Below are 71,787 nucleotides of genomic sequence, written 5' to 3' on the forward strand. Positions count from 1 at the left end.
TCACTCTTTTAGAGTTTTGATAAAATGCGTTGATCTCCGCATGTAAGTTTGTTTCCAATGGACCAAGAACCAGTTTCTACTATGTTTCATTCTTAGTAATTTTTGGGCCGATAAACTCTGTCACATTATACATACGGAATGCAATACGAAACCCATCATTCTTTCCTCAGTTGGGTATTTCAAAAGATTACGATTATAACTTTTTCTTGTTTAAGAAGAACTTACATTCTCCTAACCGCCTGTCTATCCCCATAGCTTAAACAGACAACATAATTTAAAAAATGATGAATTTAAGACATAAAACCTCTGTATTCTTCGTTTATTTATGAAAGTATTTAATTTGGAAGACTGCAAGACTCTCGCAAGTGGGTCTCATTCTTGTCCGAATCTTGCGGACTTGAACTTGTTTTTGCACACTTGATTTTGGTCTCGGTCTTGCATATAAATACTCGGTCTTGGTCTTCGAATCAGACAGTTTTTACCCAAGTTAGCACTCTATCAGTTCCATTCGTAATTTGAGTTCGGAGGTTGAGGTCGATGGAGAATGATTTATTGTTGGAGTTTGGAGGTTGAGTGGTACTTGCAGTTCGGAGTTTGAAATCGAACCGAATGAAGGTCAAGGAGCAATCGGAGTATGAATGTTGAGATCGTAGTTTCCTGTAACTAGTGTTGTAAACGGCTCGAGTGGCTCGGCTCAAGGCTGTCACTACCGAGCCGAGCCAACAGCTCACCCAACCGAGCCGGCTCGAGCCCTCGACTCAGTTGGGCCCAACAGAGGCAAGCCGATGGCTCACCTAAGTCAAGCCGAACCGAGCCGATAGCTCACCTGAGCCGAGACGAACCGAGCCAATGGCTCATCGTAACCAAGCCGGCTGACATCACTAAACAGTACAGCTGTAGACGCATATTTTACCAGAAGATAAAAATGAAATTGAAGATCAAATGTATTCATTTAATACGCACGATCTTGAAGAACAAAATCTTGAATTTATAGCTGAGAAGCTAGCTTTCTAATTTAAAATCAAATATCCACAGCTCTATGTCAGAGAACCTCTTCAGGGACTACAGTGCAACTGGACAAAATTTATCTTAAAAGGAGGACTAACATTTTCATCAAAGGAACTTCTAGACATAATCAAAATAGCTAACGAATATTTTCTTGAAGAATGTAATGGAGAATTTATTCGCAAAGGAAAGAACATAATTAGAAAATTAACAGGCATCATTAAAAAAATGAATTTGTTAGCAAGTGTGAACCGGAGGTTTTAATATTTTATCCCATTTAGAACATACATAAGAATAAATTAACTAAACAAGCAACTTAAAAGTTCTTCCTCCAAAAGAACATATTACATGCAAATGAAGAAAGTGGTGAAGTTAGAAAATTAAAAGTTCAGGAAAGAAATTCTGATTGACAAACGCAACTGAATTAGGCCAACTGGGGATACAATTTAAGGAAAAAAAGAAAAATGAAAATGAAATCTTTGAGTTTTACGTCCGACGGTTATGCCGGTTAGGCTAAAGGTGATGATGAGTAATGAATGAAATGAAGAAAGTGGGAGAACCCCGAGGAAACCCACGCACACGGTGTTTGTCCACCACAAAGTTCACTTGAAGGGGGCTAGGATCGAACCCGGGACCCCAAGCACCAGAGGTGAACGCTCTACCACTGAGCCACGGCGGCCCTTAAGGAAAAGAAAAGAATAGCGCACCACAGACAATACCTCTAGAGTTGTGGGGAAACTTGTCCATATAGACTTTTTTTATTTACATTTAAAAAGAAATAAAATATATTTCCATGACGGAATAAAATTCCACTAATATAATAGACATCTAAATTAGAAATAGCAAAGACAGCTGAAAGTAAGGAGAAAACAGTAATTTCACATCAGGTTCCAAAGATAATACACAGTAGCAAGCGAGAAAGCAGACAACAGCATTACTCCTCCTGTGGTCCTGTCCCGAGCGTGTGTCAAAGGTGACGTCATTGCACGAGTTGGACGGAAACGCATTCAGTGATGAACTTACCAAGGCAGTAACTACTGTATTTACGCCGCGGAGTCCGACACTCTATAAAGTGCCTTTTATTATACAGGATTATGCGCGATCAATATTATAACTGTTACATTTTTCATTTTCTGTTGCAAGAAAATAATTGACATAAGGATAGAACCTGTACTTAAACGCAAAATTACATAAACGGTCTGGTAGTTTTAGATAGAACGATCCGTCAACGTGAGGTGGGGTAAGTTCTCAAACATTTAGATATACGACGTCTTATATAGGTGCACTACGCAACCAGTTACTAGAGAACAAGCCCCGAAGTAGGACTGGTATCAAAACGAGACAATAGGAGACTACTTACAGTATTAGTCTCATTTCAATTAACAAATAGCGGTCTCAGTCTCGTCTCGATAGTTCCGAAATAAATTGTGTGAAATCATTCCACACTAAATTCGACAGTAGATAAATAAAATATACCTCTAATAGTTCTCCCTATTACTTCAGACTATATCCTTAATGCACCATTTTCTACTAGATAGAGTATGAATTAGCAATTCATATACAACATTCAAAAATGCATATGCCTATTTCCATTAAATATACTCATTGTTTCTTAAATTATTTATTTACTAATTGAAATACCCGGTGTTCCACGGAAAGAATAGGTTTATATTTCAAAGATATATTTGAGATTAGTTTTCTCAGTAGAATACGTATTTGAATCGGAATGAAATAGTACGAATCCATTTCCAGCAGGAGCAACTGAATAAACTTGCCGCTAACGAAGAATAAAACCTTGGGCTTTTATGGTATCGGGAGTGTCATTATTTACTTCAGCGACCCCGAAAACTATTAAATACACACTCATATCTTTCAATTAGGAATTTTTAGGACCTCGAAAGCTAAGGATTTAACATTAATATCGTTCATTTTCGATTATTTTTACATGTTGCTGTGTCTCCCATGATAGAACTAGAGGTGATACGGGTTTCGATTCCCGTCAGGAGTCGTGTGGTTCGGGTTCCACGTTAAGTCGTAAATGCACGTCTTGTATAGAGTAGTAGCTGAAAGACACGCTTAACTCTATATCACCTCACCTGGAGCAACGACAGTTCTCCAGAAATCATACCTCTGATAGGTCCGGATGTGACACCAGTATTTGTGTATTACCACTGAAGCTTAAGTCAAAGGAACTGTTCTGAAATCTTCACCGGTTCTCTCCTCTGAAACTGCATGCGAATGGGGTCGACCTTGGTCATATACCACATCTGGAATATTACTATTTATCAGAGATACCGAAAAATATATATTCGACACAAATATAGGATGTTTTCGATTTTATTTATTTATTTATTTATTGCCTGTCACCCTCCCACTCTGACCTGCATGCCAACCAATCCTTAACTTGTACTTAAGCAACATCGACAGCGTCACTATTAATCTGCGACCACGAAAACTATGATTTCGATAATAATGTTGTTCATATTTGACTACTTTTACATGTCCCTTCCCCCTTATTACGAATGGCTTCAGTGTCTCGCCCCACTGGAGCAATTTCAACAAACTTAAGTATAGCTATAAACCACCATCTGTAAAATAAATGTGCGGGTGAAAGGCCCGTAGCCAGCTCAAAAATTTAGGGGAGGCGGTAGAAGTTAGGGGGGCCCCACCCAATCATATTATACTTCATCACCATATTATAGTTCATTTACAAACCTAAATTGAATTTTTATGGGGGCCAGCCAAAGTTTAGGGGGGGCGGCCCCCCTTGCCCCCCGTGGATACGGGCCTGGCGGGTGATCTTTTTCGGAGAGGTATTCATTACCTACTTTTCCCATGTGGTGGCTTTATTCGCTTCCCATGCTAAAGATTGCCAAAGAATGCTCGCTTAGGTGTTGCTCTCGTCACAGGAAAAGTGAGATACTGTTATAAATGAGTAGGGATATAAACAAATACGGAAAACTATTAGCAATGACACTACTCGAAATGAGTTTTCGCAATATAATCGGGCAGTATTTTATTCGAATGTGAAGGAAATCATTGCATAAATTGTCCCTTTTCCTCCTTAGAAGTCTAAGCTACAATACGTATCTAATAATTTTGAATTAGAAATATATGCATCGAGTTTCATATCCTTAACTTTAAGGTGTCCTGAGTTAAGTAAATGAATAAACTTCCTGCTAACAAAAGAGTAAAGCTTTGGGCTTTTATAGATCGGTAGTGTAATTATTCATTTCAGCGACCCCGAAAGCTATTGAATAGACACTCATATCTTTCAATTAGGAATTTTTAATTTTCACCCCTCCATGCCGATAATGCTAAACTTTGATGTGAACGATATACTGGGTATCATACATAATTCATGTACTCAAAAGCTATGGGTTTAACATTAATATCGTTCACTTTCGATTATTTTTACATGTTCCTGTGTCTCCCATAATAGAACTAGAGGTGATACGGGTTTCGATTCCCGTCAGGAGTCGTGTGGTTCGGGTTCCACGTTAAGTCGTAGATGCACGTCTTGTATAGAGTAGTAGCTGAAAGACACGCTGAACTCTATATCACCTCACCTCGTGAGATATTCTACGTTTGCATAATTTCTAAACCACTTTTCTTTCTTTGAATCTCCTCCTTCCTCTTAGGACACGCATAGGTTCAAACCGAAACATTCTTCACGGTTGGAGGACGCAAGGCAACTGTACCATACGCGTACAAAACTTATGGGACTGCGGTAGGGAGTTGCGCAGCTTGAGTAGCACGCACGAATAAACCACGCTTACATTTATTATATATAATTAATAAAATCTCATATTAGGACTTACTCTGCACGTCAAACTTTTAACATATGCGACTTTTTAAATTCTGTTCTTTATTATTATTATTATTATTATTATTATTAATATTATTATTATTATTATTATTATTATTATTATTATTATTATTATTATTATTGCAATAGCTATATGAAGCAATTATCTCGGCCTACTTCGTTAATACACACCATTCAGCAACTAGTAGTTGTAGAAATGAGGCTTATCCAACAGAAGTTGTTAGCTCAATCGGTAGGCAGTTGCTCGGCAGACGCCGTGCTGTTCACACCGCTGTCTCTGTAGGTGTGCGAGTGGCAGTGTTGAGTGTTTTTTTTTAAACTCACGCCGCATTGTCAAGTGGAGTATTTTCTACTATCAAGTACTTAGTGTTTGCTATTTGCTAATTTCATCATATAGTCTAGTGCGAAGTACTGTTTTCCAGTGAACCATGTCAGTTATTCGAGTGAATACTTTACGTTTATCATTTCAAGATGTAGTGAACAAGCCTAATACATTAGTGTTACATGAATGGATTCGTAATACTTTTCATTTGCTTCCAGATCAAGTTGTCAGTATTGAGTTCGATTACAGTCGCAAACAGTTATATCTAAAGTTAATATCGCAAGTGATTTGTGAACAAATTCTCTTTCGAGTGAATGGAAAGGTCACTTATTCAGATGAGCTTGGTACATACAATATTTTAATAGATTCCGCAAGTTCCAATGTAGTGACAGTTCGTTTACATTTGGTACCCACCGAATTAGAAGATCAACATATTTCCCGTGTCCTATCTCAGTATGGTGATATCAAATCCATTACAGATGAAATGTATTCTACTGGCCATATCTACGAAATCCGAACTGGTAGAAAGATAATACATATGTGTATTAAGCGCCCTATACCTTCTTATGTGACTATATGTGGTTTACGATTGTGGTTAACGTATGGAGGCCAAGTTAAAACCTGCGCTATCTGTGACTCCCCGAATCATTTTTTGATGGAATGTGCGAAGCGCCGTCTCCCTCCAGCCGTATCGGCTTCCCGCACCAGTGCTACAACTTCCAGATCACCGCCCATGCCCGGTTCTTTGAACAAAGTGGATACTTTACCGGATGTTCATTCATTTACCAGCTTTCCCGTATTAAGTGAGAAACGTCCTCCGACTTTACAGGAAAACCATCCATCGCCAACTATGACTTGTGATCCTACTCTTCCAAGTGCACTCACTATAAATGAACCTACTTGTCAACTCGATGTCCCCAAGAGTTTTACCATTGCACCTATCACTAGTACTCCCGCTACTGTCTCCCAGAGAAACCTTGCATCCAATACAACATCTCAGAGTGACTCATCAACCTCCAGTACCATTGTGACGACTTCTCCGGATCTTCCACAACAAAGTCCTCCTGCTCCAGCATTTCCAAAATCGGAAGAGGATCAGTTACCTGAAACCGCCGTAAATACTCCGTTGTCAGCGATCACGGATGACTCCCGCCAGGAAATGAGTGTTTCATCTGAAATGGATTATCCAACTATAGAAGCATCCCAGTTTTCCGCTCTACCCGAAAAGAGGCGTAGAAAAGGCCGATCTCAGTCCTCACCTCGTGATAACCCCAATCGAGCCAATAAACATCAGAAAACTAAAAGTGTTCTCCCTGTGAATCATAATTGTGTGTCTGGTTTCACAAGGTCACGAGCAGATCCCCATCAAAGTGAAATAAGCACTAAGGTAAACGATGTTGTTGCCCCTCCAGACAAGTGATCATATCACCTCCCAATTTAGGATGGGAATATGTGCGAGAGATACTACCCGTCTTTGTTGTGTCAAGTTCATTATGCCATTTCTTGGCGCAGTGTTTATTTGGTGTATTTTTCTTCTTTTGTGGCCATTAACTATGTTTGCAACGCGTATAGCCACAATTAATATCAACGGTATTTCAAGTCTTACTAAGCAAAAAGCATTAGCCGATTACATCAACAAATCAGATCTGGACATAATTTTCCTTCAAGAGTGCAATATTGATAATTTCTCCTATCTCTTTAATCACATATGGGAAATCAATCCTTCCTAAACTGGTTCTGGCACTGCTATTTTATATCGTAAAGATATTTCTTTAATCGACTTTTCTAAATTTCCGTCAGGTCGCATTATTACAGCCAATTATGAAAATATACATTTTTGTAACTTATATTCACCTTCAGGCAATAATAATCGTTCCGAGCGCAACTCTTTCTATCTCACTGACGTTCCCACGGAGTTACATTCTGGTACACGAGATTTGATCTGTGTAGGAGACTACAACGCAGTGTTAGATCCTATAGACTCAAGTTTTGGTTACAATACTTCTCTTACACTGCGTAAATTAGTTCAAGACTTTAAGTTAGTTGACGTATGGCGTCATTATAAAGGTAACACCCCAGGGCACACTTTCTTTAGACAAAATGGATCCTCACGTTTGGATAGGATCTATGTCAGTACCACCTTAATTAATTTTGTGCGCTCCATAAACGTTCAACCAGTATGCTTTTCTGATCACTGTGCTGTGGTTTGCACCATTGATTTACCCATCCGTAAGTACTTAAACTCATCCTTTGTTTGGTCGCTTAATAACAGCATTTTAACTGACGAGGATCTTTAGTTGCTCATTACCAATAGATGGAATTATTTAATGCATTTTAAACCTCACAAGAAAAGTTTGTTTTCATGGTGGTTATATCAACTTAAGCCTTCTTTTCAGTCTATCTGTAAACAACACAGTAAAGACAGATCCTCTCTTCTTAAAGAGCAATATAATTACTACTATAACTTATTATGTGAATACTATAAAGAACTTGCTCAAGGAGTAGACGTACTTCCTCGTATTAAGGAAATTAAGGCACTCTTACTCACTTTACATCGTAAAAAAAATCAAGGTTTTTTCACGAGAGGCAAAACGACGATGCTTCAGCATGAAGTTGCCTCTTTACATACAGTTAGCCGTGAAAGGCGAAGAGGTAAACAAAACCTTATTTCCAAGGTCACCTTTCCTAACGGTGACGTTTACGAGCATGATCGCGTACTCTCAGCTCTGTATGATGCATACCAGAACCTATATTCCCCCGCTCCAACCCAATCCTCTGAATCCTGCTTCGAACATCCGATCGGTTCTATCAACCCGGAGGCTCGTAACACCCTCAATGAGCCCTTCACAGAACGCGAAGTTCGCCAAGCTATTTTTGCGGGGAAGTTAAACAAATCTCCGGGACCTGATGGTCTTACACTAGAATTTTACCGCCAATTTCACGGCATTCTCACGCCTTTTCTCACAGAAATGTATAACGAACTCCGAGTCACACCCACGTGGAGCTCTTCTTTTACGGCTGGCATCATGGTCCTTGTACCTAAACATGCAGGTGCGCATGATTTTGATAATTTTAGACCGATTACCCTCCTTAATGTTGATCAGAAAATTTTGTCACGTTGTCTTGCCTCTCGTTTAGAACCGTTTTTAAATCAGGTCTTACATAATGATCAGTATGGCTTAAAGCATACCAAACCTATGTATTTAGCATTAAATAATATACGAGAAGGTATTCATTGGTGTCAGAAAACTAGTTCTCCGCAGGCAGCTATATTAGCTCTTGATTTCCATAAGGCATTTGATAGGTTGTCACATGATTATATGTTTACAGTACTTGCAAAATATGGTTTCGGAGACAGTTTTCTTAATTTGATTAAATTTCTTTATACTCAACGATACGTAAAATTAAAAATTAATGGTGCACTTACAAATCCCATCAATGTACGTCGAGGTATTGCACAAGGCTGCCCCCTGTCTTCCATCCTGTATAGCTTGGTTCTCGTGCCCTTTCTTTTAAAACTGGAACAACACATTCAAGGTATACAGATTGGTGCAACAACCTTAAAATTACAAGCATTCGTCGATGATATACATTGTTTTCTTAACAGTCCACAAGAACCGTCACGTGTTGAAAACCTCATATCGCACTATGAGCGCATTTCAGGTGCTGTTCTGAATAAACAAAAGTCACGCCTGATGTGTATAAATCCGGCTGACCAACACGTGTATTTTTCTACGATTTCTTGTACTGATCGCATCAAAATCTTAGGTGTAACTTGGCAACGTCGCATATCAGACACTATAGACTACAATTTTCATACCACAACATGTACTTTGGTTGCACTCATTCACCAAAGTAAAGCCCGGCATGTAAGTCTTGCAGGCCGAGTTTACCTTTTAAATGTTTTTATTTTTAGTCGTCTCTGGTTTTTGACGCAATTATTTTCCTTGCCGAAGAAATACCTCAGTGTGATACGAAAACACACAGGGCAACTGCTGTGGCAAAATCACTGCCTAAGAGTAAGTCACGAGACCTTGTGTTTATCAAAAGGTGCTGGCGGCCTCGGTCTTAAAAATATACAACTTCAGAGCTACTCGCTGTTACTGCATCGCGTGAGTCAAACATTATGTTCATATTCCGACTCCCTTTCCAGCAAGGCTTTGTGTGTAACATTACGTCATATTGAGCTACAAGCTCCCCTGCATACACAGAAATGGGCTAGCATTGTGCCATACCTCAAGGACGTATTTATTGATATTAGTTACTCGCTTATTGCACGGAGTCACCTTGAAGACCTTTCCGTAAAGCAATTATATAATCAATTTCACTCTATCACAGTTTCTGTTCCCCGTATAACAGAACATTACCCAATGAAAAACTGGACGCAAATCTGGGCGAACATTCATGCACCGATATTGTCCCCTGTCCTGCAATCTCTGTGGTACAGTGTTGTTCATAATATATACCCTACAAACGGGAGACTCTATGAATTGGGTATCCGCAGCCTCTCTTTCTGCGGTACCTGTCATGCTCTCGATACTTTACAACACCGGCTCGATAGTTGTTCAAAAAACGTTACAATTTGGTCTCACTATCAAAAAATTATTGCAAGTATAGCCCGAACAACTCCTTCTACTATCACTTGTCCGTCACTAATGTTATTTCCTGATTATCAATTTTATCCCTGTACTAAACATAATGCAATTCTGTGGATCACGTCCCATACTATAGATATTCTTTTATGTAATGATTTTAATGGTAATGTGACTTTATACATCCACCAACTTTTGTTACGCATGCACACTATTGCATTTCCAATTCGTAAACAAAAGTTTGCTAATTTTCTTGCAGCAATTTATTGATGTGTCCATTGTATTTGTTTGTTTATGCTTTCTGATGTAATTGGCTGCTAAGAGTACAACTTTTGTTTGTTTATTGATTCTGATGTAATCGACCGATAACAGTACAATAAAGTATTAAAAAAAATCGGTAAAGCGCTGACCCATGGATTCAAGGGTTGGGAGTTCGAATCTTGTTCAAGTCCAAAGAATTTTTTCCTGATATAATTCTTGAAATGGAAATGTTTCTCTCTTCACCTTTATCTCGTAATTCTGAATAGAGATGTTTGGATGTGAAAGAAAAAGTATACTAGAATATAAGAAAAGAAAGGTAAATTAGATTATACCTTTTGCAATTTTTAACTATATTTTCACCTATCTAGGACGTTTCTAAAAAGTTCAGACTTCTAGACCTCCTTTTTTCTCTCTTATGTGTCCTTTAACTAATTTCTACAGTTACTTAGTGAATCACATATACATATATTACAGATGTCGTACCTCTTTCTCTTCTCTCTACATCATGTCTGGAGATAAATGTTTTGACAATAGGTTACAAACACGATTTTTAAAAATAATACGATCTGCGATATCAGTGATACATATTGTGGTGTTTAACTTAACATATAAAACAATAAATAGAAAAACTGAGAATACGAATCTTTTCATCAGCGCACTGATGCTTCAATAACTGTGCACTGATGCTTCAAATCTGTGTCTTTACTCCCTTCACCTATGTTAATTCCCTAGTCAAAATAAAAACTCTTCAAAATTAATCACAAATTTTTATGCAACCATCCCTTCCTTGGAGTACTGCGCTGTCACATACCCGTCATGGCGATGTAAAGGCATTTCTGGCGACGAGGATACAATTTTCGAATAGTATACGATCGTAAAAATGTCTTTCAAAACGATGGTTTATTGCAAAATACTTTGACTCAAAGAATAAATTACGAGTAATAAACTTGTTACTTTTCCTGAAGAGTCTGTCTTGAATGAGATGGAGGCTCTCGAGCGCACTGCTTCGAACGATTGCCTCACTTGTTCTACCTTCTTGTGGGGCAGCCTTGATTCGATTTGATCCTAAACGGATTATTCAGAAGTCGAAGTCGGAAGATGTTTCCACTTTTTCAAAACACTCTTGGTCGATTACAATCTGCCTTACTTGTGAGGAGACAAACCCATGCCGTAAGCGTCGGTGGACCACCGATAGGCCACTTGCGACATGTCGCCAAAAATTGGCGGTCCCGCAGCGACGACCGGCGGTGATCCCACTTCCGTTTTGAAAATTATACCACCAGTGGCAGAGAAGCGACAGAACGCCAACGAACCACAAAGTTATTCCCCTAAAATATGTTAAATCGCCTATATGCATAATTTGTTTGCATTAAGGTGAGTCTAAAAGCATTTTGAAAAAAGTGCCTTGAGCTGGGCGCAAACCTTTGGGTTACTAGTTGCGTGTACTTCCGAATTCGCCACGGTGGTGATTATGAAGACACAGCTTGTAGAGTGATAAATCGTTGACGTCTTTTTAATATTTCTAATCAGAGTGCTTCTTTAACCCTGTATATTTGACGATAACTGTTTGGAATCAGATCAAATGCACTCGCCATGTAATTTTATAACAAAATGGCAAGCGTCTATTTACTTTTTTCATAGTTCTCCCATATTCACTTGCTAGTGATCGGCGACAGTTGCCATCTAAATTCATACAATTATACGCACCCATCTCAAGATTTTTCACTTCATGATGTAAAGACAGCAGTTACTCTTGAGGCCCGGAGCTCAAGTATTGTGCTTATAATAACAATTCGTCAAGGAAAAAATAATATATAATAATAACCGCATGCACATGACTGGCGATAGTTCGTGTTGGTCTCTTTGCGATTCCCAGTGACAAATCAAAGGAGCGCGGATCAAAATGAAATACTCGATGTTACGCGGTGGTAACTTCAATACCCCCGATTCAAGATATCTGCTTCGACTCGACGAATTTCTGCCACTAGTGGCACACTAGCGACAATCATTTGACACTTCGCTATATCGACGATCGCCATTTACCGGCAAGTGGGCCACTAGGTGTTGGCGACGTTTACGGCATTGGGAAGCTAATAAACAAACAAACCAATAAACACATCTAAAGCCTTATAAAAAAGTTTTCCCAAAATTTACATCTATCAAAATCATTTGTTGGTATTCCAGAACTGTAAATTCACCTTTATTCATAATTTACTTCTATCGTAGTTTTGATATGAGAATGGTATGTCTGCAATTGTAACACAGGTCATTAATACTTCTTTGCTTTAGTCAGATTTAGCAGTTTTACTTAACCCTTAACCGGGCAAGACATTTTTGTAACGTAAACGGGCAACCGGGGCCTGTGAGGCCCAGTATATATTTTAAGTGCAGAATACACAAAATCAATGCCTATTGTCACTTACTGTTCAGACTAGTCTAGAATGTACCGGTATATATTTTTGTCAAGTAGCGAAACTTCGTGTCACGCTTTTGTAAGCCGACCAAGCAGAATAGCAAATCCGTTCCAGACATTTTTGTAACGTAAACGGGCAACCGTTGCCGCATACTGTTCCGACTAAAGGTTACAATAGTCACGTGTTCAATATATAATTATGCGACAATTTGATCTAATATTTGACAGGAATTTCACTAAAGTTATCCGGGGCCTCCTAGGCCCCGGTTGCCCGGTTACGTCAGGAAAAGATTTTCAAATTAAAAAAAAAAAAAAGCTTTACCAACTTGATATGTTCATGATTTTAACATCGACGAAAGATAGAAGAATTCAGTGTTTTATATCTTCGAAATATGTATGGTTATTGAGAAATTTTAGAAAAATGAAGCTACTGGGCCTGGGAGGCCCCGGTTGCCCGGATAAGGGTTAACAGTCAGTCAATTTGGATCTGTGATTTCAGAGTTTTAGAGATGTCCTTAAATTTTTCATCTCTACAACAGTTTGCAACTAACACCATTAACGTATCTCTTTCGATATTTCCATATGTAATGGCTTGGTCACTCCCAATATATTTCAAACAATAAACTATTTACTTACTCCATTAATCCGAACTACATTTAATATCCAACAACTCTGTGCATTTTCCCTTAAATCTGCAAACTTTCTACTAGGTTAAAACTGAGTATTTTCTATTTTCTTCCTTTCTTGATAAAACAAAAATGTTCTTTAGACAACCTAGAAATGATGACTCTATACTACATTATGTTGCATAGGGCATTTTACGTAGCATATCATTTGACAGTTGGACACTTTCTTCATATATTGAAAGCAACAGGGATTAAGTCCTTCTACACTTACATGAGAAGTAAACAAATTCTTTCTAATTCGTGGAATTGTGCCAGTGCACTAGGTCCAGAGAGTTTTTAATTTAAGATTGTTATTATTATTATTATTATTATTATTATTATTATTATTATTATTATTAATATTTTATTGACTTAGGTTTTCCTGAATATTAAGCAATATTTCACAAAAAGCTGGTATTTTTAAACAAATGTGTTCGATATCAAGTTTTCATAAAGTAGTCACTCCCTCCTATAAATAATTTCAGAGGGGCCGCGGTGGCTCAGTGATAACCTTTGGTGCATGGGATCCTTGGTTCGATCCCAGATCGCATCAAGTGAATTTTGTGGTGGACAAACACCATGTGCATATGTTTTCTCGGGGTTCTCCCGTTTTCTCCCACTTTCTTCATTCCACCATTTCATTAATTTCTCATCATCACCGTCTCCTTTGGCCTAGTTGGTATAACCGTGGGTCGTAAAACTTAAAGATTTGATTTCAAATAATTCCAACCCAAACAGTTGCAGGAAGTATGTCATTTCGAATAAAACAAACCACTCTATAAAATTCTGAGTATTATTATTTTCTATATATACAATTCTAGCGGACGTTATTTCTAAAACGTAGGGTAAGAGGACTAAATTTACTTTCTTATTATAGATTCATTTCAATTGAAGCAGTTAAAATGGTTGGGAAAAATTAGAAAGCCATACCCTATATTCCAGTGTGCTACAACCGGATAACAGGGCACACTGTCGTGCCCAGCAAAATGAACAGTGTGACGCAAAATTTTACCTATTATTTACAAGAATATTTGTCGAGTTTATTTTATTTATTATTATCAACGATTCTTCCACGGATCAGCTGTCTGTATACAGTTAAACAAACAAGTATCACATTGAGGGAATGAGTGTAATTATTTACTTTAATAGTAATAGAAAGGTATATTTTCTTGTACTTTCTACCGGGAATAACTGAATCCGGCCTAGAAAGCTGGAACTAACAACAAAGGAACCCGATGTGCCAACCACACACCACCCTATAGTTGTCAGTGCCACAAGTCCTTTTCTAAGTCCTGGCACCCTAAGGGTTGTTGCCTTCAAAGAGAGAGAGAGAGAGAGAGAAATAACTTAAGTCCATTGCACTTCCTTGCTTAAAAATATCAATTATGTAAATAACTGTTTCGTTTTCTGTTTTATTATTATTATTATTATTATTATTATTATTATTATTATTATTATTATTATTATTATTGTTATAAATTTCTTAGGAAGTTGACTGCCATATATATGTATGCACACAGCTCTCCCGTGCAGAGCCTCGTGTATGATTTTCCATACACAAACTATATATTCTAAGTTTGTTGTGTTCGTTCTATAGGTGTGTTTGTAATTAGATGCATATGGCGTAGAAGTCAAAATTTAATGTCTACGCTACGTATATGCAAAACCATAGACAAAGAAATTTATGAACAAAGATATTTATGACGCTAAAACAAAGGGCAAAGATAAAGAATTACTGACGGATTGTTGCTCGTAGTGCACAGGTGATAACGGTTAACAGTGTTAAATTTAAACAAATAGAGTTTTAATTAAACACGAATTTAACTTATTGTGTACAGTGGGGAAGGCTCAGGAGTTCGCTAGGATCGTTACAATATCGAACCCCGTGAAATGCAGTGCAAACCTGTCCGCAAGCCTCCCGTAATGTTCAACAGATGTTGTGAATTAATGCTCATTTCAGTGCAACCCTATATAGACCTACGCACTTCAATACTCAACGAAGGTGCAGATTATTCATGAGTTGCAGTATTAAACTCCCTCACCCACTGTATTCTCCTAACATGTCTCCCAGCGATTACAACATTTTTTGGTATCTCAATCACTTCCTAGTAGGATAGCTTTACCTAGAGACCACTGGTTAACCTGGTATTGGATGTTTGACTTTCTTACCTTTGGAGTTAACAGTCATCGGTTGGATATTTCACACGCAAATATCTAATGTTAACAACGTTTCTTCTATAATTTCGTAATATTGTATTATCTCTTTGAATTATTCATTAGCTTGGTTAGGCTTGTTCAAACACTTTTCTGTTTCCACCTATACCTTAACGTTGGATAAAAATACACTAGGTCTCACCGGGAATCAAATCCAGAACCAATGCACTTGAACCAGATGCAATGCACAAGAAGTTTCGATTTTGTTAGGAAAATTGTGATTAGGTGTAACATTTAAAAATATATTTAAGAATGGGTACGGATGAAACGCACTGAATTTCCTCGTTCGAAGTTCTTAAACTGACTCGTGTTAGGCTGCAGCTATTACTGAAACATTTATTTGGGAAATGCGAAAAAATAAAGTGTTTTGGAAAACTTTGTTCGAAACAACGTACCTTTAAAAGTAAAGTACCCATTCGTCATATTTCTGTTAGAAATAACTTATGTCATATATTAGAATTATTAAGGAAATAATTGTATGTGAAGTATGAGCAAAGGCGTCTGAGTACTTTCTGAGAAAATCGTCAAAAAGTCATCTCCAAGAATAAAATATTCCTTGTGTACCTTTTCAAGACAAACAAGTTATGCTATTTATGAAATATGAACAAAATTGCATCAGGTGTTAATGGGGAAATCGTCGGAGAAGACTAAACTATCCCTTCTGAATGTTTACAGGACGAACGAGTTGTGTCATATTGTTAGTTTATTAATGATATATTTATTTATGAAATGTGATTGAGAAAATTGTTCGAAAAAACGCATCGCATACAGTAAATTACACCTTATGTATTTTTTTGAGAGCAATGATTCATACTACGGTGAAGGGTTATTAATAAAATACATATTTGTAAAAAAATAAGCAAAATCTTTACAGCTGTTTTTGAGACAATTTAATTATTTTAAATTTTTATCCTTCAGTACACTACACTTATTTTTAGGTGTCGGAGGATATAGAATTCGAAACGATAAAGTGTTATAAAAACTTCATGTCTAGAATTCGGTCCAGATACGTCGAACAGTATGGCCTCTATTTGGATGCATGTAAAAGCGTGACGAAACGACAGACGAACAAATGGACAGACATCAAAATCACTTTTTCGATATGTGGGGGCGTGATACTTGAATTCATTGAAATCTCGAATTCGATTTTTATCACTATCACTACAATTTTTTCTTTCGTCACTCGAACGTGAAAACGAATAGGAATACGACGACACGTAAAGTGATAATTTGTAATCCCCAAAATTTAATGAGTTACGTTTAATGTGTTGCCATGGTAGAAAAAAAAGCTTATGCCGGTTTGTAATATCATTTTAATATCAGTTTTTCACGCTACTATATAATGTAGAAATACGGTATGATTATCGTTCATATTCGTGCTATCTTTTGGAAATATTCGTGTTCCGCATACATAGATCTGTATCATTTAGTTACGTCCAACGAAAGCATTATTTATTCCTTACACAGACTTATGATTGCATTTCTTGCACTTGTGGATATGAAAAAAAGAGAGAAAGTCAATACTATAAAAAGAAAAAACACAAGCACAAACAATAATTTGACATAAGCTTTTTCCTTTCTTCCTTTTTTTTCATGACAAGCTATTCATTCAATGTAACGTCATGTCGATATAACAAAGGGTAAGACTGTAAAGACTGTCAAGGTCACGTATGTTCTTTTTCCTGTTCCTGACACACAAATCCGAAGTGAGTTGTCTGCTGTTCAAGAACGGGCAGGGGAGGTGTAACATACAAGACCATAAACTGAAAGATTTGTTTCCAATAGTAGGCCTACACGTATTCTAATACTGAATAAATACGTCGATTAAAGGATACTATCAATAAGTTATTTCCTTAATATATTGTTTCGGTTCTTATTAACATCATCAAAATTATACACTTCCTATAATGTTTTGTAAAAAAATATGAGATGGGGTGGGATTCGATCTCGTGTCAAACTAATAAAATAACTGCTAGTCCGCCACTCTATCCACCTCACCACGGAGACTATGTTTTGTTTGCTCTCTTTTTCTTAACAAATAATGCTCATAACCATGGTGCGTATTGCTTCGAACCTTAAGATAAGAGTTCTTCTGTTTAATTCTATATTTTCGTACGACATCTTAGTTACAGAAGCTAATTTATATTTAGCAATCCATCTAGACACTAGGTTTAAATCAATAAATTCAATATTTTCCTCCACTTTTCAGTTCCTTCCGCCAGCTCGTTCACTGCCTATTGTCAATTTCCCTTCGCAATAGTGCTCTGCTCCTGAGAAATCCCTCGAAACATGATTCCCAGTATACACAAAACCGAGCAAATTTTGTTTTTGCTTATATTTTTATTATTTTATTATATTTTTTGGAAATATGTCCTTAGATGAATAGCTTTCTATTATCTTCACATACTAATAACAGAATTTTACTCATAAACGTAAGGAAAATGGAATAAATGAGAAAAATCGTGAGTTACAGTATACGCGCAATTCTTTTGTGCATGTGGTACGTAAATACTTCTAGCGAATATGGTTTTTCAATTCAAGCAAAACAGGTCTCATTGTCTTATGACTGGATCATAATAATAAAGCGAATAATTCCAATAAGTGTCATTTCCCTACTACTTTCTATGCATCCGTACGTATTTAACGTAATTATTAGATTTTTTTGTAGCTAATTTTTATGCATATTTGCACTCACTTCGTCCTTTTACAAAAATTTTCTTTCTTTTCCTTTTTATAGGAAAAGGGGATGAACAAAACGCGATGTTGACAGGCAAATGAACACACATAAAGTGCGATGTGACTGAAGCCGGGATGAACATGCAAATGCTCACATTCTTAAACCCTATATGTATATTTTGAAAGGGGTATTTTGAAAAAATCCCTACATGTATGATAGGTTTTGAATAAAAGATTGTACGTATGTAAGTCATTTGTTTTATTAAGCGTATCTTTCCTTGCTACACACATTCTAGATAACTACGATCCAAACGTAACCTTCGGTTATTAATGATTAATTAGGTTCATGTTTCAGAAAAGGCAGTTCTTTTTTTCTAGTTGAATCAGGTTCCATTCTTATTTTGTTTCTATTCCTTGAGGAGAAATTTACAGCTGAACAACGCTAAGTTAGTTGTTATTACAAGTAACGTTGAAAAATACTATATGCAGATAACTTATGTATAGTAAATGGCTACACGTTCGCTCTTATCATTTCGCAAAGTCCCATATATGACTATGTTGAATCGTACAGATCACGTTATCACAAGGAAGACTCTGAAGGATTTGATGATGATACAAGTTTCAATCCTGCAGCATCCACTGACTACATTTTGCAGTTTATCCCGCCAACAAGGAGATTTCCAAAGGCACCAATCGATATATCTTCTCACGAAATTTAAATGTACCTAACCGTAGCTAATATCATTGGAAACGTTACTGCGGTAATAGAGAGTGCAAGTCACCGAGTCAAACTCTTTGCGTTTGAAATGTTTACCTATAGTTTGTAAATATCTACCTGGCGGGACTCACACTGGGACTTTGAAGCGGAAGTCCATGTACAGGCCACCGTATGGTATTGCACGATTGTTCTATCGGTATTTACAGGGCGAAGCTATTGACTATTTTTAGGCTCTGGCTGTTCAAAGGCGCCTCTCAAGTAGCTACACGTGAAATGACAAATATTCCGTTTGATTTGCACTGTACATTGTGTTTGCAAATCTGAAACCTGAACCTGAAAACAGTCAATAGATTCACACCGTCATTTCTGGTACAAGTTACCGTGCAATGCTACACGGTTACCCATGAGCTTCCGTTTGAAATCCCGTAGGATTCCCATCAAGGTTTCACGGATGTCTAAGGAGTCCCATGGGATCGTCCCGGGATTATCCTATTGGCGTATGTGGTTCTGCCTGAGGATATCCTCTGGTGTCCTACGGGCTTCTTCCTGCATGAATCCCGCTGGAGTCCCACGTGTCGTCCCATTTCGCGGGACAAACGCAGACATCTGGAACTCCCGTGTCAGTCCCATGGATGTCGCAGGAGTCCTATGGGAGCGTTCCGGGATAGTCCCGTTTTCCCGGGTGGGAGGGCCATGGGACATTCTAGGGAAGGTTTTGTGCTATTAGGGTACTAACTTAAATCAATCTGCTTTTCCTTAAAATGGTTCACTGTGCATGGCTCAATTAAAAAGACGAATGTTCGTCATAATGTGTTCGGTTGTAAAAATAGCTTTGCAAAGTATTTGCTTTCTAAACCAGCACTACAAGGACACAGGTTTGAGTCCTGGTCGGGTTAACTATTTTTTTCTAGTAAGGCCATAAATGAATTCAAAATTCTATCAGTAACGATACGATCGTAGAAGATTCCTATGGACGGCCGTAGTGGCCCAATGGTACTCACTTTAGATGATATAGGCTGTCATATTCATCCTTGGTCATGCCATGTGGACTTTGTAGTGAACAAACACCGTGTGTGGGTTTTCTAAGGATTCTTCCGTTTCCTCCCACTCTCTTCATTCCATCCCTTCATCATCCATTCGGCCTGAGCCAAAGTTGCCTGAAGAAGTTACGAATTGAATTCTAATTCTACAATTCCGGTTAGGTGTAAGTGATTCAGTAGTTTTAAATTTGCATGTATCTGTGTGACTGAAAGAAATACGTAACAAACTTACAACCATACACTAGAAAAAATCACAGTTACAGAAATGTTGAAACTTGAATAAATCGCATATACAGCACATTAAAACGTCAAAGTGTACTATCCTGACCCTCTTGTCTAATGCCGCCTGGTCTAGGGGCGCGTCTTGGAATTGGTAATACCCGCTGATCATCATCTTGACTGTTTTCCAGGATGATACCGTAACTACACATATAGAACGGAACATTCCACGCATATCCCGTTTAGATTCGGTGTTGAATATCCGAAATTTGACGTAAAACGAGAAGTGGTTCTCACCTATTTTGTTTCGCTACACTCCTAAGGAGCTTACCTTTGTTTTTAGGCTCACAAGTAATCCTGAGGGGAATCATCGCAACTTATAAGAGAAAACAAGTCTCAAAAGCAGTATCCTCGAAAGAGTAATCAATAGATTTCTGCTAGATTTTGCTAATAGTTTTAAGAGCTATTTGCATGCTAGAAAAGGTTACTATACATCGAAAATTCTCAACGGTGTGCTCATGTTAGATCAGCAGGCTAGTGACAATATTTGTGGCTTTGATCAATCATCCAGACTCACTAATGTTCAATGGCACTCCGGTTGATAATTACTGATATAAATGCATTTCCAGTGTCTAAGGCAAAGCCACTGGGAAGTTTCAGTTCTTGTGACTCTCACGCTTACAAGAAAAATAATGTGGAAACAGCGGAGAAAGGTTCTAGGTTACCCAAATTAAATAGTTCTTGTGCGCTTGAAATTAAATAGTTCTTGTGCTCTTGTGCCCATGTTCAAATTTCGTAGGGCTCTTTAATTTTAACAGTGGTTCGGAGCTTCGTAGGAGTCGTCGTCAGGAACTCACAGATTTGTTAGAGTCAATAATGTAAATAATTATTCGGGATGAGGGGAGATGGGTATTAATATCAGATGACTATGTATGCGAAGAGCATGCCAAAATTTTTACATACTCTTTGAAAAATCAATTTATTTACATAATACTTCTTACAATTTCTCAAAATAGTACCCACAAACATTAATAAACTTTCGCATTCATGAAAACCACGAGACAAATATTTTTTAAAAATTCGTATTTTGCAATATCAGAAATTTCATAATTGGATGCGACAGCGTCTTCAGTTGTTTGAAAGTGGTATTCTTGAAGCTTCGTCTTGAGCTTTGGGAAGAAGAGTCTCATGAAGCTAAATCTGAAGATTAAGCCGGGTGCAGTAAAATACAGACTCCACTTTCTTGTAGAAATTCTAAAGTTTTCACTGCTGTGTGACCGTGCATTGCCGTAATGAAAAAGAAAGTGAGACGGTGGGAACTTTAGTAGGCAGGTTTCCAAACTTCAAAGACACTCGGAAGGTAATAAGTAACGTACCACTCTGCTGTAAGTGTACATCGATCATCTAACTGTATAATTGCTACGTGGTCGGTCTGCGTCCTCGTTTCGCTTTCCAAGGTGGAGTTTCGTTTTGAAAACACCATACTGTCGACTTGTGTTTTGTTTCTGTGTCATAGTTGTAAATCCACGTTTCGTCACCTGTAACAATATTATAAACGCTTTCACCTTCCAGCTGCGAGAAAAATTTAAGCATATACTGGCACCATTCCACGCGTCATCTGTTTGCTCATACATAAGCGCATGGGACCCATCTAGGGATGCGCTCGAGTCGAGACATGTCTCGAATCTCGACTCGACTCGACTCGGATTCGAGTCGAGATTCCAGTCGAGACACACGTTGTAAAATTCGAGACGAGTCGAGACAAACCTATTTCTCGACTCGATTTTTCGAGTCGAGACACGAGTCGAGTCGAGACTGCTCGTGAAAATCTCGACTCGACTCGAATGTCTCGAAAATCTTTCTATAATTTTTAATACTTTTTGAAGAAAGTATTCACTCAGAAACAGTCTTGAAACCAATTGCAGAATTTATTACTGTAGAAAATTATAGAAAGCATAAACTTAATAGTTAATCTTTCGAGATCAAGATTTAATTTTCAGCTGAATTCAGTTAATTAAAACTAATGTCGTGATATTGATTGTACTTCAAATATAATAATAATAATAATAATAATAATAATAATAATAAAAATAATAATCGACTATCTACTTTGTATAAAACTATTATCCGTAGCCTATATGTAGTTTGTATAAAACTATTGCGATAAAGTGAACTTCTTAAATTCTCTGAATGAACAATTGGCAGTCTATAGTAATTTAGCATAATTATAATTATTGTTTTCGTTCCCATGAACGGAATAGGACTACATAACTTCTGGATTATTCGCTTTCCTAACTATTTTGAGGCTTTAATGTGTTGCACCGTATCACGAATTACGAATAATAATAATAATAATAATAATAATAATAATAATAATAATAATAATAATAATAATAATAATAATAATAATAATTTTATTATTATTATTATTATTATTATTATTATTATTATTATTATTATTATTATTATTATTATTATTATTATTATTATTATTATTATTATTATGTATTCTGCCTTTCGGCAGATCCTGGGACTAATGAGGATTTTTTGTTACTCAATTTTAGATTTTGGCCTGGAAATGTTTCTTCCACTTTTCTCGATCTTCAGCTTCCTCTTTTAATTCACAATATTTTCTCCTATCTTTTAAATCTTGGATCAGCTGTGTTCTTCTTCTTCCTATTCCTCGCTTCCTTTCCATCTTTCCTTCAACGGCGGTGTTAAGAAGACAATTTCTTCGCAAGATGTGTCCAATCCAATTGGTCTTTCTACGAAGAATGGTGGCTAGAAGTGTCCTCCTCTCTCCTATCCGTATGAAAACATCTCCGTTTGTTACTCTCTCTGTCCATTTTATCTTCTCCATCTTCCTCCAACACCACATTTCGAAGCTCTCCAAATATTTCTTCTCTAACTTCCGTAATGTCCATAATATATAATGTAACATTTGTTGTATATCACATATTATGATACGAGACTATTTTACATGGTATATTACAATAAATGGACTGCTTGGATGCCAAGAACTACTAGAGATAGGTACCTTTCACTTCTATATAGGTATTTTTAAAAGGATTTTTGTATACACTAAATCATAAAACAATAAACTACATAGAGTAGTTACGCTTTTGGTTCCCAACATAAAAGAAACTTGGATTTTCCATGAGATATTGAACTTCAACTTTCACTCCTGGAAAATTTCAATTTTGGAGTTAGGCCACTTGGCATAAAAGCAGTTCACTGTAAGATAAATACACTCCTTACTTTACTCTAGTAACATAGTTGTTCAGGAACCTGGGATTTCCATCTTCTCAAATGACAGCTGATCGATTGCTTGATACATAGGAGTAATAGTGTATTAAGTTTTCGAGCTTTGGTACGTCTCCGTATTTATACACTGATATAACTTTTAATATGAATTTATTTAGCCTTCTTTTGTTATTGACTTAACACCGAGTTGTCTCTGTTATCATGGAGGTGTTCATTCGTTAGACATTGATTCTGCGCACTGCCGAAGGAGAAATGGGTTTAGTAATTTTTATTTTCCGAAATTCACTTCTGAAATGTATTTCACTTACTTACTAATCTTTTTGCAACGCTATTTGCTTTTTCTTTCTTTCTTTTCATGACAATTCCAAATAGTTTTGTTTGGTGCTGGGAGTATATTTTATATTCACCTAATAAAATTGCGGGTTCATTTTGTAATCAGTTTTAAATTTGCAGAAACTATTAAGTTCACAATCAAATCGCGCTAATTGTTTAATGCATTTCGTATCCTTTTGTTTTTATGCAGCTCATTAAGGAAAATCTATTTCATAATCGTAACATTCATTACGTTAAATACTAAGAAACTATAAAGGTAAAGGTGACTCGACCTAGCCCCGGGGCCGCTGTGACTCAGTGGCACAGCTTTCACCCTTGTTGTGTGAAGACTCTAATTCGATCCCAGCTAGTACTAAGTGCGTTTTGTGGCATAGAAACACCGTGTGTGTGTGGACTTTCTTGTGGTTCTTTAGTTCCCTTCCACTTACTTCATTCCACCATTTCATTCATTCTCAACATTACCGTTTTCTTTAGCTTACAAAAGACTGTTTACTTGCCCACTAGTTTTATTATTGTGAACTGAAACTCAAGTGCGCAGTTATCTTGGATATTTCTGTCCCTTTTTACTTTACAACTTGAAGTGGGATGAGGGTCAGGATAGATCTAGTGATATACCGCTGAAAGAAATGCTTCAGTACAGTGTTGGAAGCGGTATGTATTGTTTTTGTTACTTACAATGTTACTTCTCTATAAAATAAAAATTCACCCTTTCTCCCCTTCCCTTATTCGAATACAGTGAACCGACTCTTTTGCTGAAGAAAAATGCTAAGAGAAATTTGAAGTGCAGTCTTTTGTGTTTGTAAGGTTTTGCGAGTATGTTTTCACATCAATATGAAAAGATAGTGAGCCAAATGTTTAACCATCGACTCCTGCTGCGAACTGACCGTGACTAAACATCTGATCTCGCTCTGCTCATTTTTCTCTCGTGCACGTGAAATGGATTTGTTGTTTCCAAAACAAATGGAAAGACAGTTATCTGGTGCTTTTGGGTATTTTCCCCGCACATAGGCATTATTGCTATGTTTTAATGATCAGAAGAAATATCAAAACCATCCGATACACATGATACGAAAGAGGGAACAGAGGAAGGCAAATATTATAATAGACCAAGTTTTCCACGTGGTACCGCGTGGTAACAATACTTCATACTTCTATCATTTGGTGCACATCTCTATGAAGTTGTTTTCCACATAATTATAGCTTACTTCTTTTCGAAGTAGCTCCTAAGTGTCACAGCTGTGTTTAGTTTTGTTTCGTGCTAGGATGAAAGGGAGAAATGCAACATTTGCTTCTCGGTGAACCAGGGGCGGATCCAGGGGGGCGATCGCCCCCCCAAAAAGAGGAAACTTTATTGTTTTATATATATAAATAATATCCATCCCTGAGTTTGGAGCCCTTAAAAGTAGCATTATGACAACCCACCGCCCCCCTCCCAGAATTTGGTCCTGGATCCGCCCCTGCGGTGAACTTATATATATTATTAAGATGAGCGGTAATAAGCGTGGTTAAATGTTTGTTAAAAGAAAGGGCATCTAATATTTTAAAATTTTGTTTGTGATCTTATCATGCATAATTATATATAATGCCTTTCATACACCGAGAATGAATTCAACTGTACATCATAGCACCTCTAAAGCGATATTTTTCAAACTTATTTATTGCTAGATATTGTAAATTTACGGTATCTATCTTATTGGGTGGGAAGTTTTGCGCCTAATCGGAAAATTTCATGACTTCGGACAGGAATTCGCAGTTACGAAATTTGCATCACTGTCTTCTGAAAGGATGTCTAGAAAAAATACTACTGGAAAATAACTGAAAACACAAGGTGGTTTTGATAGCCAAATTTACGACATGTTGGTGCGTCATCATTTTTCTTTAAATACTTGTATTTAGTATTCGATTAGAGTTTAGTATACGTTTTAGTATCGAGGCTTTATGAGACGTGAACTTACGAATTAACGTGGGATCAGAACCACAGGAGTTCCCACCTGAAATCAAACCTGGGTCTCCCGCAACAAAGACGCGTACGCTAACCATATGGACACAAGGGGGTTCAATATTTGGTAATGTGTACATAAAGTTGTGGAATTGCGCTTGTATAATATTAGTAGTTCTACCTAGGTACTAACATAAATTTTCACAATACTCAATTTAATAAAGTATCTCTAAAAAGAAAATGTCACTCTATGTTTCAGTTCCTGGTTCGACTGAAGGATGGTACAAATTCCAATGACCTTTTTTGGGATCCTACTTTATGCAGTAGATCCATCATAAACTGGGTGTTTGAAACGGATATAAACTAAAAACTTACAAATATAAATTTAAGTCACATTCAAATATCTTTAAACTAAAATTGAATGTATACATATGATGTGCCATTTACTAATTCATTTTTATCGTTTGTGTAAGAGTCATGTTAGTTCTTTAATACAAGTTCATGAATACAGTTAGCTCCTCTTAATGAAAGTAAGTGGTGGCTGGTCTTTAAAATTAGTGTGGAAAGATAAGTAAAGAATCTGGTATGAGTTAGAAAAATATATCGTAATTCAGGCGCGTGTTTGGCATCATTGATTGTCTCAAGTGTAGCAACCCTAACTTAACGGTTTTGCTTCGAGAAAGGTGGATTCTCTCTTATATATCAGATATATAGTCTCAAGTTGGAGCAGTATTCTCTATAACAAGCTTTGAAGCAGGCAGTATATCTGTTGAAATAATTTATTTCTGAGTGTATGACTGGAATTAAGAACTATTTTGAGTCAGTTCGACTTGTTTCTAGTTAAGGCTAGGTGAATCAATCCCCAGATAGAGAAATAGATTACTCTTATGTTATTTCTTTTAAAAAATCATTTTTGTTGATTTTTTTTTTATTTAAATCGATTTTTTTTATTTAAATCAAACCTTTCTCCTAGTATAATACAAGTCGCGAACTGAAGAAAAAGCATTAGGAATTAGTATTAAATGCTCATTACACCATTTAAGTGAAAGTATTGGGATTGAATTTTTAATTATCCCCAATCGTTAATCTATTCAATCCCAAACAATGTTTTTTTAATCCTTTTAAATTATGGCTCTTTCTAAAGGTAAATTATAGACTTTCAGTCAAGCAGCTACAGCATCATCCCTATTCATCCTAGGATCATGGTACATACATAACTCCCTTTAGAATAGAACAGCTTTTGAAACGGTAACATTCACATTTCCCTATCGTGTCCCTGAAGCGGGAAATTTTGAGAGTAATCGGAATTGTTTTATTTTTTTAAAAATTTTGATCCCCTCTGGACTCCCCTGTGTCAATGCACAGATCTCAAAATCAACTGGGAAATACTAAGGGGTGTACAAATGTGTGTACAAAATTTCAAGCTTCTATCTTGAGTAGTAAGGGTGAGGAAACTATTTAACAATGAGATAAGAACATTCCCACAATGCCCCAGATGACCCAGATGTAATATAAAAATTTCCTCAGACATCCCTATTTATCCTAGGATCATGATTTGTGCATTATTCTCTTCAGAATAAAACAAATTTTCAAACGGTACCCTTCACATGTCTCCATCATGTATCTGAGACGGATAAATCACGAAAAAAGGAATTTTCTGTTAGAAATGCCATATTTTTTTAAAAAAAAATTACCTCTGTGGGCCCCTCCCCCTGTTTTAAGGCAGAGATCTGAAACAAATATGAAAAAACTGAGGAGTGCACTGAATAAATGTGCAAAATTTCAATCTTGAGGTGCAAAAGTAAGCCCGCGAAAAACAATATTCCCCAAATACCCCAGATTTCGGTATAAAACAGGATCTCAGGTAACAGTATTCTGAGACATTCCTATTTATCCTAGAAGCATAGTATGTACATCATTTTCTTCAGAATGGAACAGCATTTCAAACGTACCATTCATATGTCTCCATCTGAGGCGGGAAAAATCACGAAAGAAGCTATTTTTATTAAAAATATCCTTCTTTCTTAAACATTTTCGCCCTCTGGACCTCGCTGTTTCCACGCAGAGATCTGTGGAGTGTCCAAAATTTCAGTCTTCTGAATGCAAAGTATAACCCGCCAAATAATAATAATAATATGCATAACAAAAAATATATTTTTAAATTTATGATATCACACACTATGCCTCAACGCAGAAAGGCCTGTTCTAAAATGCCTCCAGTTTTGAAGAAAACGAAGTAATTAAGCCTTATTGGTACTTTTTTAATCGAATAATTAAGATTCTACCCTATCACCTAAAACTAGGTGATATAATTTAAAAGGTTAAGCAAAAAAGGTTAAGGAAAAAGTACAGCAACGTTTATAAAAATGACACTCTTTCTTAATAGCTACTGATATTTGGCAGGAGCCTATTTTTAAAATATCAGAACTAGCTTGCGGCATGAAATACATAAATTTCGCCTAAAGTTATAAAATTAACAAAAAATAAATAAAAATTGGAGAAGGGATAGAACCCCTCTAAATACGTCCTATTATCTAGGACCAAACAAACAGATTTTTCGTCTTAAATGTCAATGGTGATTTCCCCGTTGGAATAGTTAACGATTTTAAAACCCAAACCCAATGTTACGAAAAGAATAAAGCAGGATTGCTCCGTTACCTGTTCAAAACGGGATTTTCCCCAATCATCAACTATGACTGAAATGAACATGTGACCATCGCCACTGGACCTTGGCGCAGTGGCAGAGCGCTGCATTGTCTAATGAATCCCGATACGTTCTTCATCATGACGATGGGAGGGTACGAATCCGCCGTGTTGCAAGGGAATAACTCCTTGACACCTGTACTGCGGGACGGAGACAAGCTGGCGGTGGCTTAATTAAGCTTTGGGGAACATTCACGAGAGCATCCCCAGAGCGTGTATCTAGTGGAGCTTGAGCAAGGACCATGACGCCGAGATGTATCGCACACTGCTTGCAGACTACGTACAGCCCTTCATGACGACCATGTTTCCCAACGGTAGTGGATTTTTTTTTGACAAGATAATGCACCATGTCACAAGGCCAGGAGTAATGGAGTGATTCGAGGAACATAGAGGCGAGTTCCAAGTGATGTGCTGGCCCTCCAACTCGCCGGATCTAAACCAAATCGAACACATCTGGGATGTGATTGAACGTGACGTTAGAGCGCATCATCCCCTCAACGGAATTTACGGTAATTAGGTGACCTGTGTGTGCACATCTGGTCCAACTTTCTCCAGCGACCTACCAAGGATCATTGCGTGCATGCCAAGACGAGTCGCCTTTGTTATCCGTTCCAAAGGTGGACATACTGACAATTAGGTAGATAGTCATAATGTTCTGGCTGATGTGTGCGTATATTCTAACTCGTATATTTTGTCTCGACTCGAATTCGAGTCGAGTCGAGACAGAACATGTCGAGTCGAGACAGAAACATATTTTCGAGTCGAGACAACATTTTCTCGAGACAGGCTTAAATCTCGACTCGACTCGACTCGAGCGCATCCCTAAATCCATCGAGTGCAACGCTTGGATAGATCGAGATAATATTTTATTATGGACTGGGTTGCAGTTGATTCAATCTTCGAAGCTGCGTGAACTTCCTCATATGTGACTTGGCAATATTCTTTCACAAGTTTTCTTAATACTGCGGAGCATTTTCACCCGTAACTATGGTGCCAGGACGCCCATAGCAAAGCTCATCTGTCAGGCTTTGTCGGCCGCATTTTAATTTCGAAAACCAATTTCAAAAGATTGCGCGAAAAAGAGGAGAGTCCGCGAGACGATGTTTTAAACGATCGCTGCTCTTGTGTTAAACTGTATTTGAAGTCGTGTAAGTTCATTGCACGCAAATCATGTCGCTCGAGCTGTATTGTTGCCGACTGACAGGTTTTAACTAACCTAAACTTCCAGCTCAACAAACAAACCTGCCGCCTTTCTGTTCAGTTCACTAGAGGCATACACTTTTAAACGCGATACGTTTCAGTATGGCAACGCTGTTTGAATTTTAAGTACAGGGCTCGTTCGGTAGTTCAACATTCGATACCGGTACTTCAATAAGCCAAGTAGTTCAACACTTTTGAGTCTTTTCCTGGTGCGCAGAGCCCGCTCTACAGTTCAACAGTTTTGCAGCTGCTATGTTCGGTAGTTCAACATTTGGCAAAATGGCTAGCACATTTCTCTGTACTTCAACGGTTTTGAGGTTCGGCCGCCCAGTAGTTCAACGCACTGTTCACAAACAGACCTGCAGAAGGCGCTACCGCTGAATCGTACTTAGATGTAAGCAACCCCCTCCCTCTCTTCTCCCCTCTGCTTCACCACTGAGCCGGACGATGCAATGCAAGCGAGCAATTTAAAGCGTGCATTGTTGAATTTCTTTGTTTCAACTGTACTGTATATGGGTTTGGTGAATAATGTGATTCTAAATTTGATTAAATTTTTACCATTACCAGTAAATGCGTTTTTAAGTATAGTAATACCGTTTTATTACGTATTTATACTCAATCTTACCGTCCCCACATTTTTACAAATATATCCAGTAGCTCAACACTTCCAATAGTTCAACACCTACTATTAGATACACCTTGGTAGGTGTTTTAACTACCAAGGCGTATCTAAAAAGTTTCAGAATGTTCCTCGTACAGTTCACACATAAATTCTAGAAGAGTGTAATATAGAGTTAAGGTGGATTATTAGGTGTTCAAAGTGATATGCTAAACGCTGCTTAAATAGTGTGGCGTTGCCAGATAGTGTCGAGTGTTTACTGATGCCAGATAATAAAGAAAGTAATCATGGAATTCTGCTTGGATACTTACTAAAGAAATTAGTTTTCGACCCTTACCGCAATTCCACTTCTCGAACTGCAATGCTAGAATCCAGGAATTTTCTTATCGTGACTACTACAGTAAAAGTACAAATTTGGCAACAGCGTATTATGGCGTTCTGCGCAAGTTTCGTCTCAAAATCTATTTCCTTAAATGTACATTAATATTTAAATAAAATATGAAACATAACACGAAAAACGGTCAAACAATATATCTATTTCGTAATGATATCGTTACTTTAAAACACTTTAAACATACAAATAAACATTTTGTAAAACTGAGCACTTCGTGTAAAATCTTACAGCAAGTGCCATCTTGTGTGCTCATTGTAAAACGAATCTTTTATTTGTTACATTTTTCGATATCAGGAGACACAACCTAATGAGTCAGTATCTTGTGCTGTAGCTGACATATTACTCCATCTTATAGTGCAATATTTATAATATGTAACGTTTCATTGCGCAGTAGTTAAGGCAATCAGCTAAAATATGTACTGACTTCCGGGTGGTGATCCACCTTAATATTGACTGTGTTAAAGAATTTAACTAGCAGCGTTCACCCCGCTTCGCTGCGGTCACCCCGGAACGCAATAAACTTTGTTACTTAGATAATTTTTACTTTTTCGCTTTCAAGTGATATGATAAAAACCATAGAAGATTGCAGTAAATGTTAACATTATATCGCCTGTCATTTATGTTAACCCGCCCCGCTTCGCTGCGGTCACCCCCGAACGCAATAAACTTTGTTACTTAGATAATTTTTACTTTTTCGCTTTCAAGTGATATGATAAAAACCATTATAACGCCTGTCATTTATGTTAACCCGCCGAGTGACACGGTCATGCGGGTTGCATATAAATACGTTTATTTTTATACCTATGATGAACTAACAAAGGATTTGTACGTAATGGACACCTGAATGGTCAATTATCTCAAGACACTGGTAATTGAAAATTAAAGTGATATGATAAAAACCATCTAGGGTCCAAATCCTAATAACCCCCCAAAAATAAAAGAAATTGGTTCAGCCGTATTAGCGTGATGAGCGGACAAAGGATTTGTACGTTCTCTTTTATATATATAGATTGTGGAAGGAAGAAAGACAAATATATTTAAAGAAATTTACCACTTGAACTAATCGGGAATTTGCTTTTGTAATAAAAAAAAATGAAAACTTAACTTTGTCTTGCTTCTGCATATCAACAGCTTATTTTCCAATTGTAAAGTTATATTTTATGGACGTTATTTTTCTGCTAAAGAGATTTTACTACAAATGTCGTTTTTCTTAGCACTATTTCAATTTCTATATAATGTTCACTCAGAAAGGCAGATATACAGTAGTTTTATATATTCAACAGTTTGTACTAACGCATTGATATACACGCGTACTGCGCTGAAATGACGATTTTTCGCACAGGGAGAATAGGTTTATGGGAAATATATGTATCACCTTCATCTTATGACATTTATTGCAATGACAGTTTAGTGAAACAAAACACACACAATACTCATTTTAAACATAAATATTGAAACACCCTACCCTACAAAATACGCCTAATTGACACGATTAGAAAGCCCAGCTTAACATACGAACTACCTTCCAAAAGTCATTGAAATCAAACCTTTTCCTCACACCGAAAACTATGAATTCGATTTTTTTTTTTTTTTAAATCAGTAATTTTTGATGTTTTGATTTCACCTACCCTCCTCATCCTTTGACGATGGAAATGAACTTGGACTTTTGCCATTGGGTGCGTCACTATTCATTTTAGCGAGCCAGAAAACTATGGATTGCACACTAATTTACCACATTAACTTGACACTTACTCTTCCGTTCTAAGCGCTGCTAACGGCTGAAGGAATTCCACTCCCTTTGGCTGCAAGGCTCTCTTGCTTAACAGCTGCTGAACCCTTATTGGCTCAACGAGTGGGTGTGAGTTGTAGTTCGCATTTCTGCCGCGGCTCAAGACGTTTTGACAGCTCTATAACAACATTCGTTCCCCATTATTTTTACATGTCACCCCTCAAAATTTCCATCTTTGGGGTGTCTTACTAGCACAGCATTTTTATCAGATTGAAAGTGCTATCTATGCCCATTAAGTTTGGGTAAAGTTGCTTCAAATGTTCCGCGGTTACGCTGCAACATACATTTATACACATACATCCAAATATTTATAGCTGTGCGAGCAACGCCTTCGATGCTATCCCTGTAAATACAAAATCCAGCTGACTTGCTTGTTCATGCATAAACGTGGCACTAAATGGCATTGCGACTGTAATCTAATACAATGAAACCTCTCTAAAGCGGACAGATGTGGGGAATAAAAAAATGTCCGCTATAGAGAGTTGTCGGCCTTAAAGATGTCTCAATATTTTCTTACGTAAACTAGTAAACAAGGTAATTTGCAATTGAAGAAAAATATTTTGTATGAACCATGTATTTACGAATATTACAAAAATGTTATTGTACCTGCTTATCCTAAGCCATCCAATATTCTATGTTCGAGGCACAACATGAAAATAAAATGTTATAGTTCCCTGCACTTTACACTTATCAATACTTACTACGCTTTCCGTATCTTGCTTTAATTTGCGTATTAATTGCAGTCCAGTATTGTCTTTTTGAGACAATATGTGTACCCGGGGGCAAAAAATACCAAACTTGTCTTCTGCTTGGTTAGAGGTTCCAGCGGGACAGTAGGATGACGTGTAATCCCAAACGGCGGGCAACTGTCAATCACTTTTGCGTCTAAGACAGGTTGGGTGAAGTCGAATACAAGCAAAGGACATGAGAGCATTATTAAACAGAGACGCTTCGTCTGGGTTGCTGAGCAGACAGTTGAGGAGGCAAAATGTTGTCAGAATGCTTCCTTGGTGACACATGTATGAATTATTAAAAATGTATTTTTACTGCGCTTTTCAACTTGTTTCTAGAGAAAGTGTCCGTAATACGGAGGTAAATAGTATCTATAAAAGGCAGAAAAGACTGTCCATGTCCGTACTAGAGAGTGTCCGCTTTACAGAGGTTTGCCAATATGTTTTTTCCTATTACAGTGTTTGGGGATTATAAAATATGTCCGTTACGGGAGGTGTCCGTTAGTAGAGGTTTCACTGTAGCTTGATGCCAAACTATGGATTCGACACTAATGTTAGTCATTTGAGGCATTTTATTTTTCAGCCCTTCTCGCTCCCCATTCCGACGGGGGTTCAACTTAGATTTTAATGCTATTGGAATTGTAATTATTAATCTTTGCAACATCAAGAGCAACAGATTTGACACTAATATCGAATAATAGTGGAAATTACCTATAGAAAAGGACGAATTGGTAGCACGATCGTAATGAAAAATCGTCTTTACCGTAGCACAGGTTCAGTTCGCGTAAGAAAACAAAGAACTCAGTTAGTTAAAGCAACTAGTCTGTATGCCGCAGGTAGCTGGTTCGAACCCCATGGGAATGCAATTTCACCTTTATTACTATGGTTATTTTATTAATTTTTTATGTGGGAAAGAATCAAATTGTAACATGTGTAACTCATGACGATTCCTGGGGGGTCGCGGTGGTTCAGTGGTAGAGCGTTCACCTCTGGTGCTTGGGATCCCGGGTTGGATCCCAGCCCCCGCGAAGTGGAATTTGTGGTGGACAAACACCATGTGCGTGGGTTTTCTCGGGGTTTCCTCCCACTTTCTTCATTCCACCACTTAATTCATTACTCATAATCACCGTCTCCGTCCGCCTAACCGGCATAATCATGGGACGTTCATTTTTCATTTTCATGACGATACCAAAAACTGAAAGATTGTTGTCGCACTTGCATTAGTGTCCCTAGTTTTGTTTGCAAACAGTTTCGTAATTATTTTTCCTGTGCTCACTGCTCATAATATGCTCGCTGGTGCATAACGAATGTTTTCCAGCAAACGTTAATTCTAATTTGGAGAATTTTATAAAGTTTCACAATGTTTATCATTAAATAGTCTTCTATCTACTTGTTTGGACATTTTGATAACAGATTTCCCTATTAAATGTTTAATTTTGTCTAGATGTTTAATTACGGAAAAGTTTTACAATGTATTTGTTTTGAATTTACCACATGAGGCAAGTAGCCGAAAAAGGAGAACTGAAGTAGCTGATATTCTATGTAAAAGCAACCTGTTGTAGAATGATAATGCTTCCTATTTTCAGCACACCTAAATATAGCACAAAGTAAACGCCCGAAGCTGTCGGCTCTCTTAGCCGAGTGAGCTAGCGCAACATGCTAGTAAGGAAAATTGGTTTTGGCGTGAGTTCAAACTCTGCCTAAGGAGAGTTATTTTTATTATTTTTAAAAATTTTTATAAAACTTCTTTCGTTAAAATAAGATTTAAAATAATATTCAAAGTGACTTAACGATTATTTTTTTTTAAATTTTCATTAAACTTTCATTACATGTTTGCTCTTGTACTATACAGATTCATAGTAAAAGTATTAGTAGTGGTAGTAGTAGTAGTAGTAGGAACGGGTTAGAATGCAATTCAGCATTCATTTGTTTCCATGCGATGTTGCCAAACGTAACTCGCTTACAATGCCTTCTGGCTAGGGCTAAGTGTATTTCGAAAATATGCTTGCTGTTCGGGGTGAAGTTCCAAGGTTCAGCATTGACTAGGAGTTTTTGCTATTAATATTCCTTCTAACAATATTGGCAATGGACAAAAGTTAGCCCGTGTTGAAGGTTTTTGCTCCTAATTTAGTTATTTTACTTTATTATTTAACGAATATATTGAACATATATTTGTCAGCAGGCACGTATACAGGAATTTATTTAGGGAGCTGTCCAAAGCTATTTGGAGGGTCTGACTTCAATATTAGGTTAAATTTAATAAAATAACCCCCAAAATTAGCTTAAATTTACAGGAAATTTGGAATTACAAAGGGGGTCCAGACCCCCTGAACCACCCCTAAATGCGTCCTTATTTGTCAGTAACGTTTCCTCATTTTAAAACCCTGAGAAACTTCGAATATATAAAGGAAAACGAGTTATTTTCGATAAAGTATCACTTCAAGGAGACGCGACATTTTTATTGCACCTGGTGGTACCCTACCTTAACAAGGGCAAGAATTCCTTCTCTTTGGTTCTCTGCCATTGCGGTCTATCGAAAGGTTAGTTTTGTAAAATATTTCTCCTAAGAACAAACGTTATTGGCAGATAGCAATACTGAACAGAACTCCACAGAAATGCATGCTGAACAAATAGCTACCCTTTGGTGATTTGCCCTCAACGTCAATCGAGAGATTACTCAGTTCAGTCCCTGTTCTTAAGCTGTGTTCGTATTACTTCCATATTTTTGAAGGTAGTCTTTGAGCTGTTCGGACGTGTTTTCGCGTCGCTCTGGAGTGCATTCATGTGTAACGGTATGGGTGTTGACATTGTAACTTGGAGAGGCCGGATAGGAACTTTTGTGGCCAAAGTGAAAATCAAGTGTAGCAAACTGTACGGGAATTCTGATTTTAGTGTCTCGGTCCTGAGAATGTTTTCTCTAGGGCTAATTATTGGAATGCTGTTAGTTATAGGTGGGATTGAGATGGACCCTGGACCCAAATCAATAGATGATCTGTACAAAAAACTTGAGGAAATGGATCAAAAAATCGGTAGTATTTTCAAAACGACTAGTGACCTAAGTTCGGAACTTGAAGTGGTAATGACAGAATTAAGTGCAGTGAAAAAGGAAAACGAGAAACTGAAATCACAATTGGCTTTTAATTGTGAACTTTTGGACAAACTTGAGAACCAATCGCGCCAAAACAATCTTATATTGCGGAATATTGGTACATGTAACCGAACTGAGTCATGGGAAGAATCAGAAGAACGTGTAAAGGAATTTGTGACCAAACAATTAAAAGTTGATTTGGATAGCTTAGCAGTGGAAAGGGCTCATCGTCTTGGACGTGGACCCAACAGTCCTATCATTGTGAAATTCTCGTCGTACAAGAAAAAAAGTGAGGTGCTTAAAAATGCCTATCGAGCAAAAGGAACTCCTGTAATTACTACAGAAGATTTCTCAGCATCGGTCAGGCAAACGAGAAGACATCTCCTACGTTATTTGAAGGATGCTCGCTAGCAAGGGGACCGTGCAAGACTTCAGTTCAATAAACTGTGTATAAATGGGAAATCATACACACTAGAAGAGCTTCAAACACGCAGTGATGAAATAACAGAACATGAGTTGAACCAAAATGCGACAAGAGAGGTTACAACATTGAGTGTGGACAATCAAAGTGCTTCCCCCAAAGGCTTGTCTATGTGGAAGGAACCGCCACCCGCTGAGAAGAGACAACAGAAGAAACCAACCCGCGCGACCTTGAGCCAACCAGCCAGATATAGGGATTGACAGAGGAAGGAAAGTGAAGAAAATGAATTGGCTGTGGGTAAGTCTTCTTTCTCTCAAAACAGTGAAGTGTACAATCAAGTGGTATGTGAAAACAGTGGTGACACTAGAACAAGGACTGCTTTACGAGTCTATTATCAAAATGCAAATAGTTTGCGTGGTAAAGCCAACATTTTTTTCTGCAATGTTCTGTCGCATGATTATGACATTATTACATTAACAGAGACATGGATAAATGAAAAGCATTATGATGCGGAACTATTTGATAATAGATATACTGTGGCGCGTCAGGATCGCAATGTTGATAAACTAGGCAAATCTAGGGGGGGGGTGGAGTTCTTGTGGCAGCTTTGCAGAAATACAATCTCAGTATAATAGACAGCTATGATGATGAATTTGATTGTGTTATTGTCAAAATCACGACTGGGGGTAAAACAATTTTTATATGTGTAGTTTATTTTCAACCAAATTCAAGTATAGATGTGTATAATATTTTTTTTGAACGTATTGAAAGTAAGTGTCCCCAAGGCTGTTCTGTTCTCCTGGTTGGTGATTTTAACATAAGAGAAATAGAAAACAATGAATTTAATCTGGAAAATAGCACCGTAAAATGTCAAAATTTACATAATTTCATGGTTTTTTATGATATGAAATCTTTTAACCACATACAAAACAATAATAATCGAACTCTAGATCTAGTTTTATCTACACTAGAATCTGTTGAAATTATCAGGGAATTTCTCCCATTAGTGCCAGAAGATCAACATCATCCCGCTATAGTAATAAATGTGCATCATGAAAGTCGTTCAAAAGTAGGTCATAATTCTAACATTTTTGGTTACAATTTTAGAAAAGTGAATTTTATGAAATTGTATACTAGTTTAATGTGTGTCGATTGGGAATGCCTAAGGGAATACAATAATGTTAATGACTTAGTGAGTAGGCTATATGATATTATCTATGAAATATTCGATACTTGCGCCCCTCGCAGGAAAAACTCTGCCTCGAAATTTCCGTGCTGGTTCACTAAAGACATAATTGATAAATTGAAGGCTAAGGCAAGTTATCGTAGGAAATTTCAACTAAAAACTAGCAATAGTACCTCCTATTACATGGAATTTGCTCGTTTGAGAAAAGAAGTTAAAAATGACATCAAATTAGCCTATGAAACATTCTTACATAATACTGAAAATATTATTACTAAGAATTCAAGTGAATTGTGGAATTTTATTAAAAATAGGAAAAGACATCTACCGTCCAAATCATTAAAGTTTCAGGGTCATAATCTGTGTAGTAACGAGGAAATAGCCAATACTTTTGCGAAGTATTTTAGATCAGTCTATGTTTCCTCTTCAGAAACGATAATTGATCCCAACATAGATCTGGGAGATAACATATGTGGTAGCATAGGAGCACTAAATATTTGCCAGATAGATTTGAATGAAATAGAAATGGCTATTAAGAACCTTAAGTCCAAAACGGCAGTTGGTTCTGACGGACTTCCCTCCTACATTGTGAAGGGTTGCGCTGATATATTTAAATATCCCCTATTAATTGCATTCAATTTATCACTAAGAACAAGCACTTTTCCAGACAAATGGAAAACAACTTTAATTTGTCCAATTCCGAAGTCCAACAACAGTCAAGATATTACCAACTTTCGACCCATAGCAATATTACCTGCTTTTGCCAAAGTATTTGAGCATATCTTGTATCGACGAATCCTTAATCACGTCAAACCGGTTATCTCAATTAAACAACATGGCTTTATTTCGCAAAGATCCACAATAACAAATCTTGCAATTATTACAGATTTTATAGCGAATTCATTAGATGTAGGCAGCCAAGTAGATGTGATTTATATTGACTTTGAAAAAGCTTTTGATAAAGTTAATCATAACATATTACTAGAAAAATTAACGCTTTTCCACTTTTCTCCGTCCCTGATTAAATTCTTCTCATCATACCTATCTAATCGTAAACAATCCGTTCTTTTTAGTGCATACAAATCTAAAGAATATATTGCATCCTCAGGGGTCCCTCAGGGTTCAAATTTAGGACCATTATTATTTCTCTTGTTTATTAATGATTTACCTGACTGTATTCCTGACCATGAAAAATTACTATATGCCGATGATCTAAAAATATATGCTAAAATCAATTCTGCGGACGACAACATAAAGCTGCAGCAAGGTCTAGATCATATTGGTAACTGGTGCTCTTCGAATCAACTTGGGGTCAATGAAAGCAAGTGCAAAGTATTATCATTCACTAGGAGCAAATCACCTCGTCACTTTAATTATGAAATTAATAAATATATAGTAAATAGGCATGAATCAGTTAAAGATCTGGGTGTTTCGTTTGATTCTAAGTTAACGTTTGACAATCATATTGTAAATATAACAAGCGAAGCATTCAAGCTATTAGGATTCATAATTAGAACGGGAAAAGAATTTAAGAACTGTTCAACATTACAGAAGTTGTACAATGCATATGTTCGCTCAAAGTTAGAGTATGCCTCTACTATTTGGAATCCGACTCACATAAAACATCGCAAGCAATTAGAAAGAATACAAACAAATTTTTTTAAATTTCTAACATATAAAGAAACTCACATTTATCCTACATTTGACAGCTGTAAAACCATACTTGCTAACTTTAATCTTCCTACACTAGAACAAAGGCGACATATGATGGACTTATTATTCATTCAAAAAGTAACGCAAAATATTTTGGATTGTCCTGATTTAGTTTCTTTATTGAATTTTCATGTCCCCACATTAAAAGTACGTAGAAACACTGGTCTTTATTACTGCAGAAAATCAAGAACTAATATAATGATGAAATCACCAATCTGGAGGACAACAGCTTTGTATAATAGAATGTGTACAAATAACAATGAATTTGATATATGTGATATGTCGCCTAAGAAATTTCGGAATGCCATTATCATGAGTTATCAAGAGTTGTGAACTCAAGTTATGTTATCAAGAGTTACGAACATGTAATTGCGTAATTTACAACACTGTAATTGGGCTATAGCCTGTTGTGTTGACAATAAATAAATAAATAAATAAATGAACAGTTTTGACGTACTTGTTTTCCAACCTCCATAGGAACAGACAATCAGGGCCAATCATAGCATACATTTAAGCAAGTATATTTGTCATGAAATTATTACCCAAAGACTCTTAATATATGAATCTATACATTTATTAATATATGTAGATAAAGCAAACAGTGGAAACCACCTATCGAAAGAATAAATTAACCACGATAATAATGAAAAGCATGCTCCGTAACATAACAGACTTCTTTCGCGTAAGAATTCGAAACTCAGTTGGTCAGAACAACTAGTCTGTACGAATTAGGTTGTTACTTCGAGCCCAGTACGAGTAAGGGTTTTTATTATTATAGTTTCCTCTTTTCTTATGTGAGGAAAAATCAAATTGTGACATCGCCATATCAAATGTATTTGGTTAGGTAACTTTGTCTTAGTTAAACTTTAAATATCAGTAACAGTCGAAATTATTTCACTAACCGACCAGTTACTGGACATTTCAAATACGTAAAACCAGTGGCATAACTAGTGATGTGAGGTGGAAAATTTTCCGTTCTAAAAAATATCAGTAATCAAGTAACAATTCCTCAGCAATCATAAAATTGGTTGAATTCGTGTACAGAAATGTAAAAATGTGAAAGATCGTTTAAAGAATCTGAAAATTTTCATCGCTTACACAATTTTCAGTACTATGTAGGAACAAGTTAAACCATTTTTCATGAATCGAAATATTTTCTGTCTTATATGGAAAAATTGAAGAACGTTTTATGAGTCGGAAAATTTTCATTTTCAAGCAAAAAGTGAAACAATTTTTTGTGCATTGGAAAGTTTTATTGCTCTGTAGAAACAAATAAAAGGAATTTTCATAGATCGGAAAATTTTCATCACGATGTAGAAACAAGTGGAAAAAACTTTTCATAAGCCGGAAAATTTTGGATATTATGTATAGTGATGTTAGGTGGAAAATTTTCCACTATATTTAACTGCACATTCAGCTACAAAATTGAATTTCTGTAGAGGAGAGTTAGTCAACAACAAATTATAATTTTTCAATTAGCTTTCGAGAACGGAAAATTATCTAATATTTCAAGTTGGGAAGTAAATTTTACACAATGTTTCTCTCTCTTCATCTGCGAGCTCCTTCGTTCCTAAGCAGTTAGCATACGCATCTTTGGCATGGAAGACCTGGCTTCGATTCCCAGCGGGAGCTTATGTAGTTCGGATTTCACGTTAATCATATGGTCCCATCTTATATAGTCTCGCTGCTGAAAGGGACGTCAAACTCAAAATCAACTCAATTCAACTCCTCTCTCTCTCTCTCTCTCTCTCTCTCTCTCTCTCTCTCTATGTGTGTGTGTGTGTGTGTGTGTATGTATGCAAAGTGCAGAGAGCATGAGTTCGTAGAGTACAAATATCCAATTCTATTATTTAAAATTTCAATTTATTAAAAGTCATGAATGTTTTCCGATTCACAAAAACATACTCCACTTATTCCTACATCGTTGTTTAGCCGTAAAATTTATTAGTAATAAATATTATCTTTAAAGTTTCATGAAATGAAAATCTAACAATTCTTCATTTCAAGAATGTTTCAAAAACTTCAATGCGTTCTTCATTCAGAATCCACCTTTGATCTTACAATATTAGATTTAGTCAGTTTAATACGCATAAGACGGTTTTATCATAGCTTTACTACTTTTATAGATTTACATTCTGCCACATTTATAAATAAGTAGATATAATAGTGAGAGAAAAAAACACTATGTAAATTTTTACTTCCCAACTTGAAATATTAGAAAATTTTCTGGTTCCCAAAATCTAATCCGAATATTATAATTTGTTGCTGTCTAATTTTCCACTATAGGAATTGTATATCTCAATGTGCAGTTAAATATAGTGGAAAATTTTCCACCTAACATCACTATACATAATATCCAAAACTGTCCGGATTATGAAAAGCGTTTTTACTTGTTTCTACATAGTGATGAAAATTTTCCGATTCATGAAAATTCCTTACATTTGTTTCTACAGAGCAATAAAACTTTCCGATTACAAAAAGTTATTTTACTTTTTGCTTCAAAATGATGAAAATTTTCCGAGTCATAAAAACTTCTTCAATTTTTCCATACAAGACACAAAATATTTCGATTTATGAAACATTGTTTCACTTGTTCCTACATAGTACTGAAAATTGTGAGCCATGAACATTTTCAGATCCTTTAAACAATCTCTCACTTTTTTAACATTTTTATATATATGATTTCAACCGATTTTATGAATACTGAGGAACTGTTACTTGATCACTGATATTTGTTAAGAACGGAAAATTTTCCGGAAAAATATAGAAGAAAATTTTCCACCTCACATCACGGCTAAACAACGATATAGGAGTACGTGGAGTATGTTTTTATGAATCGGAAAGTTTTCCGTTTCAAAATTTTCCGAAAAATTTTCCGTTTCAAAATTTTCCGGAAAATTTTCATCACTGTACAGGACAGACAATTCTTCGATTCATGAAAAATTGTTTCACTTATTCCTACATAGTACTGAAAATTGTCTGACCCATGAAAATTTTCAGATTCTTTAAACAATCTTACAATTTTTAACATTTCTATACATGAATTTAATCAATTTATGAATACTGAGGAATTGTTACTTGATCACTGATACAGTATTTGATAATAACGGAAAATTTTCCGGAAAATATAGAAGAAAATTTTCCACCTCACACCACGGCTATACAACGATGTAGGATTAAGTGGAGTATGTGTATATGAATCGGAAAATTACCCGTTTCAAAATTTTCCGGAAAATTTTCATCGCTGGGCATAACATGAAGGTTAACCTCTCCTCCGCCGCCCTTAGTTATGGGTCCGTACTTTTAGGGACGGACCAAGGGTCGGGCAAATAGGGCGACTGGCCGGGGCGCCGAAACGAGCCTCAAAAAGTAAATTTTATAATGTGTTTCCTACTGACTTCTTTGGTTTATATTCTTGTAAAGTAGTGGCAATTACATTTCACCATGGAAGAAGAGAGTTTCATAGTACTAAGGGACATGTTTCGGTTCGAACGCAAGGATCAATATAAAACTTGGTAGACATATACAGGACTAAGTACTGACCACTGTAGGGGAGTCATTCCCGTGTAAAATTCGTTTTCTGCCGACAGCGCCCCCTATCCTTCGAAACAATAGCAGTTAAATTCTGCGTTATAGGCGCTGAGTGAAGATCAGTTAGGTGCGTCAGTGTGTGGTACTAAGCTCCAATTAGTATTAGGTTTCCTCGATAGCACAGAAGTTTTCCGTAAACTTGCCTATTGTTCGTCATACCAAATAATGTAAAAGTTTTCATTTTGTATATGCGGAAAATGCAATGCAAACTTGGAATGTTTGTGGCAAATTAAATATCATTTGCAATTTTTATGAAAGAGTAAATTTAATGCAACAAATTTCATACAAATATAGTTTCAAAACTTGGCAAAAGCAAACATTTGGCATTTTTCTGGAAATTTGCTTCCACCTATCTAGTACGCTTGACAGTTTCAATTCAAACTTTGAGGGCCTTATGCAGAGTCATTTTGAAGCGTGATTAGTACCATATTAAAAAGTTCGACTAACATATGTTTCCTGCAGTAGTCAGGCATTTAGTATGACGCTAATCAAACATCAAAATGACTCTGCATAAGGCGGTAAATGTCTTAGCAAATTAAATATTATTTTCAAGTTTTATGTTATAGCAAATTTCATTCAGCAAATTATATACAGATGTAGTTTCAACAATTTGCGACTACAAACTTGTGGTAAGTTGTCTTCAAGCTACCTACCCACAATTCACTGCGCTTGGCAGTTTCACGAAAGAGACGTCATAATGTTTGTTTTCTTTATGTGTTGTGGCGTGTGAGTGCTATACAAATTGTAAGTGCACAGTAATAGTTAAATATTCTTTTATTTTGTATAAATTAAAAATGTTACAGGAGTAAATGTGAATTATACGATGTTCGTGTAGCGCTTGCTAGTGAATCGAGTCGGACCTTTCCATCTGATAGCACGAGAGGTTTATTGGATGCAAATATTTTACTCTTTATTTTACTTACCTTTAGAACATTTACAAGTAGAATTGATTAATTTCTGTGTGAAGAACTTAACATGATGTGAAAACAATGATTTAATGCACAAAGTGACGTGCAGGTTTACTTTTGGCGCACCACACGAAATACATGTTGAAAAATTGATACTTTCATTGATTTCCTTCATATTGTCTCCTAAAAGATTTCGCTAGGTTATATGTGAAAATATCACACTATAAATAGATAAAATTCAAGGAGGCCACCAGAAGTAATTGTTGAAAAGTTACGATTCTTTTTCGATTTCCATATAAATACGCCTTCGTGGTGTATGACATAAGAACTACAGTCCAAAAACACAACCAGCCTGTCCTAAATGACCACAAAAAGCACGAGTGGTACGTAACCGAGCCAGGGCGGTGCAATGCTGGTGTGCCTGCGCGAGGTACGTCCGTAGGAAGTGGGCGCGTCAATGATCATGGGTATACGCGTAAGCGAGGGTAGTAAACCTAAATGGGTTTTGGCAAAGATACGAATTTGAATAGAACTTGTCATGATGTCATACTAGTAACGCTCCACATATAAACATAATATACAGCTTCTGTACACTGTGCAGAAGAACACCGCCGCGCCTGTGGAAAATTACGTGTAATAGAGTCATCTTTCATATGCACTCAGTTATTTTATCGAGTGACGCGGTGGCTCAGTGGTAGAGTGTTCACCTCTGGTTCTTGGGGTCCCTTGTTCGATCCAGCTCGCGCCGTGTGGACTGTGGTGCTGGTGGGTTTTCTCGGGGTTCTCCCGTTTCCTCTCACATTCTTCGTTCCACCATTTCACTCATCTCTCATCACCCTCTCGTTTAGCCTAACCGGCATAAACGTGGGACGTAAAACTTAAAGATTTCATTTCTGTTTTTTCAGTTATTTTAGCCATCGAAAAGCACTTCCATCTTATCCATCAAAAGTGTAATACAAGGCCTTTAGGTGAAATAGAGTGTTTGAAAGGCCTAAATGTTGATGATGCGTGATGGTGGGTAGGCAGTATTTCAGAAAAACAAATCCGGGGGATATTTAAAATCAAATCAAGTACTTAGTTTTACGTCCTGTGGTTATGCCTTGTAGGCTAAATGAGACTGTGATGATGATGAATGAAATGGTGGAATGAAGATAGTAAGATGAAACGAAAGAACTTCGAGAAAACCCACGCACACGGTGTTTGTTCATCACGAAGCTCACTTGGCGCAAGCTGGGATGGAACCAGTTACCCCACGCACCAGAGGTGAACATTCTACGACTGAGCCACCGCGGCGTATTTAAAAGTCACGGGGGAGGTAACGTTGGAAACCAAAGTTCAATAATTATATATCTGATGGTTATAAATTTTGCTCGCTCTCGAACGTACTAAAGTTCAAATTTGTATTGTTTCTTGTTTCGAATCTAAAAAATATCGTATCATATTGAATATTCTTACACTCTTTGCGAATTCCCCAGGGGTCTCCTTAAGTTCCATCACCAGTAAATGTCGTCATAGGCGTATGCCACAGCAACTACAAAACATTGGTGGTTTACAAGAGTGTAGTCTAAAATATATCATTAACTGTAGCCCTCTGTGCGCACTGTTTTCCGTAACTTCGTATTCAAAATTCGATCAACAAAATTATTTGTATAGCTGCTACGAGCTCTTTTTTCCAGTGGAAGATCGATGTTGTGGTTGAAGTATTGTTTACCTGTTTGAAACTTTAAGAGCTTACTAAAGATAACAGCAAGAAACGTACTTACACTTGGAAATTGGTGTTAAGGCTGGCTTGATATTAAAATCAAGATGGTGACTTTTTGAAAATTCCATAGTTCGATTTTATATGATACATCCAAATCAAATTCAAATCACGATATTGATTCAATATGTTGATTTTTGACATTTTCGAAATGTTACGTTATCCACTCCAGCGGTTAGTCTATGCATTCTTATTTAATGTTTTCCGGCCCTTTTGGATTCAAGACAGCGGCGTAACAGGAAGTCCGATTCTAATAATTTTCGAGCTAATGGCGTAATTAGATAAAATATATTCAATAGCATTGCAATTAATTTCTTAAAACAATGAATTCTCTGTAAACAATATATCGACTGCGTTAAAAACTTGTAGCTACATCGTTCTTAGCAGAAATTTGTTTTAAAATAATCCCGCAAATAGCCATAATGCATAGAAAATAAATCATTTTTAAGTTAACGGCTTAGTGTATCCGAAATCAATTAAAAACAAGCAGTATATTAATAGCACAAAAGAAACTGCAACGAAGTTATAACCAGTTTCACGAATGGCTTTATCCTGACAATTTTTGTCTCATTTTCTTCTTGTTGCTCTTTATAACGTCGTCTCACGTAAATCGAACAGTTTGAAGACTGGATTGCACGTCAGGAACAATTCATATAGCTTTCCAATGCATTTAAACTGGCAGGAAAATTTTTCTGGGCTCCATAGCTCTTAATCCGGAACGTCAATCAGGACGATTTGAGTGTTTTCTTCCTCTCGTAACCTGTGAAACATGGTCTTCATGTACTGTAGCATCATGTACTTCTGTGCTGCGATTAATTTTGTGTTACTTTCTTTCTTTTTCATCTGTTCACTTTTGGGTAGGATGGTTTTATTTAAAGAAATAAAAACAGAATCGTTTAAAACAGGGTTTGCCCAAGTGGGGCCACTTGAAAAAAAAAACCTTTAAAACCCACCTGGGTTTTTGACCTATTTGTTAGTATATTATTGGTACAACTAAGGTGATCACATTGTAAGTGATTTTTATCAAATTTTAGACTTTCCTTGGGCGAATTAGAGGCTTTCACATTAAGGTATACAACAACATTCAACATAAGACCTTTCTAAAGCTCTGAATGCGCTAAACGAGTTAAAAAAAAACTCACCTTAGCTTGAGATAGTTATAGAACAATTTAATGTATGGATTATGCTTATAGCCTTTTGAAGTAAAATAAGCAATTTTGTACTTTAGAAAATATTTACTTTGAATAGTGTGCTCGTCGACTCGGCGACACCGAGGGACGTTATCACTCATACGTTTGACGTTTTTAATGTGATAGGTGCTGGTACTAATAGTACATATGTAAATACATTAGCAAAACTATTAGTATTATTTCTTACCTTTGATGTAAAACAAGTGTTTTTCAACTAAAATTTGGTGGAACAATAACAGTTTAGTTCAGTCATTTGTTGCTACTCTTCAAATAAGCATTCTGTAGAATCAACACCAGCAATAGCGTAAAAATTCTTGTCAAATTTAAGAAGTTTAATGCTCAGGGTTCCGAAGACTATGTAACGCTTACTATTTCAAGTGCTGAGTTCAAATTTCCGTACTAGTGTAAGTTTTGATGTACACGCCGTGAAAGAAGTGCTCAGGAAATTCCCGAATTAAACACAGAAGGATCGGAAATGAATACTTCAACAATAAAACTATTTATTTTACTCTTAAGCCTGCCATACGTCCCGCAAAAAACGGAACAGCCCCGTTTTTGGGCCCAGAGTGTCCCGCGTCCCCGTAAATTTAATCGGGACTGGGAAATGTCCCGTATTTTAACTCCGTTACATTTCTGCTATCAATATCAGCTTATTCGAAAAGTGAAAAACAAACAATTCTGACATTGGCTGGGAATCCTGTAATTAGTAAATGAACAGTACGCTGTTGCATGTAACAGTTTCGAGGAAGTTATTACACCACCCTGTTCGACTTGATAGCGAGCAAAATTTGCAATGCTACTTTTCCATTGAACTTCATAAAAACTCGGATACTCTCGGAAACATTAAAAAAAAAAAAAAAAATGACTGTTTCTACATTTACAAATACAGGGAAGATGGCTGACCTTTTCTCCAGCAACACATTAGATAAGTTAACAAGAATTATAATCTTTTTCAGAGGCTAGGGGCACAGAATTGTGCTTTGGTCCAGGTCTTAGAAAAATGTAAATCTGGTCCTGACAATTAGACACGACACAGGGAGAAATATAAGCTTTTCATCAGATTAAACTGACGAACGTAATTTTGGCAAATACAACCATGTTAATAAGTATTGCTAAACGCGCGAAGAATATTGAAGGTAGATTGTACCACTGATTTAAATAATTTGCATATTGTTTTCCTGTAAAGCATTTTTACAGCGCATCTTAAGTTTTTTAGGCATCTTTAGTCTATACAATTAATTGCAGGGTACGAAGAGAGCAAAGCAGCTGCTGGATAGTGAACTTTCGCCAATTATATTCTTGAAAAAAAAAAAAATTAAATTAAATAAAATGAAATCTTTTACTTTCAGTCTCACGGTTATGCCAGCTATGCTCAAGGTGACGGTGATGATGAGAAATGAATAAAATGACGGAATGAAGAAAGTGGGAGGAAACGTGAGAATCCCGAGAAAACTCACGCACAAGGTGTTTGTCCACCATAAAGTTCACTTGGCGCTAGCTGGGATCGAACTAGGGACCCCATGCACCAGAGTGAATACTCTACCACTTAGCTACCGTGGCCTATTACACTTTTGTTCATAAGCAGACTATTGTTCAATTCATTGTGTTGGAAAGTTGAAGGGGGGGATCTGAGGTGTCCCGTATTCTCATAGAGAAAATTACGCTGTAAGATGTTAATTTCATGTAAGAAATTTTGAAACATTTATTTATTTCATACAACAGGAATTGTATCTTTGTTTTAAATTAATAGACCCCTTTTGGTATTCATATTTGGCGAACGTCAGTCAGGCTTCTGGATGACTTGATCTACATTTGTTCATTTCTCTGCCGAGGTCCTTCATGGCTAAGCCGTTAGTGTACGCATCTTCGGCGTGGGTGACCTGGGTTTGCTTCCCGGAGGGAGCTCATGTGGTTCGGATTCCACTTTAATCAGTAGGTCCCGTCTCACATAGCCTCGCTGCTGAAAGGGACGTTAAACACAAAATCAACTCAATTCCTTTGTCTGCCTCTACCACACACACTACAGGGTACAACTTTCGGACTTTCAAGTTAAAATTTTCAGAGTACACGCACGAGACACTCTAAATTTCCCGTATAGATTTTGGCGGCATACCAACGTAAAATGTCAAAATGGCGGCCATTTTTTCAAAACAGAGAGTATCTACGCTACGAAGCGCAATTTTCAGTCTTTTACGTTGAAATTTTGACGGTGGAAGCAGAAGATATGCTAAATTTGCTGTATAGATTTTCTCGGCGATTGAATGTAAAATTTCAAAATGGCGGCCCTTTGTTCAAAACGGCAGTGAGTAGAAAATTGCTGCAAGTTGTGACAATGACAATCTTGAAATATAAATCACATTTTAACACTTTCATCCCAAAGACATTGAAATATTTCGAAAAAACCGATTAAACCCGAAAAAACCCATATGGGCCCAGGTGTGTTGGGCTTTTTCAAAAAAGGCCGGGTTTTTTCAAACCCTGGTTTAAAAACACTGAATTATACAAAATAATCCACGGTTAGTACTAGTTACATATATTTTAATATAAGGTGTATGAAAATGCGGTATCCATAAAAGTGCTAGTAGTTTGAATTAAATTTATAGTGTGGAAACTTGTTTCAATACTTGCAATACATATTCGTTATAAATATTAAGTATTGGAATTTTAAAATGCGCGGATTTGTGTCGTGTCACATAGACTTTTACTTTTTTTTTTTTAAAAAAAAAAAAAAGGTAATATCGAATTAGTTTTTAGTTAAGTACATAATGATAATTTTATACGACTTCGCACAATAAACCTTAAACGTCATATGTGTTTATATTGTAAAAATAAATTGCGGAATTCTCATAAAGGAAACGGACCAGAATATATTAAATTGCACCATACGTTCCAAATGTTTAGAATTTTCTTTGAGAACTTGAATTTGGAGGTTTTCGTAATGCACACCATGGGCCATAATATAAACATTTTCTTCAGTTTTTAATGGTAAATGTAATGTTTTTAGGTTTGATACCCTGAGAGAATCCTACCACACAATCAGAAAAGGGGGATAAAAGAAGCTTATAATAATCAATGCTTTTCGTTTCAGATTAAATACTTTTAGTTTCTCCCCATTCAAGTGTAATGAGGCAAACTGCTCAATCGAGGCCTTTTAAAACTAAAAATAGGTCTATTTCTCGTGGTTTGTTTTAATGAATGCATTTTATAACATATAACCTATTGCACTTTGTTGTACGTTTACTTTGGAACGCAAGATATTTTATAGAGGATACTGTTGTTGAAATGTTGCAGTGTGCGAAGCACTACAAGTGACGAGTCTAGGAGAAAAAAAAACTTTTTTTTTTCAATTTTTTTACAATTCGAAATCTGAAAGTGACCGAAGTTGAGTCATCTTTTGATATGAAGGTTTTTTTGGTGTTGAATATCAAAGCAATCCTAGTAATGCTCACTTTGGTCTTCTTATCCGGCTAGACTCTTTGCATTTGACGACTGCTGTGGTATGTGAAAAGTGTCGGACAAGGCAACCACTATGTTCAAATAAAGTGTGTAAAAATTAGAATAAACCATTTGATGTTTAATATTTTGATCAAAAATATTCTTTTTCAATGCAGATGCTGTTATGAAATCACATCCCAACACAACCCAAGATTCAATAAAGAAATATACAAGGATTTGTGAATCAAGCTAAAACGAGGTTAACTCGACGGTGAGTAAGCAGTTTTACGTTCAAGTATCACTTGGTTATTTCATTACAGGTATAATTTATTAGTTCATTGTTTGATGTTGTGTTCACTCGAGATGCACACAATCTCGAAAGTCGAAAACCCCGGCACGCCGTATGCTTTCTTCATTTGTCACTTTGTTAAACGAAGGTTAGAGACAAAAGATGAAAACCAATCAGAGTCGATTTTACAAATTGATCGAAGTTTACTTAAACGAGGTTTACTGAACTTCGATTTTCTATGGTGCAACAAAAGTCCGGGAACCACGTTTAAACTTGAAAGTTTAGTTTTGAACGCGTTTAGGTGAACTCGTTTAAACTTCGTTGGTGCACACGGCTGCGAGACTTAACCATGAACGTTGTTGGTGCCACAGACATTTACACCGAGCTTGGTTATGACCCTCGTTCAACAGTTGAACTTCGTTGGTGCACACGGCTGTAACGGCCGTGTGCACCAACGAAGTTTAAACGAGCTTTCACTTAAACGCGTTCAACCTCTTCAGTGCGTAATTTTCAGATGCGAACCGCTGTAAAAAGTGTAGTTTTTTTCGAGAACTTTGGATGTTGATTCTAAATCTGTTTCAGAATTACTTACATCAGAATCACTAATTAATAACTCTTCCTCGATGTCAGCATCGTTGAAATATCGTTTTGAAGCCATTACTGTGCTGTCTGCTCTCAAACAAAACAAAGAATGAAAACTATTTGACGAAGCACAAACTCTATTTTAATTTCTTTCTTCTTCTTCTTCTTCTTTTAATTAAGCAACAATTGAAACCAGCTGAGCGCAAACTCGCTAAATATTGTCGGGATAACATTACTCATACTATGGGCAAGTATATTCGCCATACGCAATACAAAGTAACCAAAGCAAGATGAAAGCGTATATATACGCCATCCGCACAGCAGGTGTGTTTTGAAGACACGAGTTAACTCGCCACCCACACTGAAGGAGTTGAACTTTCAAGTTTAAACGTGGTTCCCGGATCTTCGTTGCACAATTGGAAATCGAAGTTAAGTAAACCTCGTTTAAGTAAACTTCGGTCAATTTGTAAAATCGACTCTGATTGGTTGTCATCTTTTGTCTCTAACCTTCGTTTAACAAAGTAACAAATGAAGAAAGCATACTGCGTGCCGGAGTTCTCGACTCTCTAGATCGTGTGCATCTCGACTGAACATAATCAAAGAATGGACTAATAAATTATACCTTTAATAAAATAAGCGAGTAATACTTGGTGTTGCAATATTGGTAGTAGATTTTAGATTAGATTGTATCGTGTAGTTTTACTATACGAATCCATAGTATAAGTAGTAGTGCTAGTAGTAGTAGGAAAGGGTTAGAGGTCCACAGGGGTTTCTTGGGTTCTGTTCTCCGTGCAGTTTTACTGTACGTTTAAACGTCCATTTTATGTCGAGAACTGAACCCAACTAACCCCTGCGGGGCTTCTGACTTTTTCCTACTACTTATACTATGGATACGTATAGTAAAACTGCACGTTCTTCTCGACATAAAACGGACAAATTAAAGACGTCTGCAATTTTTTCCATATATTTTACAATCTGTGGATCCGTAGCCCCTATAGTAACACTGCACCATAAAGATTACACTAAACTTATAACAAAGAACAAATATAATGTGAATCTATATGGACCAGTGGTGATTTCATGAATTGACCGGGGGGAACTTCTCCGCGAGAACCATGAAATTCCCTCATGACCATATCCTATAGTTCAATGTTCCATTAAGGGGGTCCAGTGTCTTTGACACCACTTCTTCCTATTGATTTTCGTTTGATTACATAATATAGCGTTATATTAGGTTTGGGTAGATTAGCTTAGGTCTGGTTAGCTTAAGGGGGTCCAGTGTAGTTTTGGACCCCCTTAACGGAACATTGACCATCCTATCATCCTCAATGTGGATTCCTAGTACATTTCATCCCCAGTATATTAAAATTCGCCACCACTAGAAAAAAAAAATGAAAAACAAAACAAAAAAAAACTTCTGGAATCCACTGTTGGGGAAAATTGATTCAACAGTTATTCATATTTCATCGTGAAAATGTTATTCTAATGCCTTTAACATTCTTTTCCCTGTTGGTGTTTGCCTACAATTCCTAGTTAGCGTAGGTACAGTTGAGGAGCTCTACCATTTATTCTTTCCATTTATGAGCTAACGACTTCTGCATTTTTAGTTTCTCACCTGTCCACCAGCTACGCACACATTTATAATATGTTTGCAAACTTATATATTATAAATACAACAAGCGCAAAAACCACGCACGAGTCTGTGCTAAATGGCCAAAACAACCGAAGTTTGTATCTATTCCGATTCGAAGCAGGGCACAATTTGAGGGATTGCTCGTGATTTTCTCCGCGAAAGCAGGCACATTAGCGATGGTGGTGTGTGCGTAAGAAAATACCACTGTTTAAAATATCACCCTCCTGTTTTGCGGTGCAATTTGTCAAAATACATTCGTTACACATGTAAGTAATCTGATTATAGAAACAGCGTTAAAATGTATTGTTCATAATTATGCAATTATAATGCAAAACTAGTTTGTAGTGATCTACTACAAATTGGTAGGTATTTTTTGTGCTAATTTGCTCATCACTCCAGCATATGGTTCTAGCAAATTTCGACGCTTTCTTTTTTTTTTTTTAATCCATTTCCAGGTTAGATTAGAGCTTTGTTTTACCAGAGCATGCATTAAATGAAGAGCGCCATTACTTTAGGATGGCTCAGTAACGTATAAATAAAGTGTGGACGTATAGCATAAAAACTACTGTGTATAAAACACAAACCAAGTTATGCTAGGTGGCCACTAAAAAGCACGAATGCTATCTAACCTAGTTAGAGTAGGAGCGCAGTAGGGAGCCCCAAGCGATTGCGTCCATAGGGAGCAAAAAATAAAAAAAAAAAAACACTTATAGTAGTTTATTTCTAGTGGGTTCTCTATTGTAAAGCTACAGCCTCGCAGGTTTTCTAGCTAGATATCCTCCTTATTTCTTTCTGCTAGTTAACAGAGTTTACCTGAAAATTAAAAAGAACTGTATTCCTAAAACTTCAGAACATTTATTTCATTTTATTTATATACATTACATCAAGGAAAAAATAATGAAACCACGAGCAGAAAATTTCTCCGATCACGAGAATTGTAATTTTATTAGTGGGAAATACAAAGACATTATTGAATGTAAACAGACTGATTTGGATCAACGAAGTTTAAACCCCCAAATTCGGCCGTTCAAGCTAAAACCAAGTTCATCCACCATTTGACCGAGACATAACTTTGAACGTTGGTGGTGCAACAGACATTTTCACTGAACTTGGCTATCCTCGTTCAACAATTGAACTTCATTGGTGCACACGGTGGTGGATAAACTTGGTTTTAGTTTGAACGGCCGAATTTGGGGATTTAAACTTCTTTGACCCAAGTACAATGTATGTCCTAGATACAATGTATGTCGTATCAATAAAATGAAATAAATGTTCTGAAGTTCGTTCTTGAAATACAAAAGAAAAAAATAAATAAAATAAACGGTATAGATTAGGAATTCAGTTCTTTTTTAATTTTCAGGGAAAGTCTTAACTCGCAAAAAGAAATGAGGAGGATATGTACATAGAAAACCTGCGAGGCAGTAGCTTTACAATAGAGAACCCACTAGAAATAAACCACATATACTTTTTTTTTCAATCAGCTCATAGAATTTTCGACAATGTATTTTCTAAACAATTTTCTAAACAATTCTATTAACTTGTGCGTACAATTGTATAAGACACATAGAAACTTAGCTTCATATAATAAAAGCCACACGTCTCAAAATTACGCACCAAACTTTGGAAGCTGCTCGTAACAAGCTATTTTTTAACCTATTACGGTTCGAAGGTGAAGCTGGAGGGCTATAGTCGAGGTGCGTATACCTGTAAGCAAATTAAGAGTGAACTCAAGCAGATGGTTCTACCAAATAGAAATTTCATAGGTAAAATACGACGTGAAATATTTTTCATGAAGGAATAAGTGTGAATATAAGTAATTACCATCTATCACAGCATATTGAAATGAATTATTAGTGGTAAAGAAATTATTGTATGTGTAAGTGTGCTCTTTCACTGTCCTCGTTTATACGTATACCCGGTTGTTGACGTGCCTGCTCCCTATGTACGCAACCGATCGCTATCGTTCGGGCCTCCCTACTGCACTCCTACTCTAACTCTGTTAGATAGCATTCGTGCTTTTTGGTGGCCACGTAGCACAAGTTGGTTCGTGTTTTATACACAGTAGTTTTTATGCTGTACGTCCACACTTGATTTATATGATACTGAGCCATCCTGAAATCAATCCGCAAGCAGTAATGGAGCTCTTCATTTAGTGCATGCTCTGCTAAACGAAAGCTCTAACCTAATCTGAAAATGTAAGAACGTGTCAAAATTTGGTAGAACCGTCTGCTCGAGTAATGAACAAATCAGATCCAAAAATACGTACCAATCTGTAGTAGGTGATAACTACAATCTAGTTATGCACTATAATTGTATAATTATGAACCATACATTTTAATGCTGTTTCTATAATTACATGTTACTTACACGTGTAACGAATGTATTTTGAGAAATTGCGCCGAAAAACAGGAGGCTGATATTTTCCACACTTTTCTTTTCCTTATTCACACACCACCATCGCTAATGTGCCTGCTTTCTCGGACAAAATCACGAGCGATCCTTCAAATTGTGCCCTGCTTGGAGTTGGAATGAATACAAACTCCGTGGTTTTTGCACTTATTGTATCTATAACATATAAGTTTGCAAGCATATTATAAATGTGTATGCAGCTGGTGGACAGGTGAGAAACTAAGAATGCAGAAGACGTTAGATTATAAGTGGAAAGAATAAATGGTAGTGTTCCTCAACTTTACCTATGCTAACTGGGAATTGTAGGCAAATGCCAACAAGGAAAAGGATGTAAAAGACATTAGAATAACATTTTGATGATGAAATATGTTGTTGAATCAATTTTCTCCATCAGTGGATTCCACAAGCTTTTTTTTTTTTTTTTTTTTTTCTACTGGTGGCGAATTTTAGTATACTGGGGGATGAAATGTATTAGTAATGAAAATACTGGGAATCCGCATTGAGCATAGGTCCCGATGAAATTTCATGGTTCTCGGGGAGAAATTGCCCCGGTCAAATCCTGAAATCATCACTGGTCCACATAGATCCACATTAAATTTGTTCTTTCTTATAAGTTTAGTGTAATCTTAATAGTGCAATTTTACTATACGGATCCACATATTGTGAAATATATGGAAAAAATGCAGAAGTCTTTAATTTGTTCATTTTATGTCGAGAACAGCGTGCAGTTTTACTCTACGTATCCATAGTATCAGTAGTAGTAGTAGTAGTAGGAACGGGTTAGAATCCCCGTAGGGGTTAAGTTGGGTTCTGTTCTGGACATAAAATGATCAAACTAAAGACTTGCCCATATTTTTTTTTTTTTATTTTTTTACAATCTGTGTATCCGTATAGTAAAAGTGCACCGAGAACAAAACCCAACAAACCCCTGCGGGACTTCTAACCCTTTCCTACTACTACTTAACTATGGGTGAGTATCGTAAAACTACACGCTACAATCTAATCTAAAATCTACTACCAATATTGCAACACCAGGTATCACTCATTTATTTTATTACAGGTAGAATTTATTAGTCTATTCTTTGATGTTATATTCAGTCGAGATGCACGCAATCTCGAAAGTCGAAAACCCCGGCACGCGGTATGATTTCTTCATTTGTTACTTCGTTAAAAGAAGGTTAGAGACGAAAGACGACAAGCAATCTGACTCAATTTTACAAATTGACCGAAGTTTACTTAAACGAAGTTTACTGAACTTCCATTTTCAACGGTGCAACGAAAGTCTGGCAGCCACGTTTAAAGTTGAAAGTTTAATGTTGAATGCGTTTAAGTGAACGCTCGTTTAAACTGCGTTGGTGCACACGGGTGTAAAGAGCACTTTTGATGGTAACAAATAACTTTTGTTCCATGATTACTCATCAGTTGAAGCATGTGCTTCGGTTATTCAGCGATTTTTTTTCTTAAAGTAGCACTAAGAAACAGTTAAAAATTCAGTAGTCATTATGAAATGAAAGTAGTTGTCACTTCAAAAGCAGTGCAATCTTCATATCGTCCCTAGTATTCTTTTCAAATAATGAAAAAAATAAAAATACTCGTGCAAGTTTGAACCAATGCAAGAAAATCCATATTTTCAGGGAAGGCACTTTCTAACCACATGGAGGGTGTAATGGCGCTGATTTTTATATGTTTGTAGTGTGTTTGCTTACGAGGAAAGTACACGAATCATGAGAGTTGGATTTTTATGAAATTTTGTTTTAAAATTAAGTTCTAGTTGCTAAGCAGGACAGTAGTGGTCATTCGTTTCACAAATATTCCATTGAGCTGCTACATGCATACCATTTTGAAATCAGGTAGGCAATAAAATGTGAAGAATACCTGTTTGGATCCGTCATGAAGGAAATATGGGCAGATTCAACACAACTATTGGAAATCGGGGTAGACAACTTATGTTTGAGGGCACTTCCAGTGCAATGTCACCATCTTAAACGCCGCCATATTGAATTGCAAACATAGTATAAATAAGAATGGGGTCATGTGGGGTATCAAAGACCACTGGAATTGTAAGCAAAGTCTACATATCTGCTGCCACTTGTGAGTTAATAGCTGTCTCTATGTATGGAAGTCATTCGACCCTCGAAAACATCTTTTGGTGTGTTGTAATTAATGAAAGATAAGTTGCTTATTAAAATATCCCCGTGTGGAATCTTTGATGGATGGCCACATGTGATGGAATACTGAGCTAGGTTCCTTCTTTGTAGCCTGCCTGAATTCAAAATGAAGGATGTTTCTATTTATAGATAAAAATGTTTCATTATAGTAACATTTTTTTTCGGACCTATTACTTTGACTTGTTGAACATTTTGTTGATGTTTATTCTAAACAAAATCCAAGTAATATAAAACAGGTTATTGTAATAGGCTCAGGGAAAACAATAAACAACTTAATAACTTTTATTCATGATCACAAACCATCCTTAAATCTGGATTCAGACAAATGCTACTACGTACATTAAGTCTAGTCAATGCTGCAAGAATGACGTTACATAGACACCACGCCGCCATATGCACTCTGTTCTTTGTTTCCTGTTTCCTGCTAGTTGCTTTAGTTCTTTCTTCGTGAGTTTTATTCGCTTTTGTTTTTTAGTGGTATGAATTCGTTTTTGTTTTAATATTATTTTGCCTTGTATCTTTGCTAGCTCGCCACAATAGAAGGAATTTGCTTACTTTTCCATATCATGTGGTAGCTATTTTCTCATGAGAGGATATATGAGTGGGTTACCAATCTGTTATTAATTTGAATCATTTTCTCATGCGCCTTTGAATCTAACAACGGTGTATTCTGTTAAACCATGTGTGGAAATAAAATTATGTTAAAACAATTATGTTTACAAAGAATATTCAGTTTGCGTGGTGTACATTTTCTATAACGGAAGAGGACGTCGGGTGCATATAGGGCCAAGCCACATTTTCCAACTTCCCAGATAATACGTTTTAAAAATTTAGAGCAGTTATGACCAACGTCTTGGGATTACGGAGTCGAAGATTACAAATTCCGAAACGTCGAAGATCACAGGAGCCATTCAATTTTCAGGAACTTCTTTATATATTTCATCATTTTTCAAGACCGCTTTGGTATTTGTGGTAATAAAACAAAGTGTCTGCAACCATCAACTTTGTCAACCATTTTAGGAGATTCGGGGATATATACATTATCCCAAAACACCCTAAAAACATAGGTGCTATAGTTGAAAAAAAGAGAAATAAAGTAATGCTCTCCAAGACTATACAACAAATGAAAAATGTTTAAAGCGAATAGTGTCCCTCACGAAACGTTAAGAAAAATTGTTGTTTTCGAAAATGTTCAAAAAAAAAAGCATGATGTTTTTAAAAACTGAAAGCTATGTTGTTTTATGAAAAGCTAAGAAAATTGCTTGCTCGATTATTCACCAAATCAGGAATCACTTTTAAAAATCGGGTACCGAAGTTCATAGTCCTCCTTACAATTAGAGTCTTGTGAGGCAGCAATTCAACTCTTTGATTGTGTTTGTTCTAAAATTCCTGCAATAATTAGCATTAAAGTAAATTATTTTAATGTACAACATACATATCATCATGAACCAAAATTACAAGGGAAGTCATATTATCTTTCGAAAATTTGACATACAACGTTTGTATATTTAAAATCACAAATTGGGGTAACAAAGAATCTCGAGGGTCCCATGTGCTACCTTCAGTTGTATGATGATTCCAAAGTCTTATGGCCATTGAATCACAATTCAGTGATATAAAATCGCAGCCCGAACTGTTGGACTTAAACTAAATTTGGTGCGAAGGTGTGTCTTGAAGAGCAAGTTATGGAGAAAAAGAGAATTTTGGCCAGGTCGCCATCTTGGATGAAATAGGGCCGCCAGTCAATATACGATTAGAAAGTGCCTAGCGCGAACAACTAAGGCTAGAGAAGCGGAATTAGCTATCATGGTATATCATGAACAGTAGTTTGCGGAAAATTACAAAGTATTAAACAATTCGCAATCTTGAGTTTATGACCACCGAAAGTGGATCATTAGGTATAGGTTACATTAAAAACACGATCCAAAATAGCGGGAAAACGTATATGAAAAAGCTGCACAGGCTGAAGCGCTGGAGCTAGAGAAACGAAATTTGTTCTGATGATTGTATCATGAAGAATAGTTTATGAAACAGTTGCGAAATTTTCAAAACGATACCGTTTTTAATGGAAAATGAGCACCAAGTATCGGAAGCAAACTGAAATCATCGGAAGCAATACAACGTAGGTGATTTATTCTGTAGACATGTAGACATAAAACTGCCATCCGTGGTCCTCAGATATTTCCTTGTCAATACGTGAGAAATTGACCCTCGTCTTAATATCATGTTGATAATCGAATGTTATAGCGCAAATGCATAATTCTTTGAATTTTCATTTCAGAGAAGGCAGAAGCAGAAGTACTCCAGTTTCCTTGGATGAGAGCAGAAACACCACTCGAGTTTCAATGGATGAGAGTGGAAGTGCTACTCGAGTTTCATTTGAGGAAAGCGGAAGCACTATTCGAGTTACTCTGGATGAGAGAGCATCCTCATCTGGAGGTGGCACTCACAGTAGCACAGTCTCAGTTTCCAACGGAAGAACAGTGATGGCGAAAAGTGGTGATAAGTCTGTTTTGAGTTTGTAGTTTTTGTTGGGTGCTATGTTGAAGGAAAGTTGCACATAATGAAGTGAGAGTTGTTTAGCTTGCATGCGTATGAAACAAGACCTATAACTAAACTTAAGACTGTTCATATGAAGGGTAAGGGAAAAAAAGAAGGAATATCACAAAACTGCATTTTCGAGAAAACGGCGTTTTAATATTTGAAAACAGCATACAAAGAATAGGGTTATTAAATTTTTCGCTCCTTTTTACATGGACATTTCTACATTTACGCATACGTGGCATATACAGTCAAATAGTACCAAAAGCCACCAACAGATAGGACAAAGTACCCGATAAAGCACATACATGGACATTCCTTGTTTTTCCCCCTTACCCTTCATATATGGTTGAAACCGCATGGTGATAAGTCTGTTTTTTGCATTTAGTTTTTTTTTTTTTTTTTTTTTTGTGCTAATTTTGAAGGAGAGTTACACAAAGTGAGAGTCGTTTAGCTTGTATGCACAACAGAAGAACATTGATTACGAAATATTTGTAACTATTTGTAAGAAGTAATCCGAACAACTTAAGACTTGTTTATATATGGTTGAAACCGCACACGGTTGATAGATCTGCTTTGTACATTTAGTTTTTGTTAGGTGATAATCAAGGAAAGTTGCTCATAATGAAAAGAGAGTCGTTTAGCTTGTATGCATATGAAACAAGAGTTAATGTTTACCATCGGGGTAGTTATCAACAAAGATGCATTGTACATAGTTTCCAGTAATATAACTGTTTTGTTCATCCACGAGATAATTTGCAGCATCTGTGCTGTAGGTAGTCTGCTATATTATGAATTGAAAGATCGGCATCATTCAAATACCACATTCACTATGCTTTATATATATATATATATATATATATATATATATATATATATATATACAAACTCGTATTACTTCCGTGAAATTCATATAATTATATTAAATTTTGACAAAATGGTCGTATGCTATTTTGTGAGCTGGTCAATGATATCGGCAGAGAACTGGGTTTATAAATCTATCAGTTGGTATGACTCAAGCGGCTTGTAACTGCTAAGAAAAGTTACCCCCAAAAATATTTACCTGTTTTTCGAAATAAAGTAATTAGCATGAAAAGGGTGTAAAGTGTGAAGTATTTTTATAATTGAGTATGTAGGGAAACTGCATGGTACGAATGGATTTTTAGGTATATTGTGCTCACCTCACGGACCTGGGTTTTTGACAGCATCGACCAAAGCATGAAGACCGGCAAATAATAGTTAAAAACCACAATGTAGTGTTTTATAGTTTGTGACCTCAGTTCCAGATAAAAAACTGAAAAATGGAGAATTTTAACGTGTAGCAAAATATTCCTCATCAGAGAACTCCAACTTCCTACCTCAAATCGCCTCCGAATTTGCACCAAGCATGGCGAGCATATATGAAACACAACCGGATGTTTTTGTTTCTCAATATAAGATAGTATTTAGCTGAAGTAACTGATTGCAAATAAGAATTTTGAAAATGAATCCTGTATCGTGCAGATGCTATGCAACCAGTTTGTGTGAGTGATGACTGGGTCGCTTCTCGATCAAGTGTGTGTCTACACGCCAGATATTGGCACACGTTTGTTTCTGGATGCATGTTCCGATAGTTCGGGGGAAAAGCTTCCGGGTGTGTTCTATCTCTGCTTGATGCGAAATCAGGTTGATTTGAGATATGAAGAACGCAGAGTTCGAAATTTTGATATTTTCTTCCATTTTCGCACAATTTTCAAACTCAAAAAAAAAAAAAAAAAAAAAAAAAAAAAAAGGTGGTGGGAAGCGTTGTGAATAGGCTTCAGATACTGGCATCTGGTACTAAGTATTTTTATATTTATATATACACAACAACTTACTTTTCTCAACTTTTTTTTTCTATAAAACAGTTTTTGTTAATCTCCTTATGCATTCTGTAATATGATCACTGAGTATTGTTATAGTTTGTAGTATATTGTCATTCTAAAGTCAAAATCAAGCAATAAATATATAATGCCCTTTATTTACCGTATAGTATTTTTTTAATGTTTCATCCTAATCTTCTTAGTTATTTTTATCTGCTTGTTCTCACACATTCTAATACGGTTGTGCCATTACCATGATTTTACTGGTTTTTTTTCGACATGACAATTTAGAAAAGGCTTAATCCTTTGTTCTTGGAGCCATCTGGATGCCGCCACATTTGTTTATGCATTTGGAAGTGTCTGTTTTCCCTTGTGCATTATCTTCGAGTATAATGTGTTGTTATTGGATAATTTGTCGTCAATTGCTACTTTGCTGAGTGATTGTGCAGCCGACTTTGTAAAATTCTGGATTAAAATGTACAGGCCAAATTCGTTGAAAGGTCAAATTTATTAGATTTGTTTCAACGACTCGCTTTTAAGTCGAAATCTCCCTACGAGGAACCAGAGAAACTTTCCGTGTCCATTACAAGAGTAAGTAATGGAATAAACGTTGATGTAACCTTCAGAAATATTCAGGTTTAGGCGTTTTCTATTTTTTTTAAGTATTTATGTATACACATATATAAATTAAATGACGTTAAAATAGTCGTTAATAAGTTACTTCTTATTTTATGAACAAGAAAAGTGCAGCTGGAAGGTAGCAAACTATCTTCTATATTTGCCATCTGGATGCCGCCATGTTTGTTTATGCATTTGGAAGTGTCTGTTTTCCCTTGTGCATTATCTTCGAGTATAATGTGTTGTTATTGGATAATTTGTCGTCAATTGCTACTTTGCTGAGTGATTGTGCAGCCGACTTTGTAAAATTTTGGATTAAAATGTACAGGCCAAATTCGTTTGAAGGTCAAATTTATTAGATTTGTTTCAATGACTCGCTTTTAAGTCGAAATCTCCCTACGAGGAACCAGAGAAACTTTCCGTGTCCATTACAAGAGTAAGTGATGGAATAAACGTTGAAGTAACCTTCAGAAATATTCAGGTTTAGGCGTTTTCTATTTTTTTAAAGTATTTATGTATACACATATATAAATTAAATGACGTTAAACTAGTCGTTAATAAGTTACTTCTTATTTTATGAACAAGAAAAATGCAGCTGGAAGGTAGCAAACTATCTTCTATATTTGCTCTCTTCAAAAGGATGTGGGCTGATGAGGGTCATTTTTCGCCCATCGAACACCGGAAAAATGTAAAGTGTCTATAGAGGCTAGATACATTCTGTTCTCTCATAGGTCGAAAGACACACTACCAAAATAAATTGATCCTCATATCAAAGCTTACACAGCGTCATATTATTATGAGTCTGGTTTATTTAGGTTCACAAGCCTATGCCAACGACAGCAAACATTGTCAAAATTAGTGTTGTAAAAAAACGGTTTTTTTCTGTGAAGTTTTTTTTCAATAAAAAACATCGTTCTTTTTCATGTTTTTTTTCAAATGTGTTTTTTTTCTGGCAACTATTATTTATTGATTTACGTCGCAGATTATTGAAATAATCAACAGAACCTGAGTCGAAGCCCTCGTAACTTACAAATCTTTTGTTTATTTGCACCTATATACTAGCAAAATTGTGTGATTATTCCTTTCGGCCCCAGATCATTTTTGGCGTTTTCCTACATTTCCAGTTAGTGACTTATTGCTCAAAAACCATTCATTCGATTGATATGGTTAAGGCCTTGTTTTTTAGAAAATGAACTTGGCTATCTTTTGGTGTAACTTGCATTTCAGTGTTGCCAATGGGTGGGAAACTATTGAGGGAAATGTAGGGGTGAAAATTTGCAAAAAATCACTAACCGAATTTCAAAAATTTTTTTTGTATCTAGTACCACTGCTGCTATATGGGTTCAAGTCGCCTATAAAAATCTTTGGTGTGTTGACAAGGTACAGTGAAATCCTGAAATCGCTTCCTTCCATCCAAAGAGGAAAAGAAAAAATTCTGTCATACACATGAAAGTTTGACACTTTTTACACCTCACAAGCAAAAATCAAATATGCCGGGGCTACAGCTTCTTTAACTATCCTATTGAAACTTTTTATGGTGCGTTCTGTAGGGAAAGGAGGAAGCTTTCAGGTAGTGGTACGTTTGTTTCAATGTAGTCAGTAAGAGGGTAATAATAGAGGGGAAAAGGGAAATTTTCCGAATTTTTCACCTTAAAGCAGGAATTAATTGTTTTGGCTGGAAACACTGCCATTAGACAGACGAAAACTATCTGAAAATAGCCCTTAGTACTCCAAGAATATATCCTACAAGTATCATGGCGATATATAACAAAGTAAGCATGAACTTTTTTAAAAAATCTCATTCTACCTCAGAAATTCACCATTTTCTTACCACTTACAGAACATGGTTTATTATAAACCTCCACTGTACTTTCCCTAATTATTCTAGTGACACTTTTTATGGTGCACTGTGTAGGCTAAGGATGAGGCTGTTAGACGCTGGTACGTTTGTTCGAATGTAGCCAACAAGAAGGAAATAATAGAAATAAAAAAGGGATTTTTTCCAAAATTTGCCCTAAAATCTGGAATTAAATTTTTTGTAGCTGGCAACACTGCTATCAGACACACAAACTATCTTAAAAAAGCTTTGGTATCCCTCTAATATATCCTACAAGTATTGTGACGATATCTAATAAAGTAAGCATGTCAATAAAAAATATCTCATTTTACCTTTAAAAAATCACAGTTATCTTCCCAATTAGAGAACAAGGTCTACTGTACTTCCCCTAATTATCCTATTGAAACTTTCTATAATGCGTTGTGTAGAGCAAAGACGAGACTTCCAGATACTGGTACGTTTGGTCCGATATAGCCAACAGGAGGGAAATAATAGAGACAAAACAGATAATTTTTTCAAAATTTCCCCCTAAAATCTGGAATTAAAATTTTCTGTAGCTGGTAACACTGCTACCAGACAGACGCAAATTATCTTAAATTAAATATTGGTACACGACGATATTTAAGGAACAAAACTTCTAATTACCAAAAATATATTACTGTAAACCGAAAAGTAGGGAAAAACTAGAAAAATCAAGGGTTAGAACCTAAATACGAATTTTTCGTGCGTTCCCTAATTACCCCATTGTAACGATCTGTACTTGCGTTTGTTAAGTAAGGACAAATGTTCGATTGGCGTAAGTTGACTTGCACTCAGACGTATAGGTACGGATTTATAAACAAAAATTTCTATTTTTTCCCCAAATTTAGGAAAATTTTAATTTCCCTAATTGGCAACACTGCGCGCAAGCCCGTCTAATTGATGTCAACAGTTAGGTATCCATCCGAGGTATCTACCTGGCAAGTATAAGGAGGTCTTTCTACAACGAAGGAAGCTACAGGGAAAAAAGAAGTAAAGGAAATTCGAAATTAGAAAATTCTCGAATTTTTGACTGGGGTGAAATTTGAGAAGGAAATTCGATACCAGAAGAAAAAAATAATATGATAAACTATAGTCCAACCATATTTTGCATGAATAATATCCCGATATCTTAATTAATGTCCACACAGGAGTGGATTAAACAAATGACACACCCGTGTGTGCCACTTTGACTACCTGGGCCACCGAGTATACATTTGATTACATTTTTTTGACTACTAACTCGTGTTGTTGTTGTAGTTATAGTCTCGACTAATAATAATATAGTTGTTGTAAATAATAACTTTATAAGGAAAATTTTCTCTCCGTTTTACATCTTAGTTCCAACACTGTTGGTGAGAAATGCAGGGTGTTTCAAAATGAATTTTGGGGCTTTAAGTCTTCGTAGTACTTATTACATTTTACGTACTATTATAAGCAATGCATCAAGTAAAAGAGCACCTCAAACAGTCTTTGCTACAAGTGTTCAATGTGAGATTCATTTGTCACACGGCACACATCTAGTCGATAGGCGAGAAAGGACCATAAACTTTCCGCCATGTGGCACAAAACACACTCAATTTAGGGGTCTCGTTTCAAGTGTACCATCTCCTGAGGATTTGCTGACGGCCAGATACAAACATTATGAGTGTTCACATTAGATCTTAGGTGAAATGTCTATTTATCACTGAAGACTACACGATCCAGAAAATCTTCATTGTTATGCAGCAATATTTCACTTGCGAAATTGATACGTAAACCGTAGTCTGTAGGCTTTAGACCTGTAGCAACTGCAAACGATAAGGACGTACTTGCAAGCGTCTCCTTAATATTCTTCACACAGACCGTTGCACTGTACAGATTCAGTCTTTTTTAAAACACAAAAAACTTTCTGCTCTCTAGTCTACATCTTTGCTGCTTGCTCTTTCTAACGGCAGACAGAAGAAACAATGCATGTACATGCGTGCGTACAAAACTGTTTGAGTTGCTCTTTCATTTGATATAATATTTATAATTGTAAGTTAATTGTAATAGATACTACAAAGTTTCAAAACCCTAATATTAATTTTGAAACACCCTGCATTACTTCAAATTGAGTCATCCTATATTCAGGTCCTAGTCAATTTGTCGCCTCGTGCAATGGCATAATTTGCCGCCTCCCCCTTTCTCCAGAAAGAACAAATCTTAAAAGTCATGATTTTAAGTATGCTACTCCAGCATGAACAACAAAGGTGAGGGTAAGTGCAGTTGCACTCAGAAAGGCTTAAATACTTACTAAAAATGCAATCCCGTTGTGTCTTTTTTTTTAAAAAAAAAAATATTAATCTATTACGTTAGTGAAAGATAAAGCAAACACACCTGCAGAGGAAAAATGGTAATCCTTTTTATAGAATTCACTATCGACCTTCAATCTCAATGTATCAGTTTGCAATTCCAGTGCAACTAGCTCTTTTATCTTTATTTCTTAATTTCCCTTCAATATCTGTTAACATTTTTTAAAAAACTTGTTTCTATCTTCAATGATAAGGAACTTGTTTCTGACAAAAACAAGACTAGTTGTCATATCAAAACTGTGATAACTTACTAACTGGAACAGATATTCACTACTATTCGAGAACTGAATTCTTGCATTTGGTAACAATCAAGCAATTTGTGCTGGGATTTATTTAACCATTTGCTTTAGCATTGTCCATGTGGCCTTGACCAAATGCAAACTAAACATAATTTATGAATGTAGTATTCAAATAGAAGGTCAGCTTAGTAAATGTAACTACCATCATCATGAAGTCTGTTTCCAACAAGAAATATTTAATTTAAATAATATACTTATGACAGATTTTACCGGACCATCCAAACTTGCCGCTCCACGCAAATGCACGTGTTGCATATATAGTGCAGTCGCTTGGCACAAAAATATTTCTATTTTGGATACCAGTATGAAACTTGGCACATTTATTAATTATAACATGTTGAATGAAAATCCGCCGGGACACAAAGCCGATGATCACCCCGTCTGACATAATTCAAGATGGCGTCCAAAATTGCGGCACAAACTGAAAATACTCCAATTTTGCCGTTTTTCGGGCCAGTTTATATGTTCATTAGCATGCTAAATTCAAATAACGCGCTTTTACAAATATTAAGGTAATAGATTTACAAATATAAAGAATTATGGCATATTTACATCCATTTTAATGGAAATTTAAACATGCTATTTACTGTAATAACAACGAAAAAATAGTTTTTAAAATTTTGAATGACGTGTTCAGACCTTATAAGTAAATCCAAAGGTATTATTGTAGTTAAGTGTTAACTATGTGTTTTTAAGTAATTTCATGTTGTAAAACACTTATATTATCTTGCAGTTCTTGGAGATTGAACTGAAATACTAACATGTCTAAAAAGAGAAAACTGGAATTAATTGAGTTTGATTCAGCAGTTCCACCCAATCTGGAGGTTAAATGGGAACAATGTATAATCTGTCAGGAAGAAAATGAATCCCCTCTTGTAAATACAACGGATAGTGGACTGAAATCACTTGGTGAAGACTTAATAGAATTCTCTAACCTTGGAGCTTTGCCGAAATCTGTTCCAATTGTTCAATTACGAGATAGTGGTGGTATTGTTCAAAACCTAGTGTCAAATTTAGCAAAGTTTGATAAGTCATGTCGTACAAAATTTGACAAACAGAAACTTGAGCGTCTGAGGAAAAAGAGGCAGCAAACAATAGTTGACTTACCTCCTGGGACGTCTCAGGAAGTTAAAACAAGATCAAGTACACCAACTGAGGACATTAAGAATACGTGTTTATTTTGTGATGGAGCGGAAGAAGACAAGTTAGTATCTGCGCAAACATTAGAAATTGGTTCAACAATCATGTTTTTAGCAAAGGAGGTTCAAGATGACAAAATACTAATGAAATTATCTTCAACTGATCTAGTGGCACAGGAAGCAAAATACCATAAGCTGTGCTACGTGCGATTTAGGAACAAAGTTAGAAGTGAACTACGAAAAACGGGACCCAAAAGTGAAAGTGATATTAACAGATTTGTTTATGGTTCTGCGTTAGCTCAAATGGTAGAATATATTGAAGACATTTATTTGCCCAGTGATACTTCACCTGTATTTAAGTTAGCAACACTTACGAGTCAGACGGAATGGAAAATGTGCAATCTAGGAATTCCAAATGCACAAGTGAATCGGTCAAAACTAAAAGAGCAGCTTATATCTTTAATTCCAGGTTTGACTGCCACTAAGTCTGGAAGAGAAGTACTGTTGTACTTTGAGGATGTAACTGGAGAGGCTATACGTGATGCCATTGCATATAATGCCATGAGTGATGGAATGTGTTTAGCGCATGCTGCTCAAATAGTTTGTAGAGATTTATTCAATGAATATCCAAAATTTGAGGGTTCGTTTGCAAAAGATTTTACTGCCAAAGAGTCAGTGAATGAAGCTCTATTATTGTTGTTACAAATGATCCTAGAAGGACCTGCACAAGATAAACAAGGAGATACTAATAGAAAAACCCTACTATCTATTGCACAGTTAATACGTTTTAATGCTACCAAATCGAAACGAAAGCATGAAACTTGTAATACTAAACATCTTATAGAACAAGAAACACCACTACCTCTCTATGTTGGTCTCAAATTGTATTCAAGTATAAGAACCAGAAATCTTATTGATCAACTCCATGCTCTTGGCTTATGTGTTTCTTATGACAGAGTTCAGTTTTGTCAACAACAACAAATGTTACATGTGAAAAGTATAACAATTTAGGAGGAGTAATTCCTGAATGCTTACTTGAAAAATTTTTTACAACAGCAGTAATTGATAACATTGACCATAATCCTTCTTCTGTGACAGTTAGGGACTCATTTCATGGCATAAGCATTACCTTGATACAGCATCCAGATCGCACATTAGCACAGAAAAGATATTTGCATATTGCAACTTCACAATGGACCAGCGAGGTAAAGAATGCGTTACCTTCTTCCTACACAAGCGTATCCCCAATACGTTTTAACACAAAGTATTGTGAAATGCCCCTCTCAACTGTTATTACACCACAAGAAATAGAAGGTTCTAATTCCACAGATATAATAACTTGGTTAGAATCAGTCAACGGAAGCATCGAGAGCGATTTTACTTGTGACAATGACTCTTCAGATGTACGTATTTCTTGGTCAGCGTTTGTATCAGAACATAGACAATCACCTAAACTTCCAAAATCTAATAATGTTTTACTTCCATTGTTAAATGAAAAGGTGCAATCCCCAGCTATGGTAGCACACTGTATGGAAGTACTTTTCAATATTTTTGATAAACTCTGTTTGAATGATGGAGTTCCGATCCTCACTGGAGACTAATCAATATATGCCCTGGCAAAACAGATTCAATGGAAATATCCTAGTAAATATGGTGAAGACAAATTTGTAGTAATGATGGGAGGTTTGCACATTAAAATGGCTGTAATGAATATGATAGGAAGTTGGCTTACAGGATCTGCGTGGACTTATTGATGATAGAGTAACATCAATTGGACGAACTGAATCGCTTCTATCGTGCTCTCACGTCAAGCGCGCTCGCTATGCTCACCAAGTAACAGTGGCTGCACTATATATTTTGAAAACAGAAGCATACGAAGCATATAAATATATCAATGTCTCTGAAGGAATGTCATATTTAGATTTTAACGAATGGTGTAATCTACGCAATGAAGAATCTCTGCAATTTATTTTCTGGTCAATAACTATGAAACTACAGATTCTATTGCTCTCTTTCTTACAAAGTGTGCGTGAAGGAAATTTTGTACAATTCAAAACCATTCTGGAAGATATATATCGCTGGATGTTTGTTTTAGATCACACAAACTATGCCCGCTGGTTGCCAGTTTTCATCAAAACACTGAAAGAACTGGAGATCCGCCATCCGTTTATATATAAAGAATTCATGAAAGGCAAATTCGTAAGTCAGAAGAGCAATGGACCATTTTCAGCAATGGCCGATGACCATTTGCATGAGCAAAATAACAAACAAGTTAAAGGAATTGGTGGAGCAATAGGACTTTTTGACAAACCTGCTGCACTTTTGAAATGGATGGTTGCAGGGCAGATGTTGTAAAAATTATATCTGTCTTTGAAGAACAGTTTTCAGTTTTCGATGGTGAAGAAGATGCAGGTGATGAAAATGACGTAAAACATAAGGAAAGCAGCAAAGCTTTTGAAAAGAGATATAAGGAACAGGTTTTAGATGTTGTAGCTTCTTTTAGAAACTATGGTAACCCATTTGAAGAAGATATATTAACAACAGCATTTAGCAAAATATGTGCAACAAAAGATGCAGGGATGTCGGTCATGCAGGAATTTATTTTTAATATTCTACTTGATGATGATGATGATGGGTGTTCTGTCCGAGGGCAGGTAGTTGACCCGAAGGTCCCTGGGCAAGGTGAACCTATGGTGATCTTGTCATTGCCTTCCATGGAATGATGATGACGTTCTAAGGACGGCTCCTACAGTTTAACGAAGGATCCGAATTACTTGTGTCCCCACCGGGAATCGCACTCGGAACCCCTTGATTGCAAGGCGACGAGTGGAGCCACTCATCCACCAGGAACACTATTTTCTACCTTAACACGCAATAATTCAACGCAATAATTTAGTAAATGCTCCCATATTATTTAATTTTACTCCCTTTACTTTCTATTTATCACCCTACTGCCAAAGAACTTAATTGCAATAATTATCCCCCTCCCCTCCTTTTATAGAAGCTCATATGACTTGTGTCCCGGTGGTTTTTTATTGTTTATTACCATCTAAATAACTATGCCAAATTTTATTCTGGTATCCAGAAAAGAAATATTCTTATTGAAATTTGTACCAAGCGACTGCACTAATATGGTAGAGCCGGCATATCATATATATCTAGTCGACAAATTATTTATATATGACATTTAGAAAAATAGTATTAGGCAAATTAGTATTAGTTTTACCTTTAGACAAGTTATTTGAATATTATACTGTTCGTGACATTATTTTCGTACTTATTAAAGGCCTGCTTTCACGAAAAAACAAAATTTCATTTCTACATTTATTTCTTAGTTGATATTGATGAAAACTGCTGAAACCCGAATTGTTAATAGGTATGGCATTCATGTAAATTGTAAAATATTTGTAGCGTATCATATCTAGCGTTTAATTTATGTTGCATTTTACGGTGATTATACCTACATAAAAATATTTAATACTTAAACAGACGTAAGATGCATTAGAAATGACTATTTGAAAAAAAACGAAATTTAGAAAAAAAAACTAGAGGCAATGTTTTTTTTTAAAAAAACGTACATTTCTGAAAAAATACGAACGGTTTTTTTTCTATTTACAACACTAGTCAAAATGACGCAAAACTACTTCTTTTTGGGCACTAATTTCTACGACTTATTTTCTTTCTCACATATCTATTATATTCACATACAAAACATATCTTCCAATATACAGACATTGCAAACTTGTCTGAATCGGACTCTTCATTTTTCCGGTATTCGATGGGCGAAAAATTACTCTTATCAGCCCATGTCGTTTGATATTTTTATATAGTTGTACTAGTTTCAAGACAATTGCTGCAAATTTTGA

General features: G+C 36.3%; 1 long non-coding RNA gene across 1 annotated transcript; it reads left to right on the forward strand.

Moving 5' to 3' along the window:
- The first annotated feature begins 43,582 nt into the window (after window positions 1–43,582).
- Window positions 43,583–60,513, forward strand: LOC145680898 (uncharacterized). Its single transcript, XR_014130693.1, has 3 exons — window positions 43,583–43,666; window positions 50,391–50,485; window positions 59,577–60,513. It is a non-coding gene; the product is annotated as an uncharacterized LOC145680898 (long non-coding RNA).
- The last annotated feature ends 11,274 nt before the right edge of the window (window positions 60,514–71,787 follow it).

This window comes from Thermobia domestica, chromosome 3 (assembly GCF_964235325.1).
Source record: "Thermobia domestica chromosome 3, izTheDome1.hap1.1, whole genome shotgun sequence".
NCBI classification, from domain to species: domain Eukaryota; kingdom Metazoa; phylum Arthropoda; class Insecta; order Zygentoma; family Lepismatidae; genus Thermobia; species Thermobia domestica.